This window comes from Morchella importuna, assembly GCF_003444635.1.
Source record: "Morchella importuna strain M04M26 chromosome Unknown Morimp01GS001, whole genome shotgun sequence".
NCBI lineage: Eukaryota > Fungi > Ascomycota > Pezizomycetes > Pezizales > Morchellaceae > Morchella > Morchella importuna.
Genome location: NW_025763398.1, coordinates 2,981,612 through 3,033,281, shown reverse-complemented (window position 1 = coordinate 3,033,281; position 51,670 = coordinate 2,981,612). Strand labels below are relative to the sequence as shown.

At 47.4% G+C, this 51,670-nt stretch overlaps 9 protein-coding genes across 9 annotated transcripts; 6 read left to right on the top strand and 3 right to left on the bottom strand.

The window, feature by feature from the left end:
* Positions 1-7,419: 7,419 nt before the first annotated feature.
* On the top strand, positions 7,420-7,985 carry LAJ45_00769 (uncharacterized protein; the record flags this gene model as incomplete). The annotated part of the gene is made up of 3 exons (XM_046110370.1): positions 7,420-7,504; positions 7,788-7,820; positions 7,873-7,985. 3 exons carry the CDS (start codon positions 7,420-7,422, stop codon positions 7,983-7,985), a joined length of 231 nt encoding a protein of 76 aa, XP_045977063.1.
* A 1,726-nt stretch (positions 7,986-9,711) lies between these two features.
* On the top strand, positions 9,712-13,257 carry LAJ45_00768 (uncharacterized protein; the record flags this gene model as incomplete). The annotated part of the gene is made up of 2 exons (XM_046110369.1): positions 9,712-11,333; positions 11,397-13,257. The coding sequence occupies 2 exons, from the start codon at positions 9,712-9,714 to the stop codon at positions 13,255-13,257; spliced, it is 3,483 nt and encodes a 1,160-aa protein (XP_045977062.1).
* A 7,293-nt stretch (positions 13,258-20,550) lies between these two features.
* On the top strand, positions 20,551-21,267 carry LAJ45_00767 (uncharacterized protein; the record flags this gene model as incomplete). Its single annotated transcript, XM_046110368.1, has 2 exons — positions 20,551-20,559; positions 20,629-21,267. 2 exons carry the CDS (start codon positions 20,551-20,553, stop codon positions 21,265-21,267), a joined length of 648 nt encoding a protein of 215 aa, XP_045977061.1.
* A 1,169-nt stretch (positions 21,268-22,436) lies between these two features.
* Positions 22,437-26,037, top strand: LAJ45_00766 (uncharacterized protein; the record flags this gene model as incomplete). The annotated part of the gene is made up of 3 exons (XM_046110367.1): positions 22,437-25,206; positions 25,279-25,854; positions 25,919-26,037. 3 exons carry the CDS (start codon positions 22,437-22,439, stop codon positions 26,035-26,037), a joined length of 3,465 nt encoding a protein of 1,154 aa, XP_045977060.1.
* Positions 26,038-28,990: 2,953 nt separating this feature from the next.
* LAJ45_00765 (uncharacterized protein) lies at positions 28,991-30,803 on the bottom strand (the record flags this gene model as incomplete). Its single annotated transcript, XM_046110366.1, has 5 exons — positions 28,991-29,382; positions 29,462-29,486; positions 30,194-30,205; positions 30,264-30,270; positions 30,739-30,803. 5 exons carry the CDS (start codon positions 30,801-30,803, stop codon positions 28,991-28,993), a joined length of 501 nt encoding a protein of 166 aa, XP_045977059.1.
* An 8,250-nt stretch (positions 30,804-39,053) lies between these two features.
* On the top strand, positions 39,054-40,091 carry LAJ45_00764 (uncharacterized protein; the record flags this gene model as incomplete). Its single annotated transcript, XM_046110365.1, has 2 exons — positions 39,054-39,362; positions 39,417-40,091. The coding sequence occupies 2 exons, from the start codon at positions 39,054-39,056 to the stop codon at positions 40,089-40,091; spliced, it is 984 nt and encodes a 327-aa protein (XP_045977058.1).
* Positions 40,092-44,094: 4,003 nt separating this feature from the next.
* LAJ45_00763 (uncharacterized protein) lies at positions 44,095-44,730 on the bottom strand (the record flags this gene model as incomplete). Its single annotated transcript, XM_046110364.1, has 1 exon — positions 44,095-44,730. The coding sequence occupies one exon, from the start codon at positions 44,728-44,730 to the stop codon at positions 44,095-44,097; it is 636 nt and encodes a 211-aa protein (XP_045977057.1).
* A 3,640-nt stretch (positions 44,731-48,370) lies between these two features.
* On the top strand, positions 48,371-48,660 carry LAJ45_00762 (uncharacterized protein; the record flags this gene model as incomplete). The annotated part of the gene is made up of 2 exons (XM_046110363.1): positions 48,371-48,548; positions 48,608-48,660. 2 exons carry the CDS (start codon positions 48,371-48,373, stop codon positions 48,658-48,660), a joined length of 231 nt encoding a protein of 76 aa, XP_045977056.1.
* Positions 48,661-48,954: 294 nt separating this feature from the next.
* Positions 48,955-50,267, bottom strand: LAJ45_00761 (uncharacterized protein; the record flags this gene model as incomplete). Its single annotated transcript, XM_046110362.1, has 5 exons — positions 48,955-49,006; positions 49,061-49,533; positions 49,609-49,684; positions 49,738-49,830; positions 50,176-50,267. 5 exons carry the CDS (start codon positions 50,265-50,267, stop codon positions 48,955-48,957), a joined length of 786 nt encoding a protein of 261 aa, XP_045977055.1.
* Between the last annotated feature and the right edge of the window lie 1,403 nt (positions 50,268-51,670).

Here is a 51,670-nt window from a genome sequence, read left to right as displayed (position 1 = left end):
GACGTCACTTCTCTAAGAATTCGCACCGCACCGCAACACCCTTACATATGTATAAACGGCTTTTTTTCGCGCATGGCATTCCCCGCATTCCGAGATGTGATTAATTGTCCGCATTAACAGCCAGATGCCGGTAGTTAATTCGAATCAGACCAGTTCTGCTGAAGGGGTAAGAAGAATAAGCAAAGAAAATGGAAGACCGAGCCACTTGCTGCAACAACCTAACTACGCTATGCTCATGGGGAAATGGATTGAGAGGCAAGTACATAAAGGGAAAAAGAAAGCAAGTAGACAACAACAAGACAAAAGCAATTCCCCGCCAAAAAATGAACAAAACAAAAACGATCGAGATCTCGCATTGCTACCCTCATCGGCTTTCTGATCAAAAGTAAATATGAAATTTACAAAAGTAACATCGTGAGTTTTCTTCCAAAGCATCAAATTGTGCCACATATCTCCCAGCCGAAACTTCTTCCATTGTGGATGAGCGTTAACGCGATTTCCAGTATTAAATAGGATGCGGGAGATCGATCATGACTTGTTTAATTTCCCCCCTCTTTAAGAAACAGCATTTTTCTTTCTTTTCGCCTCTGGTCATCCCCCTCGTGATCATAGGGTTGGATTGTTAAACTCCCATGGGACATCGTCAGTAGGGAATTCGGTTACAGCTTTTTCGTGCGAGTCAAATCATGCGCCGGATGACGGATCGATGTTGCTCCAATTGTTCCGAGAAATGTGCTACACATTCGTCTCAATTGTTTTTTCTTTGGAGGTGAGACGTTTCGTAAAGAACCCCTGGCGAAGCACGAGTGATGTTCTATGATCACTCCTGGCCATTCAACTACCGAGCACACAGCTAACAAAGATTATTCTAGATAAAAATAAGAAAATTAAATATATCGTGGATAACCGAATTCTTTGCTTTCTTTTTTTGTTTCGATCAGCTTGACGAACAGAAGATAGCAGCCGTTGTGAAAGATCCAATTGGATCGACGTACGTCCACCGTCGCTGTCGCTTCATGTTCGGAAAGTACCCTGGTTTTTTTCCGTTGAGGAGCTCCGTCGAGAGATCAGGAAGCACCCTCACCGAACCGAACCGAAATCGCAATCGAATCGAAGAAAACAAACTCGCGATCGGTTTCAGGCCTTGAAAAGAAAGAAATAAAGTTTGTAAGGAAAAGGAAAAGAAAAAACAAAGATCGCAGCTTGTCAAATTATCAGCATCACCATCTTCTGCAGGTTTCGTTGAGAATCTATGCAAAGATACCTACATAACCAGTTGACCAGTCACCGGGAAAAGATACAACCGCACACCGCACTTTATGCAGCTTAGATCTACTCCACATAGTAGATATCGAACTCTGCATAGACTTTTGTTTGCAGCTGCGCATGCCCCTAGAGCAAAATATCCTACATACAACACCTCGGAGATATTTTTGTGATATGCAAACACACAGGACCTACTATCCTAGAGTTGGAATACATTGCCTATATGGCAGTAGGCGCCGATCCTGCCGCAGATCTACCCGTTAGTCCGTTTCGCTACAACTATCATTGACACAGCATTCAGACTACAGCGGTGGAAAGTCCATGAAGGAATGCCGGATACATAGTAGGGTTTCAACCACAGTAATCTTATCGGCAAGTCGGAAGTGAACACTTGTACTTTACACTACACGGTGACGATTCATTCACAATTCTGAATTAACTGATCGGTTTCATAGTTCGGTGATAAGGCCATTGTACTCCTACTGACTGATAGCATTCATATGACGTCTAGTGGTGTATACCTGCCGATCCCCATTGGATGAGCAGAGCGCGGGGAGATGTTGGCAGCCGAACGTGCTGTTTCACTTGATATGAGTAATCAACTCTTTTTACTGATGATAGGCATCAGGGGGCACATACAATTCAACTTACTCTGCCATACCCCAAGGCAGCAGTACCCTGGGAGACTGCAGCCGGTCTGTAGACAAATATTAGAAGCAGAACCATACCTGTGATGAGAAAACACGAGATGGATCGAGTGACACGCTATGATCAGGATTGTCAAAGCTGAAACGAATGTCTTCTAAATAAGACTGTTTTGCTATGTACCTACATGCGTAGAAATATTATAACTTCAATTGGGAGAATTAAAAGGAGATTAACCGGCCCTTCAATCGTTGATACCACCGACACCTATAAGTGACTTTGATATAGCAATAAAGTAAGATCGAATCTCCGGAACCAGTACGGTACCTGCCTAGATTAAGCGGGATATCTAGATTCACGAAGAGGAGACGACCCCCGCCCAGCGCTCATTGCGCTCTCCCTCTCACGCTCGCTCGCTCGCCGCGCACGCTCCGTTTTCAGATATCTCTTTCTAACACACCCCATCCACCCCATCCTCTCCTCTACATAGCTCTCTCTTTCTTGCATCTTGCTTGCATACAGATCTCGGTAAGCAGCGGGTACTTTTCCATTACATATGCCCAGTATGCCACCCTTTTGTTCTTTTTCGCAACCCCCGCCCCGTCCGTGCGAAAAAAAGGGGGCGCTAGCTATGACATCTTCAAAACACCACACGATCAAAAAGAAATCTCACGAGAGTTGACGTCGGTGGGTCGGTCGGCCGGCTGTTGGGGCACGTGGGTGCTGTAACTGGGTGCAGCAGGCTCCTCCTGCTCCTTTCTTTTGAGAGGAGCTCCCTCCTGCGTAGAGTAGGTGGGTAGGGTAGGTGGGTAGGGTAGGTGGGTAGGGTAGGTAGGTAGAGTAGAGTACCTACGTAGGGAGGTACCTAGGTAGGTGGATGGGTGGATACTCTACTGGATCTGTTCGCTGGCAGATGGAGAATGGAGCTTTAGGCGTTAGGTAGGCATTAGGCTGTCCAGGAGCAGACGTAGACTGTAGACGTAGACTTGGTCATCACATGTCCCTCTCATTCTCACCGGTGAAATAGCTATCTAGCTAGCTGCGTAGGTGTTGTATCTCCATGCTACGTATTTACAGAGGTTCTACAAGGCTTTCTCTCGGAGTATCTAGCATAGCTCTGTCTTAGACGAAGGCTTAACCCTGACCCTGACCGACCCTGAACATCTGGGGGCCCCACTTAATTCACTTGTTAACGCGCTTTCGACACTTTCTGCTACGGTCTGCCTAACCTCTTGATCCGGGCTCGGCTACATCTAGTACGTTTGGGGAGAAACGCGGAGGCGAACAGTACTCTGCCCAGTGCCAGTGCCAGTGCCAGTGTCAGGTCTGGTTCATTTGCAATTGCTCATGCTCAGCTGGATCCATTCGGGTCAAGACGCCGGTATGGTGGAATTTATAATTTAATCCCGTTTTATTTATTTGAATTTATAGGTACTCCCCTTCCAACCGCCGCTCCCCTCCCTCGCTCGGTAAATATATTTTTGGCGGAGAGAGAGAGAGTACAAAGTGCGGTTGGTTAGGTAATCGTGCTGGGGGGGGGGGGGTGTGCATTGCGCAATTCGCGGTCGTGGTACGTCGTGGTCGTGGTCGTTTCAATTGATGGTTTGGGGTTTTGGATGTGCCGGCCGGTCTGTTCAGTAGAGTTCGGTGGTGGGGAAGGGACTAGAGAGCGGTGAGGGTTTAGAGTAGGAGTAGTAGGGTTTGATATTTACAGTTGCAGAAGAACAGATCTCCCCTCCGGTAGATTGGTTGCTTTGATTCGACGCAGGTGAATTGATCCAATTGTGTCTGAAGCGCGCGCGCACCGGTACCTCTCTCTCTCTGCAGGTGGTGGAAAAAATAAAAAAATAAAGATTAATAAATAAAAAAAACCGTTGATTTAGCCTCACGCTCATCCTCATCTCTACTCTAGTAGCAACGCATCTGCCATCTACTTTACATCTGCGGTGGCTGCTAGCTGCGCATCGCAATTGGAATTAATTAATTGACTATTATTTTTTTCTTAATTCCGTTTCTATGCGAAGTCTAGACCTCTGGCTAGCTTTTTGGCCGGTATACATAAGAAGAAATCTAAAAAGTAAAAAAGTACATAAGAGGTAAAAGTAAAATAAAAAAACCCATCAGGGTCCAGCTGCCATCCACCAGCCAGCCGCCGGTCCGGGCTAGCTAGCTAGCTGCATGCAGGGCAGGGCAGACAGGGCACTGGCGGGGGGAAAAGAAAGAAAAGAAGTGACAGGCATGGTAGGCATCGCGAAGCGCAAAGACTTACTGGAGTCGGCGAGATGAGGAGTGTGGCGGGCGGGGGGGCAATAGCGAAACGAAACGGGAGGGAGGGGCGAGTGGAGAAAGGGACCAGATCTGATCTAGGCTAGTGGTAATATGGGCTGGGAAAAGGAAATATGTATGGGAAATAGAAATTATAATAGGTATGGAACCGCGGGAGTGAGTGATGGAAGGAGAGAGGAGGAAAAGAAAAGAAGAAAAAAAAAGTTGTCGGGAGTGTCATTGATAGGGACGGCGTTGGTACTCTACTTGATTGATACTGACTGATAGCTACAAGTGATAGGTTGTGGTGATAGAGGAGGCCCGGCGCCCGGTCACGGGTTATGTAAATGTTACTTACTCGATGATAATGATACCTTTGTCTAAGCATCTTATCTCGTGGGATATCGATTCAATCTCTCCTGAGATTCTCTACTCTACTAAGACTATAATTAACTACATGTGGTCAACCAGTCCACCACCTGTCTGTCAGTCGAAACCAGGTCAAACCAGCCAGTCTCCAATCCTATTCGATATACATACCAGAAACAGCAACAATAACCCTCCTCCACACTGTCAGATTCAAAACCCAACGTAACGCCCACAGGGCAGGTAGGTGTGTCTCGAACACACAACGGCTTTTCCGCGGTCTGCTTTTACGAATTGATATGTATCTTCCCCGGTTTTCTGAGGGGGGGCAAAAGCAATTCCCCCACGAGCACCACGCGCAAGCCCCAAGCCAAGGGACGTAGAGTACTCTAGATATGAAGGACGGGGGGATGCGGCTGTGGGATTCACAAAAGTGAGATCGGAGATCGGGACCACAGGCACATACTCTCTCACTCTCGCTCAGCTGGAGATGATGTCTTGGAGGTACCCCCATGGGGCCATGGCCACCGTCTATTCTTCTACATGTTTACATAGGCACTCTTACCAAGATGGATTTTATCGCGCCTGTAGCGTTGCGTTGCGTCGCCTCACCTGCGTTGCGGGGGGGGTCGACGGTCGACGGTCGATCTGGGGGCTGACTGACTAGGGTGCAAGTGGGATCTCTTGTCAGTGCTTGTCCTTGCTTGTCCCGCTTTCTTGATATATGCGGCTGCCTGAGATGTGCTCCTCTACTTTTTTTCCCTTCCACTTGAAGTTCTGCAGGTAGCAGAGCCGCAGTGAGGGGAAGTTCAAGTAGAGTATGGGTATGGGCACTTCATGTATCGTATCGTATTGTTGTTTATCCTTTCCGGGTTCTGGGTTCTTGCTTCAATTGCAGAGGGAGGCAAGAATAGATGCAGGCAAGCAGCTAGAGGAAGAGAAAAGAAAAGAAAAAAAGAGTGCTGCTCTGCAATTGAGCTCTGAACTGAACTGAACTGAGCGCACTGACTTTCTTCTCACTCTACCTACTCTATTCGATATTTCTAAAATGACATAGAGCCTGTAGAGGTAGGTAGGTAGTCAGTCGTGTGCACTACTTCCTTCCCAAGCAGACGTTCAGTCCAATTCAAACTCTCTCTCTTGCAAAAAAAAAGAAAAATTTTCCTCCTTTCCGGCCTCTACTCTTTTCTGCTCTTTTCTCCTACCGCATTTTAATTCTACGCGGGGGGGCATATATGCGAGCCCCACACTACTCTACACCGGCCAATTTACAGCGTGAGGTAAAATTATTGTAGAAGTATGGGAAGAGTCCTATTGGCTTGCCCATCCATAGAAACCCTGTTTTTAGACCCCTGTTTCTACAATAATTTTCCCTCTCGCTGTACCGGGTGTTCACCATTAATCTGAAGAACTCTGCTTCATTGGTTGAAAATGCAGGGATTTTATAGAGAGCAACCAATTACCATCAATCACACCGGCCTTAGTGCACCAAATTTGTATGGGGGAAAAAAGTCTGAAGAACTTTCATATATCTCTACTCAAAAATCTAAATATTTTGCTAAAAATACAAAAAAATAACTGCAGAATAGCGCTGGCTCCCAGCTTCCCCTAGATAATATTTTGAGCTCATAAACCCTTGTGGGGAGTGTTTTCTGATGAAGTTGGGTGCAAATGACAGTCAAATTGCGGTCTTGGAGGTTGCATTGCAAAATATGGGGGCAGCCTATTCAAGTACTTTTTCTGGCGCCAAGTATCATTTTCTGCAGCTTCAACCAATCATACGCCAAAAAAAAGGTTCTTCAGACAAACCCATAACCCCCGGTACATACAGGGCCAGGGGGGTCGGGGTGGACGAGACAGAGGGTGGTGGTTGCGGCGGCATCGTGAAATTTTTTTTTTTTCGGTTTGGTTATTTTCCAGCGGGTAGGTTAGTTTTAGAGTAATTTTGGTTAGTCTCTTTGGAGAAGAGGAAAGGGTGGAGTTGCTTGATTCGGGAGGAGGGGGCGGACGTGATGGTAGGTGCGGTGAGGCGGGAGGTTCGTGGTCTGGAATTGGAATTAGAGGGGTGTGAGTGGCCGGTGGATGTATGGGTTGGGGTTGGGGTTAGGTTAGTTTGAAGCTGGCGGACTTCACGATGTTTCTGGCCGGTGGTGGTGGTGGTGGTGGTGGAGGTGCTGGTGAAGAGAGGAGAGCTGCTGCTTAGCTCCCCGGATATAGCGTTTGATGTATGTATGTAGGTATGGCTCAGAGGAAGGAGATACAGTATCGACCTTGATTCATGAATTCAACCCAAACCCCGCTGCTGGTGGAGGTTTTTTTTTTTTTTTTTTTTTTTTGCGGTATCATATTTTGTGTTGCGGAACACATCCTTTATTTTGCTACCACGCTCTAGCTCTCCGGCCCTATGTTACTGGTTCGCCGGCCGTCACCGTAGGTGCTAGGTGCTACTACTACTACATGTAACTACTACTACTCAGGCAGTGTTTTCAAAACCCACCTCGAGGGAACACTGCAGGGGGCCGGGCCCGTAGGGTAATCGATCACTCACTCTAAAGCGACATAGGCGGGGAGATACGGAGCCGGGGTTTTTGAAGGTGATATATCATATTTTTTTTGGACCCGTTTCAACCCTTCTGGCTGGCAGGACGAAACAAATCGGGGGTCCTGGTTGGTTTGGTTTGGATGGCTATGGGGTTTGTATGTAGGTACATGTATGTATGGACGGTTGGTTTGGTAGAGTATGTAGGATTTGTACTTGTTAGAGAGAGAGAGATACATATGGGCCGCACACCTTGCTTGACGTTCTGCGGTACGATGCGATCTCATCGATCAGGATGGACGTGCGGGCGGGCAGCTATCTACATGTAGCTACATTACATGCAGCAGGAGGAGGAGGAGGAGGAGGAGGATGGAGGAGGAGGATGGAGGAGGAGGAGAAAGAAGGAAGGAGCGGAGATCTGGAGTAGGTACGTGGGTAGGGAGATCTAGAAGGAAGGAAGGAAGGAGGGAAGAAAGAGAGCGGCTGTCGCCTCGTTCCGTGATGCGCTATCACACAGACAGATCAAGGTCGGAGATGTGAGTGAGTGTGTTCAAACATACCGCAACAGATCTAGAAACAAAGCAAAAGAGAAATTCACAACCAATTTCTCTGTACTCACTCACTCTCACACACTCTCACTCGTATGTACCCGCACGCGCGCGCGCCGGCCCCCCAGCTCCCTCCCCTTCGGATCCCCTTCGCCTAGAATTCTCATCTACCCCCAACAAAAAAAAGATAGGTATGTATTCCCATATCAAAGCCCCCAAACCAAATCTCCCTAATCTTAACAGCTTCCGGCCCGTCTACTGTATCTCGCAACCACAACCGCAACCCGCAACCGCAACCCGCAACCGCAGCGCCCCCCCCTTCCCTTCCCTTCATTCCTTGTTTTGGTTTTGGCTGATGTGGTGGTGGTTGCTTGTCCTGCTCTGGTCTGGTCTGGTCTGGTCTGCTCTGCTCTGGTCTGTGCAATAATTAAACAAGCTTGGCCGAACAGAGACTCAGGCAGGCAGGATGTGGAATTCGAATTAAACAAGCTGCCGAGTTGATAGTAGAGTAAGCGCTTCACCGCCAGTTACTGCATGTAGAGAGAGATGCTTTGGTCGAGGGTGATACTTTGGAGATCCTGAAGGAGAGAGAGAGGGTTTGCGACGGCTTCTACCGGCTGTTCGGGTCTGGTTGTCCGTACGTAGACGTCGGTTTTCCATCCATCTTCCAGAGCGCGGTGCAAGCATGTAAGAAGACCAAGACAGCAATTCAAGCAGGCCCCTAGAGAGTGTGAGTGAGAGATCCCTCCTAGTTACTTAGAGCAGGTAGCCTGTAGAGTGAATGCCAACCCTGCTCATTCGATACTCGCCCACCCACACACCCAGCCAGACACACATCCACAGTGCCTACACCCACATCCTGACATCCACACCCATCATTCTAGTGGGCAATCCCTCCCCGTACATACACACACCCACATACAATCAGTCAATCAATCAAGCAGTCAATACATATCATATACCCTACCCACCACCACCACAACTTATCCCCAGACAAAGACAGACAGGACAGACACAGACAGTCTACACTAGTCCAGGTAGGTAGTCGGTCAGTCAAGTTCACTCTCTCCCCCCCCCCCCCCCCCCGTTCTCGCTTTCTCTGTCTTTCTTATTCAGCCATCCGTCCACCAACCCAACCAACCAAACCCACAATCTTTAACAATAAGCCCAGTGACTGGCCCAGCGTCTGGCTCTGTCGGTGAAGGAAAGTAAGGTAGTTGTGCTCGCTCTAGAAGAGTTTAAACACACATCCACTACCACACACCACACACCATACATACCACACACACCACAGGCAACTCCGTCATATCCAACTTATCGAAACCACCACACACCACCACGTTCACAACTTATTCGCTTCCCTTTCGGCGTCCACACCCCCCCCCCCCCCTACACCTACACCTACACTTCACTACCTACATTCTAGAGTACATACTACATATAGATTATTATTATACTGGGCACTCACTCGACGTTTACGGCCACCCCTACCCTATCTGCCTGCTTACTCCCTAACGTCCAGACCTCAACCTACTACGCAGGATTGCAACTTAAACTAACGGCGGGCCAACTATATCTCACCCTCGCCCCCAAATAGCGAAACCAAACCACCCCCCCCCCAATCGCACCGTGGAGAAGGAACAACACATACATCATCATTTATCACACGCTCCTGTCTAACTCTTTTCTATATTAACAAAGAGTTAGCTAACCCTTTCCCTCCCTCACTCACCCCCCATTCTTCCAACGAAGATATCATTATTCATATATATATTCTATAACTATACTACATCACTATATACAAATAAACCCAGTCGGCATCATGGCTGTTGTACGGCGCTATTGAATTCGCGCCCCTACAATAACCTCACCCCCCTTCTTTCTTCTCTTCTTATTCTCTCCCTTCACACCCCTACATTAGCTTGCATTTTTTTGAATCTTGGATATCAGTATATATATATATAGTGTATACTATACATACATACATATATATATATATATATACCTGCGAACACTCCACTACCCCCAACTTGTTCGCACACCTACAGACACACACACACACTCACCCACAGGACTGCCGCAATGCTCGGCCGTCTCTTCTCTACCGCCAACTCCACCACTACCTCCCCCGGCGGCACCCGCCCCTCTACCGCCGCCCTCCCCGACACAGAAGAACTCCACACCCGCGCCCTTCTCTACCCGGACCTCCTCACACCCTCCTCCTCCTTCACCTCCTGCCTCAGCCTCTCGCACACCCACTCACATACCTCCAGCACACATGCAGAACCCCCGACAATCGACCTTGACGCCGCCCGCGACGTGCGCGTCATCATCGCGCAGGACGCCTCGGCCTCGGAACACAAGTGCGCTCTCTACGACTCCAAACCTTCGTCAGAACCGCCATCCTACAGTGCCGCCACCGCTGCCGACGACGCCAGCCCGCTGTCCCCCTCTATCGGCGCATCGCAGTACAACCGCTCGCGCCGGCGCCCGCCGTCAGCGCAGTACTACAGCAATGCGACATGCCTGAGCTCCTCCGGCGGCGACAGAGGCGCTGGTGGTAGTGGTGGTGGTATGGGTATTGGCGGTGGTGGCAGCGCGGAAGATGAGATGAGGGTGCTGACAGACTGCATGTTTGGGTCGGCGCCGCTGGCGTATAAAGGACCGTCGACGAAGGTGCATATTCTGCCGGATAATGTGGAGGAGAAGAAAGTGCCGCGGAGGGGATCGAGGGCGCCGTCGTTTAGTACGGCATATGCCGCGCAACAGCAGCAGCTGCAGCAGGATGTGACGACAGCAACGTCGGCGTCGACGACGTCGCAACAGCATCATTCTGCTGCACAAAGTCAGCAGAAGGAGAAGCGAAAGTCAGTGCTCATCACGAGGCTGTTTTCCGTGGTGATTCCGCCGACTCCGCCGATGACGACGTATACAGCTGCGGTGTCGAGGGATCATACTCCGACGCCGGCGAGCTCGTTGGGGTCTAGTCATGGCTTTCCGTTTCCGAAGATGACGGCGAATGGAGGGGCTGCGCCAACGACGCCAGCTGGTGCCGGAGGTGCGGGCGTAAAGTTCGTGAAGCCGCCAAAAACGTCAATGTATGCCGTCGGCGTGATCATTTCCCTCCCGCAGCCACCACCACCACCAGTACAGCAGCAATCGTATTCATGCGGGTCCGCAGGGTCCTCCATGAACCGGTGCTGCTGCCAGTCACTGCCGTTCGGCGCATTCGATGGCGGCGAGTTCTGCTGTAATACGCCGCCCTCGTTTGAAGAGGACTACCAGCCGCCGTCTATGGCCGACCGGAGCAGTGGGTTTGCAGACGACTTCCTGCTGCCGCCGTCGGGCGCCGATGATCGGATGGACCTGGTTACTAAGCACTGGGACGTCATCAATCGGGCGTTATCGGATCTGCAGCGCGTCGCGCAGGTGCGGATCTTGGAGCATCTGAACCACCAGGGCGGCGCCGGCGGGACACCCACCGCATCATGCCAGAACGGATACAAGTACCGCAAGAAGGCCGAGCTGCGCCAAGGCACGCTGATGCGAGACGATGTTGTGCGCAAGGAGGTTGAGCGGCTGCGGTGGCGGATCGTCGCAGGCATCAGGACACCCCGCGTCATTACCGGACAGGGCAAATGGGCCGTGTGGAAGGACGAGGCAAAGTGGGCCAATGCCCGGTTTGGGGGGAGAGACATGAACTTGTCAGTTGCCATCCCGTGGTTGACCGCTGCTCAGGATGCTAACAAGAGGTCTTGCAAAAACAGCTTTTTCCTCACGCTGCTGACGGCCTTTCTGGGCCACCATACCGAGTGGCTGGATGTGCTGGGCCCGGCGCAGTACCGGCTGCGGCACCAGCAGCAGCAGAAGGCTACGGCCAGCGGCGACGAGTGCGGGATTCCGACGAGGACTGTGCTGCTGGCGACGGACAAGATGGCGGCGCGGCGGCTGATCTATCTGCTGTCGGCGTTCCTGCCGTCAAAGTCATTGCCACAATGGGGTGAGGGCCTGGTCCCGCCACCGTCACGGACAGACTCGATGAACTATCTCTCGCAGTCTCCTCCAGTCTCTTCCTCTTCTGGTACAGGAAAGAAGAGCTCCCTCCGCAAGAAGGCAAAGAAGAAGCCTAGCAAGCTCAGCATGGTCACTGGTGAGGAGGACGAGACCCTCGCGTCTGCTGTGGTTGGCTGGGACATTCCGGCACCGCACGGCGTTGAGCAGCCCCCTACACCGGCACAGCTGCCACTCACACACCCTAACGCTGCCAGCGCCGCGCTCAAGAAGCCGATGCTGCCCACGGCCGCCGTCATCCCCACCAATGCGCCGGCATCAAGCCCGCAGAAGATACTCGTGCGGCCCGGGAGCAGCAGCAGCGTCGCCAGCCTGAACCTCATGAACACGCTCAAGCGCACCGGCACGGCCAACACCAGCGCCGACTCGTCCGGCAGCTTCCTCAGCTTCCTCTCCTTCTGGAGCAACGCCCGCACGGGGTCCACAGCGCCCAGCGAGACAAGCACACAGCCAGACGAGCAGCAGCCCTGCCACCACAACGCAGCTATTAAGATCTGCGGCAGCAGCGATGACTTCCCCCGCAGCGGCCTCTACCTCGACGACGAGGACCTTGCCCATCATACCCACCACCACCACAAGCACATCCACCACATCCCGCCCCCGCCTCCACTGCACGCCTACGGCCTCGTCGAGAATGAGGTCCGCATCTCCGTCGACGAGAGCGATGGCATTGTCGACGTCGACATCCCGATGCCGCCCATGCACATGCTCGACTTTGGCGCCGCAGGCACCACCTTCACTTCACCCATCAGCAGCCCGTCCAGCGGCGGCGGCTGGCCCCAGTCCCTCATGGACACGGGCCTCATGCGCTCAAACAGCATGAGCTTCTCCAGCGCCATGTTGATGCCCAGCTTCATGCCCGACCACGACGACAGCGGCCTCAATGTGGCGGGCTGGATGGACGACGAGCTCTTCCACCCGGACTTTGCCCTGCAGGCCGTCAAGCCCTACCCAGACATCGAGGAGGACATCAAGCGTGCCATGCGCGCAGAGCCCACGCCGTCCCACACTGCCGCAACCACAGGGATCACGCCCTCGTCCGAGAGCGGCGATGGAAAGTGGACCACCGTGTGCTCAGTGCTCATCGCGGACACCAAGAAGCTGCAGATCAAGCGGCTACGGCTGCGGCGGCGGCGCGCTGCAAAAGCGGGAGCTGCGGCTGCGGCAGCAACGGTCACAACGGCGGCGGGGGTGCAGGCATCGCCGCTCCCGAGTGCGCTGGGGGCGCACCGGCATCTGCATCCGGCGGTTGTGGCGCCGCAGCAGGAGGAGGAGGAGGGCGAGGAGGAGGAGGTGATGGAGGAGGAGGTGGTGTGCGATGTTGATGACGTGCTGGCGACGGCCGTGGAGAGGGTCATTGGCGCGGCGGGCCACGAGGAGGAGGAGGAGAATGTCGGCGTGCAGGTGTGCAAGTGCATGGTCCTGGGCGCGCTCGAGAATGTGGTCAAGGCCGTGGCCGTGGGCAGGGGAAGCGTCGTGGGGAATGTGTTGACGGAGGGGGTGGCCAAGTGGTTGAGTGAGGTTGAGGAGTCGGCGGCGGCGGCGGCGGCGGTTTGATTGATTGATGGGATGGTTTCCTGTTTTTGTTTTTTTTTGGTCTTTTTTTCTTTAGGACTTTTTTTTTCTGGTTCACGGTCTGGCTGGTCGGTCGGTTTTTTGGCTTTTTTTTCTTTTTCTGGGTTCCCTTCTTACGCTCTTACTACTACTTACTACTACTTGCTTGCTTACCATACTTACTACTAGCATTGCGTTCCGGATTTTCTTTTTTCCATCATAGGGGATATTGGGGGGTTCTTTCAACTTTGTGTTTTGCGTTTTTCTGCTTTCTATATCTTCTCTGTCAAACTATTATGGCGGACATTGGGCCTCTTGGTTTCTTTTGGTGGGGATTCGGATTTTGCATTTTGGAGTTCTCTTCTCTTTTTTTATTGTTCTTGGTAGTTGGAACGGGGTCGGGGGGGGGGGGGTGGCATTTTCTTTTTTTACTTTTCTGTTCTGATACTACTACGGCTGGCTGGGGATTCTTTTTTCTTTCTGCTATTACTTACTACTACTGCTACTACTATTACTACTACTACTATACTACTACTACAGGGAATTGGAACTGGGCTGGACTGGGCTGGATGGGACTGACTGATTAAAGTAACTTAGCCTACTATTACTACTTACTACTACTTACTACATCTTTGTGTGTACAACTAACTAATCATTTCCGCGCCCTCCTCTCTCTCTATCTTCTGTTCTTACTTTTTGGGGCTGGTATATAGGTCTTTTTTCTTCTTCTTTCTTTACTTGACGGGGAGGGAGGGAGGGCGGGGTTGTGTGTGTATGTCTGTATGTATGCATAGGCCGGTAGGAGTAGGAATATAGTTAGGATAGTTTTAGTTTAGTTAGTTGGGGAAAGGAGGGGGGGGGGGGGGGTGAATGAGAAGAGTTGAAAGTAAAATGGGGTGTGTTCATTCCGTGATATTGCACATTATATTGCTGCTGTCGTGGTTGTTGTTGTTGCTGTTGGCTATGATTGTGATTCTTATTTCTGGCCGGCTTTGCATATTGATATGAGACCGCTTCTGTAGGCCTGTTTGTAAACTTCTGCACATATGCAAACAATACCTACCTTGCCTTACATTGCACTACATTGCACTACCTATGTACGTACCTGCCCCTCCCCCATAGCTATGTAGAGTAGGTATAGGCACTTGCTCTATGATCATGACCGACCGGCTGCATCTTCCGCACCGCACCGCACCCTCCCCATCTAGTCCAGTCCAGTCCAGTCCAGTAATCCCCCGGAATAACCCACATCCACACCCACACCACACTAGCGACAAGAAACCTGTATGTGCCTAGCTACGGAGTGGAGTGCATTTGATTTGAGCCGGGCCCCCGGGATATCGTATCGTACATGTAGGTACATGTACATATGTCTGTCTATCGTACATACTCTTGCTGCGTGCTGTTCATCGTGCATATTCGTTTCTGGTGCATAGCTAGGTAGGGTATTTTCTAGACTCCGACTCGCAGAGTGAGCAGACTAGAGATATCTAGCTATCTATACCACCCTAGCTACCACTCTATGCATGCTATGCCCCCAACAGCATAGGTATCTATCTACCCAGGGTTAGGTAGTATTCTTCCTCTTACTAGGTATTAACCCCTAGCTTATCGCTTTCATTGCCATCATCTTATAGCTGATAGAGATAGGGTACAATAGCCATGCTATCGTATCTCCCAGACAGCTAGGTACATAGCATAGGTACCAGATAGATATGATATTCGAAATCAGCCGGCACGCCAACCAACAACTTGACCAGGTATTGGACGGAGCAAGTAGGAGCAAAGGAGGAATGATGAGTGAGAGATTTAATCCTCATCCCCCCCCCTTTACATGAAGAGTAGGTAATGGTGTAGTAGTACGTCCTACTTCTCTAAAACGGTTTGCACGTGTGCGTGTCTCCGGGTAAATTCAACCTCCCTATCCCTTTCGAACCCCTTTCTTTTCAACCCCCCCTGCTGTAACTGGTACGGATTTGAAGGCTTATCTTTCTAGGTGCGGTTCGGGGTTTGGGGTTGATGAGAGGGAGTCGTGTAAACGTTTGCCCTGGGGCAAAGGGTTATTAGGTATGTATTGAGGAAGTTGTTTCGTGCCAAGCTGTGAATATAAGTAAAACAGTAGTCAGTTGAAGGTCGGAAAAATAGTAGGCCGGTCCCGCTAACTTCTTTACTGGTATCAGCCTTACTTTTCCCTCTGGATGACGCCGTGGCGTGAATATCATTCCCAAGCGGGCATGCAAGCTTATGGATTACATATAAGTGAGGCTCTATCAACCTGTCTCACGACTTTTTATGCAGAGATAACCTGTTTTTTTCTTTCTTTCCCCAGGGCTGTATGCAAAATTATGCAGACCGCAAATGAGATGTCGCTTGCCTTATCTCGAGCCCTGTCCCCCTTCTTCGCTTCCTCCCGTTTGAAACCCTAAATAGAACGCACTTCTAGAGTACGCTTTGGACACACCCACACACGGAGCACAGCACAGTCAGCAGCGGGACTTCCCAATACGTCCTTCCGGAGGTCTGTGCACGCGTGTGGGTAAACGCGAATCACGCGGTGGCGCGCTTAGGGGGGGTGTAGATCGGAGAGGCCGGAATATGGGGGCTATCGATTCTGATTTTCACCGACGGAAGGGAGGGATGGGAGATCGTGGGGTCATTTGTGCATGAAAGGAAGCGAGGGACATGAATTGTGGTATCATTTTCCGCTTTTAATTTGTGATAGCGGGAGGGTTTCCATGGTTATGGGTTTCTGGTTCGCCTTTCGAGTGATAATTAGTGAATGAATTGGTAGCGGGCTTCAGATATGTTGACAGAAACGCTAAGAGTTGGTCTTCTTTCGTGTTGCACTGGAATCTGGAAACATACCTACTCTACCAATCAGAACGATACGGTTTGAATATCGTTGTTATTGAAATCCTTCAGGGGGGCTGTTTGCAATCTGGTCTAGACTGCCTCTCGTGAATCAACGAAACAGTGTCTTACTATAATCCTCGGGAGTTGGGATAGGGATAAATGACGGCCGTGCTTCAAGGCATCTCCCGAGTCTCGAGAATAAAACGTCTAAATACCACGTGGATTCAATGTCAAAGCTTTTTTGAGTTATGTAGTATAAAATACGGCGTATATACCTTCTTCTGGAAACGCACCAACATCTTCAAAAAAAAAAAGGGGGGGGGGGGTGACGGCAGCGTCTGGAGATCGACAATTATGGTGTGGAAGGCGTCTGTAGCGTTTCTTTTGATATGATGATATGATGTTGACGATCCTCTCTTTTATGTCTCATGTAAGCCTCCTGCGCTCCATATCGCCACATCAACCACGAGTCTTAAGATCACATTCTCGGCTGTGTTACTTAGGCGTTGTTGTGTGGTCTGGGGTAGATATGGAATGACCTTGGGTGTAAGGTGTAAAGTATCACATCCGCGGAGAAAGAGGAGTAGAGTGGCCAAGGCTTCCATAATAGGCCCACTGCAGAACGACTAATTAGGCCGTGATATCGTCTTGTAGTTCTTGGTAGGTCTGAAGACTTTTGAAGTTTTGCAGTCAGTTCAAGCCTTGGATCGGTCAATTGAGGAGTACTGTTGGCGATGATCTTATATCGATTGTGCTTTGTAGTGATAACAAGGTGTCGATAGAAAACGGCTCGGGAAATGAGATGAAGTTTGGACTAGACACCGAGGATACATTTTAACTAGACAGTCTCTGGCATCATGTAACGGTGTTCTCTAATCGACGCTAGAGGCTAGAGAAATAAAGTTTAATAGAGCTTTTAGCCGGCCCCTCAGTCGATTTCCCAAAGAATTGTCCCGCCTTTTAGTAGTTTGAGTTTTGTTAGTTTGGTATTTATAAGGACCTCTAGTCTTTTTTTTTTTTTTTGTTTAATTCATTAATTGCATGCAGCCTTTAAAGCTATGGCAATAAGGACCTCTAGTCTTTTTTTTTTTTTTTTGTTTAATTCATTAATTGCATGCAGCCTTTAAAGCTATGGCAATAAGGACCTCTAGTCAAGTATGTATGTAGTCATATTTGACGAAGGGGATATCTGTGTCATTACTAGCTATTGACAACACTACTTGAATGGATATTATTTTTACTATAATCAACTATATAGAGGGGTGGGTACATGTGTAAAGATGTTTAGTGGCATTTCTTTTCTATTGGCTTGCCGAACTACATCATGTAGTAATACGCACTAACTACTTTGGTGGGTTTAGTAGCAGTTTCAATACTCTAGTCACGGTCAACAGAATGCGCCACCAACTTGCCTAACTAAACTGATAATTCTTGGCATTGCTTGAAGGTCGTCAAATATAATCGAAGCTTGTAATAAGGGCGTATATAATATGACAAATATCGCGGAACAATATCGTTATATTAATGCGCAATTTCTAATGGACAAGTTGAGTGATATTTCATGAGTCTAATATATACATTTTTTGGAGTAACCACGTCAATGCTATTGATGCATGAAAATATAAAGTACATACACTCAAATAGCAGCTACAATGGGGTCGAGAAAGATAAGCTAGTTAAACGCTTAGAGAGTACAACTGGTTAAGGGGAATAGCAAGTACTACGTCCTGGCTTGTGCTAAACTTGAGTTGTCTCTATTTACTGGGCATCTACTTGGTACGAAACTCACACAAGACGTGAGGTAACCGTATTGTTTTGGAGACATTAAGGGATGCGAGACTAGCTTGTATATCTATATTCTCTTTGCAAAATTCTTGATTATAGGGCATTAAAGAACCATTTCCTAATGATGTTAATCATGTGATATCACTCGGACTTCCGGTTTCTTGGCGCTGCATCGATTACTCGGATTAACTCGTTCATTGCCGATATTTGTGGAACTAGTGTGCTCCATAAGGCCTTATGTTTCACGCATGTTAGCGTGAGGAAAGATCTCCATGCCGAGGATCCACAATGAGATTAACCAACTCTTCAAGTACAATAGAAAGAGGTTATTTGTTCGTGAGTTTATCAAATCATTTCTACCGCATTAGAGTCATATCGGCGAGTAAATATCCAGTTATCTCATCCAGTTATGTTAGCCACGATAGTCCGAAAAAGCAAGGATCTTCCTGTACGTATCGCAGCATCATCTCCCAACCTCTGTTTCCAGTCTCCCATGGATTCTCGTCACCTCCAGTGCTATTCAAGCACATAGCCATCTATAACCCTGCTGAAAACATATGCTAAAGCTTCCCTGATTACCGCTCCTTCTTCTGGTCTCCAATAATCTTTTCTCCATGCGCCTAGGGGTTTTGTAAGTTTACTTACAGGCCACCAGATCCAGGCCAGCAAGAGCCAATGGTTTGCATTTCACAGGCCTAGGGTGCTTCGAGCCACCAAACACATCGTATTTACCCCGGGTATTTTTGAGAGCAGTAAAGATATAATCCTTTAAGAAGATAGTGCTATCCATCCAACAATAGTTGGCTTGCGATGCGCTAGGCATTTGAAGCCTTATTCTCTCGAGTCATAAGCATCTGGTTGAGCGGCTCAAGAGTCAGTTCCAAAGATTTTAGGGTCGAATGAAGATGGCCTAGGGGTTATGACGCGACTTTGAAGTGACCCTCTGGACTATAGTTATTTCCCTGTAAGTTCTCGATGGCCGAGCGCTCAATGAGGATGTTCTATTTCGTCATAAAGCCGTTCTTCACCCACTATATTTCAGCAAGAACAGCAATCATGAAATGGACCTCGTTTAGCGAAGGATAACAACATGTAGATAATTGCAACTCACTAAATGATTCGAAACCAATAGAATAGATCACCTTTCCCTGCAGAACTGTATAGTTGAGATATCCCATTACTAATTTGATGATGGTCTGCGTTAGAAAAGAGCCGATCTTTGGTTTTCCATTTAAACTCGAGATCCCTAATCTAAGCTAGGGAGCGGATCAGACTGTAAGAATCCTCTCCCTTACATCAGATGTGATTTGAAGTTAATAGTCGCCCGGAGTATATCAGATTATCGTGCCAAACCACCACCAATGTAAAATAGTGAGGAGCTGAGTAGTGAACTAGATGTATATGCTATACCGGCGAGAGAGATGAAGTTGCTGGTGTAGCCACAAAGGCCCGGTGGGTGTATCCGTTGGGATTATATATTTATATGTACATACATACATACCTGTCAAACCCTGTAATATACGGCGTATGCATCGTATCTCATGATACTCCTTATGATTATAGTTTCCGAGAACAGTAATCGAAGAACGAGTGATCACTCGTGTTCAATTAATACTTCGGCCGGCGCTTAGCACTTCTTAAATGGGCCGGAATATTAATGATAATGAGCTCCACAGACTTTCCAGGCGACCACCTGTAAATCATGCGCAGACGGTGAATATGTTTAGGTTTTTGAGGACAACCAATTCGCCCCGGTCCAGGCTTGTTGCAAGATGGTATGAGGAGCAATGTTGTGGTTTTTCGGGAGTCATTATTCATTCGCTGGGACGGTTGCCCAAGTAGGTGTTTTTGTGCAACTCGAGACGGCCAATTCCTGGAATTCGAATTTGTTTGATAGTTACATAACCGGAACGGTTCAACACCTAGTTCGCTATGACGGAACTCAATATGCCGGATCCCTTGAGGATTAAATTTTTCTACCGCAAAATCAATTTACTATCCCGGATTTCTTGGGAATATTTGCTATCCCGTATAGGATTTGGTGAATCTTGGCCATCCAGCATAGCGAGGTGCGACTGTATATTTTTTTTTTGTTTAATTCATTAATTGCATGCAAGTGCGACTGTATATATTTGTAAGGCTGAATTTGACAAAGGAACGACTTCTATTCGCATAGCCAGCTTTATACCATAAACTAACAGTGCTATAATATAGATGGGCCGAGCAGCGTTATTATTCCGTCGGGCGCCTGGTTACAATGGGCAAAGATGCCCATTCCATAGACTGCGCTGCCTCATGCAACTGATCATTCGTCGGTCGGGCTTCGACTAGAACCTGACTCATTGAATAAACTAAACGTGTATTTAACTACGTTTGGTACTATGCAGGGTTGGTTGATGTCAAAGTTTTCAGCCTTGGAGGCAGTGTTGGATTGATAGGCTCTCTTCATGTAACAACATCACCTCACCGGTGCCAACCTCGAACGATGGGTTGGATTGGTTGCTGTATATGAATGCGCCGAGCTGATGAAGATGTGTTGTCTCTTCCTTCTTCTCTTTCTTCGTTCTTATAAACTTAACCTTATTATCTCACTACAGCCTTTGAAAACAATAATAAAACAACCCCGCCGATAGCATTATATTATAGACGCAATTAAGTATGGGAAAGGTATGTGCCGCGCGACAACCGCATCCTAATCGCGTCTAATCTCTGCAGTGAAAACTGATACTTCCGCAGAGTCATCGACATAGGAAATCCATCATGGCCAAGGAGCCATCTGGTCGCCCTAACCCGCGTAAGCTGGTGATAGTTGGTGATGGGGCCTGTGGCAAAACCTGCCTTCTTATGCGCTTTACCAAGGACGATTTCGACCCTAATGGATACATCCCCACCGTCTTCGATAACTACGTTGCGGATGTGACCCTTCCTGATGGGACCGAAATCGAGCTCGCGCTCTGGGATACCGCTGGCCAGGAAGACTATGACCGGCTGCGACCACTTTCATATCCCGATTCCCACGTGATATTGATTGCAATCTCGATTGATTCGCCAGACTCATTGCAGAATGTTTACGATAAGTGGATCCAGGAGGTAACGCATTTTTGTCAAGGACTGCCATTCTTGTTGGTGGGGTGCAAGAAGGACTTGAGGCAAGACGAGATTGCAAAGAAGGATATAAGAGAAAAGACGGGGAGGGATCTGTTGGGGGTTGAAGATGGTCAAAGGGCGGCAAGGGAGTTGGGCTTGAAAGGGTATTGGGAGTGCTCGGCGAAGACGGGTGAGGGGGTTAAGACTGTGTTTGAGGAAGCGACGAAGATCGCCTTGGATGTGCCCAGGGCCCCGAGGTGTCGTGGGGGTGTGTGTGCTATTGTGTAATGAAGTACTTAGGCCTCAGTATCGAAGATTTGCTTAGGTATGGGATTTTACAGTATGTTTCTACACGCACCTCGATCTAGGATTTATTTTTGTACACTTACATGCATGTACGCATCGTGTGGAGTACTAGTACATTTCAATCCCTTATGTCTTTTTCTTAGCGAATATGGAACAGCTCCAGTAGATCTGGAAAGGTGTAAAGCCTGATTTATCTCATATCAAAAGCTTAATTCCTTGCACGTCAGTACCGTTCTGACATCTTCCAATTAATGTAATGGCAGCCGTCGTGGCCAATCAATATTGAAGTCAAACACCTAATAGTCGACATGTAGGCACACTTTTAGATTGCATGCAGTACCTAGTCTCTATCCAAAGCCATATCACAGGCTGTATCAGCTAGACCTAGAGTATTGTTCGTAAAGAAATCAGAAGAAAATTGGGAGAAAAAAGATAGTTCACGTTAGTATACGTATACCGCGGCTAATCGCAAGAGCTATAATTCTTTTACTTTGGACATCAAAAGTCAGGCTAGGGCTAGGGCTATCGCAACTTTACTACTCTTACATAGACTTTCTCATCAATCTCACTCACAGTTCATATTGTAGCACCTCCTTTGAACTTCTTTTGTTCTAACGTTATAATCAATGACTTTTACTTATATACATGCATGCACGTGTGACATGTGGCGGCCTCGTAAGGAGCCTACGCTTGTGGGGGAGGGTAACAACGTTGGTTTCTTTGTTCTTTAAATTTGTATCGGCTATAATATCGGCTTCGTCTTAATCTTCAGACATTGTGAGATTCGATAGTTTCCGCCGGTATAATCCCACTGATTAGAACCGAATGCTGACGATCATTAGTACCATGTTCCATGAAAGTCCGTAGAGCATAAAACTACTCATTAGAGTGATGGATCATCAACTGGCAGCCTTTGGCTAGGTCCTGTTCTCGGAACCCCAAGAGCAGCGTCGAATCGTGAAAGATGTGCGGTCTTTGTTCACCATCGCCTTGTTCTCGAATCCCACTTTGTTCTCTAAGACAAAGGCTATTCAGACGGAAAAAGTGTCCAAGAAACAATATCTACCTCCATACCTCCAACTTCTTATCAAACAAATCATTTCCCCCTGTTTACTAAACTTTTGGCTCATCGAAACACTGCGAGTCTAATCATGCCCGAGGCAAGGCGTGGAGTTACTTTTTCTCTCGGTGGAAAAACCCCTGCGTCTGGCGACGAAATGTCTGATACACAAGGAGGCGAATTCATGGACCCAAATATCTTCTCATCTCTTACTTACAGCGCTGGTGTGAGAGCCTCTAATAGGCGCGCCCAGGTCATCCCAGGCAGTATTGAGATAAGAAGTTCACTTCGCAGGAGATCCACGGGCATCCCTTCTCCTGTAAGATATCCCGTGAAGTCTGATTCGGATGTCGAAGAAGAAACAGAAGAAGAGTCAGGTTCAGGCTCAGAAGACGAAGACGAAGAAGACCAAAACTCGGAAGACGAAGACGATGAAGAGGAGGATGATACGAATGAAGATGATGATGGCGATGATTCTGATGATGATTCTGACGATGTAGAAGGTGCTATTCCTCTCCAGAGGCGGTTTGAGAAAGTAGTTGGAACAGCAGCCCCAATTTTCTTTGAGCAAGAGCCCCCGGCGAGGAAACCGTTTGAGAGGGTTTTTATTGCCCCTCCTCCTGAGCCTTCAGATATCGACGAACCAGTGGTACTTGCTGCTGCGCAGGAGAAACTTAAAAGAGGAAGTTCAACCATGGGAACTACTCTCAGGTCTTCGCTGAAAGCAAAAAGGAGAAAAATTATTAGCCCTATTGTCAGCCCTATCGTCCCTAAAGATGATCCCTCAGTAGTCATGCAACCGGAATATGATGGACCATACCAGTTAGAAGATCTACCAGATCCCGTGTACGACTCAGACGGATCATTGATAGTACCATCATCCAGCGAGAAGGGTAGTGATTATGAAGACAGCATTCAGAAACCTAAAAGTACGAGAAAGAGCCCTCAAAAACCACTGCCTCCAGTTTCTGCAAAGATTAAGCCGAGAAGGGGGAGATCTGCGACCCCCATAGTCGGGCTAGACACTGTTCCTGAACTGCCAGAATCGATGGATATTGATGCACCGGCCATTCCTTATACACCGTCTCCGAGGAAGAGAAGAACTCCAGCCAAAGGGCAATCTTCCATAGCTAGGGTAGATACCAAACTACCTGCCCGCAGAGAGCGAGGTAACAAGAGAACCGCTGTCTCGCTGCCGGCAGCACTACCGCAGGATGGACTAGAAAGTTCACCAGGAGCACTCCCCGAAGCAAAGGATGAACCAACAACACCCCGCAGGTCTGCGAGGTTACCAGTACCTGCGACAGATAAACCTACAAAAACTCATCCCAGAGGATGGGATGTATCAAGTTCTCCATTTTTGGAAAATCCTGATATCCACCGCTCAAGCAGCATTAGGAGGCAACCATCTTCACCAGAGCCGCTGTCCAATGCTTCATTCAAAAGCCTTATCAATGAAAATACTCGCCTTAATGCTCAATTAACACAATTAGAAAGTGAAAATGAGAAATTCATCGGCCTCGCTGAGGTTCTTGGTGAGATTGCATTTACGAGCGCAGATCAACCAATGAAAGAAATTGAAGAGGTGAGATTGAGTCTGGCTCAAACTGATCATCCTGCAGCAGAAGTTATTGATTATCTTATTGAAGAGCTTTTGCTTAAGCGTACAGAGCTCTCCGAGGCAAGAGAAAGTGAGGGGAAAAGTTGGACTCAGGCGCAGGAACTGAGGGAGGAAAACGATTCCTTGAAGGAGAAGATCGTGGAGTTACACAAACACAGTGGCTCCAAAGATTCTAAAATGCAATCGGATACCAGGAAGGCTAGTGTCCCTAAGAGCACGACCAAGCCCCGGGCAGCCTCTGCTGCGTCTCCTCAACTTGAAAAACCCCCATCTTCTGGATCGCCGCACCACAGGAGGAGAAGAAGCAAGAGGCATTCTGGAGGAGCTGATAATGATGCATTAAATTCTCTTGGAGCCATTGCCGCCTTAGCTGGAGCATTGGCGGCTTTGGATCCCGCGGGTGAATTTACAGACCAAAGGGCCGAATCGATCCGCCATCAGATTGCAGTATTACAGGCACGTGAGGCATTACGTCTGTGCCGAATAGAAGCTGCAGCAAAGGCAGCTAATCCGCAGGATATAACGGACCGAGACGCAGAAATAGCAAGGCTGAATGCGTTAATCGCAGCGGGAGGAGGAGGGGGGGATGCAGATAGCGCAAATCTCAGACTCAGACTCAGGGAGGCACAAAGGCGACTCGACGGATTCAAACAGTTTCCTGAGGACATAAGTCTAAACATTGCTCAGATTACAGATGCAGCCATCGTTACAGAATGGAATGAGATTTATGCAAATATCATGACTGTTTGCGCAATCAACTACTCTGCACGTCCTGGTTTTGTGAATTTCGACTATGATGCTAGTGATGCTGCCGGCGAGCTCACTTCAATATATTTGCGGGATGTTACTCTCCGCCAGAGAACTTGCAGTCAGAGAATTAATATAGCCCGAAAGGCCGGTTTATATGATTATAGGACGCAAGTGTCGGCCGCAATTTTCTACAGGATACTTATTGATGAGATTTTCAACCCGATACACTACATGTTAACACTACGTTTCCAGGATCCGTCACAGCGGTGGAAGCATAAGAAACAATTGAAATTTGCATATGAAGCGAACGACTTTTTCAGAAATCAAACACAGGGTTGGTTTCAAGAGAGGTCGTCTTGGTCTCTACGAAAAGAAGAGGCTTTAGCAGAAAGAATGGAACAGACGGAGCCACCGGGTTTCCGTAAAAGGATTCGCCCAAATTTCAACTATTTTAGAAAAATTGAAAATACAAACCTCGCGGACAATGGTGGTAAGCAAACGAGTCGATTCCTCTGCATTTCGCCCATCTTCTTACGCTTAATCTTTTGCTAATCGATATTAGATATCCGGTCTGTACTTGTACTGAGGGCGAAATTAATGCACGCTATCTTCTCTGCCAGCGAAGACAGCCTGGGTGACAAGAGTAAAGAGTTGCGTGATTGCGTCTCGGCACTCATTCGAGATACGCTTCGCCCATTCCGCCTCCCGCCTGCGCCGGTCCCAGCTGATGGATTAGCGGTTGATGGGTTAGCAGCTGATGGATTAGCAAACCCCCTCACAAATGGTGGACTCAAATTTGCAATTTGGAACATTATCAAAAGATCATATTTACTTGCCTTGAATATATCCTTTCAGCCAACCGTAATATTTGCACATAACGATGAGCTACTATCAATGATGTATTTCGATGCAACGATCATGGAAGACAACGACGCGACAGACGGTCTAACACCTGCGCAACTAGCTGCGCACCATGCTGCCACTGAGACCATTTCTAGAGGGCTTCCCAGGATGGAGACAACACGAAAGGTCGATGTGGTTGTTCGCCCGACTTTATCGAAGAAAGGGATCCAGACGGATGGTGCACAGTTCGACGTCAGAGGGTGGACAACCCTCTGCCCCGCATCAGTTGTTTTGGGTAAGCTAGCGATAATATCCCACTATTCTATTATCACGTATAATCTACTAACCTAGTGTTACAGCACCGATTATAACTGCAGCATATGTACCTTATGATGTACCTGATGCTGTAGCTGAGGCTGAGGCTGATGCTGCTGCCGATGATGCTGATGCTGATGCTGATGCTGGCGCCGGTGGTTAGTACAAGCAGTACTTTTTTTAATTGGGGGGGGTGCCACCATCGAACATTTTAAGGGTGAGGGTTGGCTTTCCGTGCTTCCCTCTTTTTATTTTCATCGTTATTTGCTGAAAGTAACGAGATTCCTGTTTATCTATTCACTACCGAAGGGTTTTCTTACTCCATATCGTACAGGAAGGTTGTAGAGATGAACGTAATAAAGTGTCATCCTAGGAGATATACATGTATACGTAGTTGCATATACCAATTCCTAAGGCTTTTTTCTTTCTGTTTTTGTTCTATATAACTCGTGTATAACTGCTGTTCGTGTTCGTTCTTTTTATCTGCATCAATTTTGAGGATATCCAGATCTCTGTTCAAAGGCGAGGGTCGTGTACGTTAACGGATATATGTATACGTGAATTTTAACTTATTCGGCTATGATAGCTGCACCTGGTGAAACAATGTGGTCATGATTGTGATATTTGGTATTCCAAAGATATGTTCTGTCCCAGTCACGAGTATATCACATTGGCCAACAGCTGTTGGCAAGTATTGCCTATTGACAAATACTTCCTGAGATTTGACAAACTGTCACAGATCTTCTGTCTGGTTGGTAAATGCCTGCCAGAATTTGACCAAACTCGACTAACTAAATCCTAAAAGCCATCGCCTAACAACTAAGAAACCCAAAGAACACATCCTACCTTCCTACACACATGCCCTTGCCCCGATATCCCATTGTTCTGGGGGCCACGATGTAGCTACATAATTATTAATGCAAACACATATTTCCTTAACAAATAGGCAATTACTTATGTAACTATGGCCAACGGCTTTCCTCTGGAAAAGCCGAGAATTATATAGCGCCAAAATGGCTTCTAAGTGAAAAATAAGAGCACATTCACCAATTATGGTCCATTGGCCAATAATGAGCGTTTGCGACTGGGATGGAACAGATACATGTAATTAAGTAATGGGGTATTACCAAACTCGAACAATCGCATAATTTTGGGCAACAAAAAAAAAGACCTCTCACTAATATCTACGTTTGATTGACTTCAAAGCCAATGGCATTTTTATAAGCTTTCTTTTTGAGCACTCATAATTTCTCAAGACGTGGTCAATAACCCCCAATATCCGTAGGTGAAAATGACCATAAAGACAAGCAAGTACCTATTCCCCTATGCTTTAAATATGACGGCGGATAATGCTGTGCCATGATACGGGCACATATGTGTATGAAGTAGGAGATGTCTCTTTCATTATTCTATCGTACAGACTCAAATACGTGTATGGAGTACCAGAATACGTGCCGTAGAATTGACCATTGCAGTTAATGAATTAAACAAAAGAAAAGAAAAAGTAGTATTGATCATGAATTATCACTCGGTATGTATGAAAAAAAATGCATCGACTTACGCCAGCTGTTTACCTTTCACTCTATATGCCCGTGAGGACGGAAAGCTTCGGATAAACAGCTGGGTCTTACGCCCTTACCTCCAGAGGAATAAATTCATGGTACAGTAAGTCGGACAACCCTCTTCCTTAGTTAGTAAAGCGTTTATCTAGTCTGTGTGGATAATATGACGTACCTGTGAGGCCCTCAATTATATATCGTAATGTCTATAGCCCGTAATTGAACTCAAGACATCCCGACATATGTCAGATGTTTATACCACTACACTAGTGTAGCGATAGCTATACGCTTAAAATCCGGAAGTTCCTATTAAGGCAAATACACTTTAATTCACAAAGTTTCTTTTAAATTTTCTATTGAGAAAATTCGGGCACCCGCACCCACAACAACGATAGGATTCTATAACCAAAAGATACAATACATGTACACATACGTTATACACAATACCCCAGTTTGCTGGATAAGTACGCCAGTACAGTATGTACAAGTAGTCGGATTATATTCGCAACATGAGCTATCACTCGGTTACTCAGCGACCGTGATCCAGTCTTGGCACATCAACCATCACTAGCCGCCACGTGCTAGTGCAGATGACACAACCCGTAATCCGTCCGATCCGGTGCACGGTGCTTTAAGGAGCGATTATACACAGTACATAAATATCACAGCCTCACGAATAAGAATACGAGTGAAGATCTCATGACGGTTTAAACCCAAAAAGAGAGTTGGGGTACTATGAATCATCCCTCATGGTCGTGACTCAACTAACCTATGCTAGAGGAAAACCTTAATTCTAGCAAGCTTTGGGTTTTAGATCAAACCGGGCACGAGACTAGTACATACTAGTAGGCGGCTAACGCCTTGGAACTAAGATCTAGGCAGCTCCGCAAGTGTTGGGTTTTCATTAATGTCATGTATCTAGATTATATACATACATGTATATACCTTTACGTGTATGTACTATGGCTGTGGAATATTAGCGACAACTGTATTACTTAGCGAGTAGATGTTGGGTTAGGTATGTTTACATACTTGTGTCGAATATATCTGGATTGCCCGTAAAACATTGCCAAGCTAGCTGCCTAGCAACTGACTTCCAAGGCTGACCAAAACAAATATTTTAACTGCAAGATTGAATGGTATATGTAGCTATGGCGGACCGGAGATGGGACGTTCGTCTAGATTTGGTGCTAACATCTACACGTACACCCGGGCTTGTTACAGAGAGCTGCTAAGCTGCTACTAATCGTACTTTTATATATAAAAAGAAAAATATTCAGCTTGGCTTTTGAATCACTTTTATATAGGGGATACAGCATATGCAATATCGTATCTCTAATTATCACTCGGTCCACTCGACACCTACACGACAGACCACAACAACACAGCGGCACAATTTTGTATTTAACTTTACTATCACAAAATCTCACTCGAGGTTCCTACACGGCATATGCCATGTATCCACCCCACCAGCCACCCGCGCGCCCCTCTCCCTACAAATCTCCTCAATCAATTGCAGATCCTCCCCGAGCCCGCCATAGCTGCCCATCACAAACACTAAACAGCACTCAGAGTACAGTTCTGGTACACCGGGGTGCTCCCGCACTCGCTCGAACAGAGCTTTACATGGTCATTGTAGCAGTAGCAGCTCTGCGGCCAGACCTGAATACATGCCCACTGGCCCATGCACTTGTTGTAGCACTCGACAACCTCCGGCTTATCGCAAGCATCAAGAACGGGAACGACTAGGTCGCGGGGGCAGGCCTCGGCGCACTTTTTCTTGTAGTCGTTGAGGCAGTAGCAGCTCTCGGGGTAGGTGTCGGGGCACTGGGCGGAGGCGACGCATTTGTCGTAGCAGGTGACCTCCTCCTGGGGGAGGGCGATAGTGGACACGAGAGGGAGGAGGAGGAGGAGGGCCGGGAGGATGGAGAATGTGAACTGCATTTTGGCTGGGGAGTGTTAGTGCCGATTCTGGTGCGGAGAGGGAAGTTGTGCTATAGTTATAGCTGGTGGGAATGGGTTTCTTACCTATGTTTGCGGAGAGAAGATCTAGCTGGTGATTATCAGAGTAATTGTCGGACTGTTGCTGAGTGCAAGTCTGTCTGTCTCGATTGCTGGATGGAGAAGAAAGAAAAAAGACTTCATCATATCCATACAGCCCAGTATTTATACAACTTTCTCCACTCTCCAATTACGATAATTCAGCCCATCTTGACACCTCTCCCCACCTCGCCGTTCAACTTGCGCCGGAAGGCTTCATCATGAATTCCGATCAACTTGCTGCACATTCGCCAAAAGAAACCTTATACAGCAGTCTTGAGTTAATTGTCGTTTTCCTGTTGTCGTTTGGATAAAAGACAGTTCTCCAAGACTTTGAGATGCCACAGCATATGCATACTACACCCATCCATGGCTACCAGCGAGATCGCGTGAGACAGCGTAGGGCGAAATTTTTTTATATCGTTTTCAAAAAGGGTCCCCCTCACACCATAAAGAAGAATGTCCCTCTTTCGCTTTGGTTGATCTGGAGGGTGGACGCTTTATCCGTCGTTCCGTGTGATTTTTGGTTTTTAATCGTATGCGGTGAAGATTATAATATTATATTCACGGCCGTAATAATAAGCCTGAGTGTTGTGCATGTCCGGCCGACCAATTATCGCCGCGGGTGTGTTCTTGGACAGTATGTAGGGACAGAGCTCGAGCAGCTATGTACAGAGATCATGTTCTCCTCCGTTCTATGCCACACTGCAATTGTGCAACCTTAAGTTCCATCTAGGCATCCCGTTAGTTGATACCGACATTCCAAGTGAAATAGAGTATAGCTACATACACCACAGCTTAAAGGTCACCAATCGTAGCAGCCTAGCTATGAGTCTAACTGGATCGGAAAGGAAAATCAGACATGTTGTACTGCGTTTATGTGGATTCGCTTCTCTTGTACAACAACAGACACAATACGAGTTAGCCCCCAGGGTCGGGAGTGGATGGGTCCAATTAAGATGCCGAAGTATGTTCGGCCTGTCCGGAGGAGGGGGGGAGGGGGGGATCGAGGGTGGTGCAGAGAGGTTCAGTGATCTTTTGAAAGTTCACAATGGTAGAGGAACATGTTTCTTTCTTATATGGTCTCTACGAGAGCACATGTATCGCGAGTACGTAATGGGTATCATCGATTGTGCAATCAATTAGGTAGTTAAGTGTGTAGCTATCCGCCTTGCCAGTGAGTATACTTATACACTGATTGAGAAGTTGTTCCGTACCTCGACCTCGAATCCGGCAGGTCTCTATGTCAGTGCTGCACCATAGACCTCTTCCTCTTCTTCTTCTTTCCCCCTTCCTCTGCCCCTAGCTCCCTCTTCCCCTTCATCAGCATGCAGAATAAACAGCCCGGCAAATACAAGTCCACGGAAAATAAAAACGTGGACCGGAATGCCGGTGGAGCATGGATTATTCTAAGACTACTCTATTTAGCAGGCACCAGGCAGGTAACACAGCACGTGCACCCGGCAATTAGAAATTTTCTTCACCTTTGATCTTAACGTTGTGTTTGGGCTGACGGATATCCCGCGCGGTTTGCCTTTCCAGTTGGGCTAGAAGGGCGATCAAAGTACGGTCGGTACCTGGTGATACATAACAGAGTCCCGTCCACAACCTCTTTCATTACATTTGTTACTTAATTACGTGGATTGTTAAAGGTGTAACCGATGCACATACTGGACACTTCATATCTGTTAATTGAACGAGAGAAGACAGACTGTACAAATGTATGGGAAGGGATAAAAGAAGTCTACAAGGAAGTGAGCAAGCAGTACTCTATTCAACTGAAGTCATCTCGGAGGCCGTTGGGCACGGGGCAGCCAAAGAAAGCGAAACCGTTGGGTTATTACATGTATTGTTGACCTCCTAGCTGCCGACAAGCTGCACACCCGCCACCGCTCGGGTTAAGTCCATAGCCGACGACACTGAGGCTTGACTGATGTACCTACATAGGTACTCTACTTTACATGCCCTTGGTGCGCCTACTACTAGCTCTATATCAGCACGCGCGGTGAGGCATTTTTATTGGCGTAGTCGTTACTCCGGATCTAGAAGTGCGGCGATTTAACCTAGGCCTGTATACCTGTGTCTATGCCTACATACAACCATGGTAAACACCCACGCGGCTCTGAGTTTCTACTCGATCTCCTCTTTTATAATTACTAGAATTACGGCATCGAAATCAGAAAGGGATTTTTTGTTTCGCAATTGGGGTCCTGGGGCCTGGTGGTGAGTTTTCGAATTTTTTTTCTCTTTCTTTTCGGCTAAACGCAAGGCTTTAGGCGTGAGTTGAGAGAAGTGTTTTAATGACCACTGTGCTGGGAATTGGGGATGGTGGATGGGTTTCCTCTTTCGTGGCTGACTGGCTATCGATCGTGTTTGAGAAGAAGCTGAAGAGCAGCGTAGAGCAAGTAGAACAGAGGTAATATCTGACATCTATGTAGGTACTTTGCACACGTCGTCGATGCCATGTATCCAAATTACCATCTAACACAAACGCACTCATCGTACTCTACACGCCTAAGCATGCAAGGGCCCTTCCCGATCCCTTCTCCTTCTTTCCTCCTTCTTCTCGAGCATCCTATCACATCCGCTTTCAGCATCCCGAAATCGCGGCAGACAACGAGATCTAGACGCCGCCACCATGTGCACTCCTTCCCCTAATTCCCCGCGCATGCGTCTGATATCACTAACTACCCGCAATACTAGCATCACCAACGATCACTCGGTGTCTCCCTCCGGTCCCCCACACACACAAATAAACACAGACGCAAACATTCTCTTTGCCCACCCCACGCAGGAAATGAAGGCGTATAGCCGCTGACTGCGGTCAGGATGCCTGAGCGCATGCCCACGGTGGGCATGTACGTGTATCGCGTTTAAGCGGTGGCGGTGGGCAGTAGCAGCTCAATTAAACACCTATGAAGTAACATATGGCGTTTCTTTTTCCTGCGTGTTGTACGGATCCCAATCCTTTCCTTCTCTCCTCGAGAGGCCAAGTGGGCGGGCGTATTTATCAGTTACGCATAACCAATTACCCAACCCAAGCTTGAAGGTTGGCTATCACAACATTTCTTTTTTTGTCGAGAAAAAATTTGTGGAGAGTTTAGACCAGCGCCACCTATCCCAAAGATTTTCAAATATTGTTTCATGAGCTCATGCCCCATGGATGGGGACCTGGATAGACCCTATGTAGAGAAGGGCCGGGTCGTACTCATACACATCGCCACGACCGCACCCACGGGGCCGGGAGGAACGAGAAGGAAGAAAACACACACACGAGAAAAGGGAAAAGGGTTCCATCTCGGCGAGCTGCGAATTAGGGTTCGGGCGTGCGCGCGGATACTACTTATTTTTACAATATGGTCCACAGCGTGACCTTTGGGCTTGACTAGCTAGCTAATTACATGAAGGGAGAGGGTCAATTCTTCAAAAGATTTGGGATGAGAAATGGATATGTGCTAAGAAGAAACAATCCAGAAGGATTCCATGACTACGAGAATGCATTGCGCTATGGCTCCTCCTCAAAACTCCTCCACGCCTAGGCTCGCACATGTCCCACCGTCATTATCACTAAGTACTCACTGCCCAGCGAGCGGGCGGGCGGGCGGGAGCAGCCGCTCGCGTGAAAGTTGTTAGCATCACACAACACAAATACAAACACGCGGTTCCTACATATCTACTTGCAGAACATTTACATTACTCTACCTAAGATACAGCCACCGGCCGAATGAGTTGTCTGACCACATCCCAATGGTGCTGCGGGAAAGGCACCATCCATTTTCCTTCCCTTCCCGCGCAAGTGAGCATACCTTCCACCCCCCGATCAATGTCATCACTTTTCGCGGCTGTTCGATTTGCATGCGTTGGATGGAACATCCATCGGCTGTTTAGTTAGGGGGTGGTGGGAGATGACTGCGGAAAGGTCCGTTGTCGCTGTTTAGTTTTGCTTCTTGCAAAGATGGGTGATGTGAGTGATGTAGCATGAAGTGAGTGAGTGCTATGAACTGTACCTACAGCACACAACTCAACTCGCACTCAAGGCCGATACTCACTCTGTCCCGAGAAACGGATATCGTGTCCCGTACTCCGGCCCGGCCGGTGTGATCGATGAGGGAGAAAGAAAGAAAAAACTTAAACTCCCATTCGTCCACCTCGACGAGGCATCCTGCCGGGTATCGGTTTTTCTTTCTTTCTAAGAATGTATATTTTCTACATTCCGGTGAATCAAGAAAGAAAGAGAAAGAAAAATTGCCAAAACGTCCACGCTCACTCTGGCTCTATAAACAATCGATCCCCCCAAACTAGGAAGGAACAAAGGGAAGACCGGGCGATTTCCTCAAACCAGGTGGCGCCTAGAGCTTCCTCTCACAAAAGGGAGTCATCTACTCCTGTACATATGCTGCATTATGTATATGTATGTAGGGAGAGTAGCGCAGCGCAAGCAAGAGGTAACTTCGCAAAGAGGAAAGAAACCACCGCGCATGATGCGGTGCAAGTGACTCCCAAGGTTTTTCCCATCGGCTAAGTGGGTCTCCCTTCCCCCCTCCCCCCTCTCCCCTCTCCCTCCGTATGCCTTCCCCCGCCAGCTAGCGCGTAGCCAGTGTGTAGAAAAAGTCGAGTATCTCAGACAGGGCCAACCAATGAGCCTGGGGGTCAGAGCCTTCTACGTCACGTATGCTGCGGTGGGCACCATACATAGCATAGCAGAGAGTGAGCACTGAGCAGGTGGCCTAGAGGAGAGTTATCACAATACTCTATTGTAGGTATGTATGCGTGATGGACGGGGTGCTTCCCAAACTTGGGTCCCCTCCTTCCCCTCGTCAATAATATTATCATTGTGAGGCAGCCCCCCATAATGTATTGTATATGTGAGCTCTCTAGTATCAGGTAAGAAGGTAACTATTAAGGCAATTGGCAAGGTATGTAGAGTAGGCCAAGTCAGTCACTCCCCCGTGACAGCTACATGTAGATATACCAAGATAGATCAGAAGACAGCAAGAAACCAGTCTCGATGTTTCACCGCCAGCTTCGTGGGGGCCAGACTCTCCTACACCACATCCAGCCTAGCTGAGCTGAGCTAGAGTAGATGATCGGCAACGCGGTTTCGTTTCGTCCCGAAAGGCTCATGTCAGATACGGCCCGTAGCCCTAACTCTTGGAGATTTATCCACACGGACCCGCGCCTAGCCGCGATAGAAGCTGCTGAGGATTTTCTTTATTTTCAGATAGAGAGGGGAGGGGAAAAAAGATGAGAGACACGTGTTACATGGGAGAGAGGGGGGCGAGGCCGGTTCTGGGGGGGCGTTGATTAAATTATTTATATTAATTTGGGACTGGGGATTTGGGATTTGTTTCCCCCTTCGTTGTAGTCGGCGAGGACGAATGGATGAGAGGAAGGAATGGATGGAAATGATACATCTCGAGATCGGTTTCGGGTGGTGCGGATACGTGCATGCTGCTTCAGAAACCACTTTGAAAAAGCTGATTACAGTAGCATGATGGCTGTTTCTCTAACTACTAGCGCCTCTCAGAGCACATTCGATACGATACAGTTCCCGTTGTGGGTGTACCACCGGCGGGAAGGACATTTGCTTTTTTGAATATATTTTTCTTTCTATGTAGCTAGAGTACATGTAGCTGTAGCACCTCCAGTGTCTCTTTGAAATAAGGAAGGGAAATGCGCATGTGAGTAGACTCGTAGAGCACTACCTACTCTAGCGGCCGAAACCCAATCTCAATCTCGTAGGTAACACTCCAACGTCGCGGCCGCGGCACGGCTCAACCAGTGTCCTGTTCTCTACCTCCTACCTATGCTATTGTACTCCGATCATTGAAACATTGAAGATGTGAAGAAACCCCTGGATGGAGCAACCCCACGAACCACGCGCGAGGCCCGCCCGGGTCGTCGGGGGGTGGGTGTGTGTGGTGGATAGACTTTTTCAATGATTCTGAATAGAGTGCAAGGTGCACTCGCTGGAAAGACAGCATCACGCAACACAATTAACATTCCTTTGAGAATTTCTAGTTTTCGCTCTCCTCCGAGACCCTTCGCTATCTTGGGGCCAGATATGAGATAAAGAAGGTATGTAGAGGCTCATTAATTCATATTGAGGAAGCCTAAGCCCGGTTCCCTATATAAAAAGAATAAAAAATAAAAAATAAAAAAAGAAACTCGCATTTTCTTTTTCGCCAGCTCACGAAGAGGAGGGGAGTGGGGAAAGCAAAAAAGAGAAAGGAAAAAAAAAAAAAAAAAAACTCTGCTATGCCTAACAGAAGCTAGCAGCATGTACCTCTCTACCTCTGGAGGAAGTTGGTTTTAGGGCTGATCGCTATTACTCTACCTTGCTGAAGGGTTGGGGTTGAGGTTGGGGCTGTTTTTATGTTAATTGTCGGAGGATTCCCCCCCCCCTTCCTTGCAATTGTTGTCACGTAGAGAAGGCAAGTAGAGTGCGTATCTGCCTGCCCGATTTCTTGTATGATAGATTGTGGTTGGTTTAATTTTGGTTTTACAGGGGATATATGGATGGGGAGGTTTAAGAGTGAGCTGGTGGTAGATCTTCACACAGCATCATCATCTAAAAGGGATGAGGGGCGAAGGGGAGGGAGGGGGATGTGTGGGTGTGTGGGTGTGTGTGTGTCTCCCTGGTAATGAGAGTCCGCAATCGCAGGTAGCGAGCGAGATTTACATGAGTAGTGAGTAGTGGAGCTCTCTCTTATGACATTTGTTGTTTACTCTACCACCCTCTGTACAGTATGTACCTTATACCCTCCGAGTGCAATTGGAGGCTTCAATTGCAATTGCGCAAAGAAAAGAAGAGAAAAAACGTCTACTTACTCGTGCTCGGGGTCTTCTAGCTTCTAGCGGTATATATTGCGTTGGTCGGCGAATTAAAGGTTCGCCGCTACTTGCGAGGGGGGTTTAGGCCGGGAGGATCACCAATCATACCGTAAGCTGCGGGCAGTGGTGGTGTTTGCAAAGAGATCGATGAGCGCGCATACAAATGTAGGCTTTCCTTTTTTTCTCTTTCTGGTAGGGAGAGGGGCGAGAGATCAAAGTGTGAGAAAGGGCAGCAAAACGTCCGTTTCGTTTCATTATATGTGGTGTGACAGAAGAGCGGGCAAAAAGGGCGGTGGTGGTTGTGGTTGTGGGACAGAAAGTTGGTAGTGGTGACACTGGCACTGGTGGACGCATGGGCGGTTAGGGCTTTGAGAGGAGAGAGAGTGAGGGTTAAGCGCGGTAGAGGAGCCGAGCCGAACCGACCGAGAGGAGCTAGGGAAGAGCAGGAGCGAAGGGGGAGGGGGTGACGAATAGTTTAGTTCGTTACCTAGGGCGGGAGCGGGAATTAATTGAAAAATCAAGAACTGTTTTTTTCCCTCTAACTTTTCGATTTCGATATTTTATTGAGGAAGGGGGGGGGGGTGTGCAGAGATGGAATGGGGAAGGGGTGGAAAGTCCCGTCTAGGTATTTCGAGGCATGATTGTGGCAGATTAGACGCGGATACTGCTGCATATGGACCGGGGGGTATGTAGGTGTAATGTGTATGTGTAAGTATGTGTTATGTACCAGGTGAGCAGAGTATCATCTTACCTTATAGACCAGCAGGCACAAAGTTAAGTTACGAACGGAGTCGGAGGTATGTGAGGAAGGAGGAGAGTAGGAGGACGAGGGAAGAGGAAGAAGAAGAAGACCAGACCTACCTGCTTCATACATGTACCTTCTCCCCTCACACTAACTTCACTAACGCACTCTACAAGGTACCTAGAGTAGAGTAGAGTACCGTACTCTACAGTACCTAACCCACACCCATCCCCTCGCTCCCTTGCTGCTTCCCTTCACGGCCCGTTAGTTAGTGTGTGCTTGCTTGCTTGCTTGCTAGTTAGCTTAACTCTTTTGACTGAAGGCGCTGTTCGCTTGCTTGCCTTGACTGCCCTCGCTCTCCCCCTCCCTCGTCTATTTTTCAATTTCAGTTAGGGTGGTGCGGGTGCCTTTTTTTTCGTGGTTCCTGAGCTGCTGCTGCTACTGCTGCTGCTTCTGCGAGCTCATCGTTCCCTTTGCCCTACCTGCCTCTTCACACCCCCCCTCCCTTCCCTTCTCCCCCTTCTAAACGCCTCTTTCTCTCCACTCTTGCTTCCTACCCGCCCACCACCACCACCAGACACCACATATACACGCTTCCGCCCTCCCGCCCCCCTCCCTCCCTTCCTCTCTCCTCTCTTCCCTCCCCCCCCCCCTCTCAATCCATCCTCCTCTTCACGAGCACCACGAACCGGTACGAAAAGGAAAAGAAAGAAAGAAAGAAAGGAAGAAAGAAAAGTTAAACCAACGACCACCCCCCCCCGATATTTTTTAACCGGTGTTTTTTTGGCATTTTTTTTATTTCGTTGTGAAGGAATAAAAAAAATCTTTTTTTTCTTTAGATTTTTTTAATATTATATATATATATATATTGTGTTGTTTGTTGTTGTCGCGCGCGGCAGACAGGGCATAAGAAAAAGAAGAAGCAGCAGCAGAGGAAGGAAGAAAGGGTTTCAACTTTACTGCCCTTTGTGTTGGGTCTTTTTGGAACAGCGACCACTACGATTCACCTCGATTTCAGTTTGACGACAAACGTCCGGTCGCAATTGCGCCAATACCAGACGAGTCAAGCAACAGCTAGTCAACCGCTACTACCACTACTACTACAACTCTACTACACTACTACGACCACCGGCGAATACACTAGAGGGAACTACCAACAGGGCCCTGTGCTAGTTATCTAAGAAGGCAAGTTTACCCTCCTACCTCCCGGGCGATCGAGAGAAGAGAAGAGAGAGGTCTATTCGTTCGTTTCCATTCGAGATTTCCCATTTGTCTGGCCTGCCCGTTTGTCTGCTGCATACTACTCCACATATTATACCTCCAGCTGTTGGTTGCTTGCTTGATTGCCTACAGTTGCAGTTGCTTCTTGCTTCACCGCGCGAAGATGCCACTCACAGCGTTTTATTTTACCTCATGTAGCCTGCCTACCCGCTGTACCTGTATGTTGAAGGGAGATGGGGGGGTTGAGAGCGAAGGAAGAGAAATGATCCGAATTCACGCCCGGTCCCCTTCCTTGACTGCTCACACACCCCCCTCTCCCTTCGGCCCCTTCCTGCCCTTCCATAAATGTAGTTTTTTTTTTTTTTGCCTTTTCCTTTTTCCTTTCTTATTTCTATCGCTATAGACTGTTGTTGCCACAGCGACGCCCTTGCTCGCTCTCTATTCCCTATTTCTTTCTCCCGTCCCTTCCATTCACCGCTTTCTCGGTCACCAAGAGAAGGAGAGAGCAATACACGCCTCTACTATCCCACCTCCCAACCACCCAACCACCATCCCTCTTAACCTATTTCTTCTCTCTCTCCACAATTATTAGCCATGTTAGTCCTGACATCTCGCCTCTTGTGACAGCCTCTGTAGCACCACCGTCTCACAACAGAAGGAGAGATTATACCAATAAGCCAACGCCAATTGATAGTCTCTTAGAGACGCACTCGACTCAACAAGAAGAAAAAACTTCAACCACTCACAAATTTTCTTCTTCTCTATATACACACAACAGCCTAAATGGAAAACCCAGTATTCAATGAGCTCCTGGTCGCCCTCCCAGACTGGTCAGCACGACTAAAAGTACTGTCCGCACGATATCCCGAGACGTTCACACCCCAACCATCACGAAAACGCGCCCCATCACTCTCAATATGCGAGGATGAACCCGTGAAACCATGTGCCAAAGTGACACCAGCCGCGGAAGGATCACAAGCCGTCACCACCGTCGTTGGGCCACACCCTCTAAGGCAAACACCCGCAGCCGCAGCCGCGGCGGCTGCCGCGGCCGAGGAGAAGGAGAAGCTGCAGCAGAGGAAGGAAACCGAGGTACCGCAGGAATGCCCCCCACCACCAAAGCAGATGTCTAAGATGAACGCAAAGCCCACGCCTCCAAAGGCAAAGTTCTCGGCCATCAACGGTCCCCAGATCTACTATGACGGCGAGGCGCAGAAGGCGCTGTTCGACTGCTGGACAACGCTCAACGCGAAGCGCGGGCAGTTGAGGAAGGAGATGATGGGCATACGGCGGAAGAAGATGATGTCACTGCCCATAACCGACTATGGCTACAGTGACGAGTCGGATGAGGAGGATGGCGAGTCAGAAAAGAAGAAGGAGACACCCGAGGAGAAGCAGGCGAGACTGGAGGAGGAGAAGCGGAAGGCCGAGGAGGAGCGGATACGGCTGGAGCGGGAAAAGAAGGCAGCCGAGGTGTTGGAGTACATCGACTCGTGCCTAGATAAGGCAGCAAAGGGGTGCGAGAACGCGGCTTTCCTGTGGTTGAAGGGTGAGGCGTGCTCGGGTCACGTCAATTTCATTGTGGGACGGATGCAGGACGCGGTCGAGAGGATCAAGGCCGAGATTGCAAAGGCAGCGGAACCGAAGCCGGAGCCAGTAGAAAAGATTGAGCCGGACGAGGGGTTGGGGGACGATGATGAGGGTCTGGGTGATGACGTTTATATGGAGGATGCGGGCCAGCCACAAACAATCAAGGTAGATTCGAGGCCAGAGCATCGTATAGCACGTCCAATCCGGCGTGCTGGTGGCTTCATGGCTTAAGGACCCCGTGGTCGGAGTCCAATGGGCCATTGGACCTTCAGACAGATTCCCCTTCTATCACCACTACTACGTTGGCTGGGAAAAGCTTTTATTATTCATATTTTCAACGACAGACTCAATCCCCCCTCCTCCCCACTCCACCCCTATATACATACCGCCAAAAACCTTCAGATATCGAAAAATCGAAACAAAGGATCCAGCTAGCTAATTTTCATCTCTTAATTTCTGGTGGGGAGTGGGGACACGTAAAGGAAACGCAAGAAAAGAAGGAGAGGGAGAAAAAGGGACACCTCTCAATGTTATGTTAGTTGTTTTTTCTTATCGTTTTTTTTTCCTTTCATTTCCTACGTGCTCGTGAATTGGGAGGGAGGGAAGAAAGAGGATCTGAGGGATACATTGACATTTGAATTTTTTGTTTTTGATTTTTTTATGGCCCTTGCATTTCTGTTATGTATCTATCTGTCACTTTCACATCTTTTTTTCTTCTCAAGCCTCTTCATTTTTGGGCCGGTGGATTCTTTTTTTCTTTCTCGTCTTTTTCCTGCCACCAACAGTTTCCTCTCTGTTTTTGAGCACCATTTTTTCCGGTATCGTGTTCCCATTTTTTTTTTTTTTTGTGATATTAACGAATCTGTATGAAACGCATCATCATCATCATTCATCGTCAGTTTTATTATCTTGGAGTTTGTTCTTTTTTGTCATTATTGTTGACTATAGCTTTTTTTTTTCCTTCCTTTTTTTTTCGCTCTCATCCAGCGTTAGCAAAGCGAGCAAGCTTAAAGCTTCATCTACCTTACATACCTACCTTATCTACATACTCCTACATAGCTTCCTCCTTCTTGTTGCTGTTTCAATAGCCCAAAAGGAAAAGAAGACAGAGAGAGAAAATCAAAAAACAATTCTGGATCATGGGAGAATCAAATGGTTCATACATAAAGTGCATCCATACAGAGGAAACGTGGGAACGGCCCGCGGATCAATTCGATTCGATTCGGGAGGGTTAGGGGGGGGGGGGGGGGGTCAGGACCGGGAAACAACCCACAAAACAAAACAAAAAAATGCACTTGTGACTACGCCCTTAATTTCGGCTTCCCCGCAAAAAAAGATCTCGTGAGGGTGGGATGTAGGTTGGATGGAACGTAACCCTGGTGCTAGATGATACTCTACCTCGATCCTCCCCCTCGTCGTATCTACAGACAGGACAGGCCTGTGGTCGTGAAAGAAGGGATTGCTTGCTCAACTCCACTATATGGAACATATTATGATATTCTCCTCCTCCGTCCTCGAGTTTTTTCTGACACGTGCACTTTTCCACTCTGTGTCTTCGATCCAATTAACATCGTGCCCCGGGCCCCGCCTCCCCCATTTTTGTATTCTGGCCAATCTTGCCACGGAAAAACCCCGGTTGCGTTGCTCCTCCACAAAACAGGGCCGGAGGGGTGAGGTGAGTGAGCAGAAACAGCAGATCAGATCAATCCGCAATGGTCTGCATGGCATGAAGCAAGGTGGAGTGCTCAAAAGGCAGAAAAAGAAGGAAAACGTGGCGACGTGGAGCTGCTAGCTGTGATAGGATGGGACTGGACTACCTTTCTACTCTGTAGGTAGGTGGTGGTGTGCTTGGATCTCGCTCTCTTTCAAACGCAGAAAGCAGAAAACAGAAAACAGAAAACACCAAATATCCCCGAGGATGGACCACATCGATACTAGATACACCGCGGTAATGGGTAGCTAGCAATGTATTCTAGTTTAGTGAGCAAAATACGTGGAGAGCTAGCTAACTAGCTACCTAGCGAGGGACATGGGTTGTGGTAGTGCTCGATCGGAGGAGGTGTGAAAGAACGAGTTTCGATGGGGGAAGAGGGGGGGGGGGGGGAGGTGACGGGGGCTTCGGTGCTTTGGCATTGTTCTAGATTCGTCATGGGAGAGTTGTCTTGATTTTTTTCTCGGCTGGGGGGAACCGGTGGATCTGGATTTTCAGGATGTTTGGGTGAGGGAGAGGTCGTGGTTTGACATGCTAGGACAGAGAGGCATTAATCTGCTTCTGCTTCGGAACGCCCTCCACTCTAACCTCAAAAGAACGCACGGGGTCCTGCAGCTGAAAGAATGGTGCGGACTAGAACACTGCTACATAATACAATAGCACTGGTCCCACAAGCACAAGACAATGGTATTTTTTCCATGTCACCCACATGCCGACCGACCATCGCGTGTTGCCCTCATCTCCTTCCTCCCTCCCCAACCAAAATGAATTGATTGGTCTGGACAAGGGAAGGGGAAAACGGTCTGACAGGTGTAATTTTAGTTGCGGGACCACCCTTTTCTATGACATGACTTAGCTCGATGTATATAGTACTCTGGAGGATGGTATATATATTGGTTGCAAGGAAGAAGACTGGGATCACTCGGACTACTAGTACAGAGAATGAGGGCTTGATATACATACATAAAATGTATATATTGTACGTATAACTCTAGGCGATATAGAGCAGGGGGCCCGGAGCCGGCCGGCAACGAGGGCATATGGATGCATATGGATGCATATGGGTGAATTGGAATCCCCTCGGCTTCGGAGGTATGGTGTGGGCTCCAGGTCGGCGACGTTGCAGGTAAGAAGGGGTGTAGGGAGGGTAGAAAGGAAGGAAAGAACGTAGGAACAAAGTCGAATACGAACATAAGATTCACCGGCTGACAATTGGATTTGAAGGTCCCTAGCCGTTCTTAATTCTCGTGTTCTATGCAGAGCCACAGACAGCCGCAGAGAAGGAATAGGCTTTGCCTTGCCTTAACCTCCCTCATAAGGCTAATTGTAGAGCCTGGCTCATGGTAGTCCGGAAGTGTGGTCTGCTCACGAACTATCCTCACGAGAATATATTAGCAAAATATAAAAATTGTAGCCTCAATTATCAGGAGAGAATGTAGATTTATATCCTATACAGATATTGGCGGAAGGGTCGCTGCACCACTACTTGGCCTCGAGACCAGATTATCAGATCTTGAGTAACGACGGTAGGGTACTTGGGTGTAATGCGATAGCTGCAGGCTGCCTTGGCTGTCATCTGTATGCAGTTGAGGTGGGAGGGGGCTGACTGGTATAGACGGGTATGGGTGGCTGCGCTTAATCAATTCAAGCTTTGGATGAGGATCTAGATCTAGACTCGGCGCCTTGTGTGATGGGGAGATTGAGACGGGGCCTGGTGGAGCAAGTGGTATGATGTGAAGGGAACGAGTGGAAGAGAGAGTCGGCAGGTAGAGATGGTGTATGCCTTTTGATGTTGTCGTTACCTAAGAGATGAGTGAGGTGGACTGGTCGAGTGATCTCACGTGACGCTAGCTTGTGTTGACAGCTTCTCTTGGATTAAACGTAGTTCCAACAATTCTCTTGGGAGGCAGAGAGAATATTGTACTATATTTTCTGATTCTAGAAATAGATATAGTACAAAGAGCACGTATCGCGTAGATAATAATATAGTTTTCTGATACTGATAAATAAAATAAGAACAGACACTAGTAATACCATGGGGCTAGCCACCTTCTGTTCCTGATAACTGAAAACGTACGGTTAACCCAAAGGAATTGCATGGCGCAGCCATTGGAGTGTTTTGATAGCTTGCTTACCCTGCCACTAAGATAGGCGATACTAGCGAGACAAGCGAGTAGAGGGTACCGGTGTGCACACGAGTAAAATTCATAAACACTATTCGGAAAATGCTGCCCACCCAAGAAAAAGCAAATATGATGTAGCTTTACTAACAGATCTCGTTATCTCTTATACCAAATAACAGATCTCCTATATAAATTTAATTTCGGTGGGCAGAACCGACAGACGAAGGGTGCTATCGAAATCAACTTCAATTATTGACACTGCTATTATCACTATCTGTGACTGATGAGGTACATAACTTGACCCCAGCCCGCGGAAAACTTTATTGTAATAAACCTATCCACAATGCCTGTCGTGCAGTCACGTCTCGAGTAAAACACCATATTCCAAGCATATAAAATTCTAGTATGCTTTCAGAAGCCTCACTATCTCATCGTTCTCCGCGGACTCTGCCAGCTCAAATATCGTGGACCCAAAATTATCTCGCACATTAGAATCAAACCCGTCCATCAGAAACATCCTGCATAAACCCCCATATCCGAACTCCACGGCCCAAAAAATAGCTATTCTCCCAGTATTGTCTTTAAGATTTTTATCGGCACCCTCCTCAAGTAATACCCGGGCCACACCCTCGTGTCCTCCTATCACTGCCCAGTGAAGTGCTGTACCCCGATATCGTTGACTATAGACCGATCCCTCAAAGTTTTGGAAATCAATTTCTTTCCCATTAAAACTGCTCTTAATAATCAACCTGACTACATCTTCTGACCTTGATGTCACTGCCCAATGGAGGACCGTCGAAAAGTCGTCCGTGCGGGCATGTATATCGGCACAGTGCTTAAGGAAAGACTCGATTATCTCGATATGCCCCTCCGATGCGGCCCGATGAAGTGCAGTGAGGCCTTCGTCGTCACGGTCATTAACCCCAGCCGCTCCTTTTTCTAGGAGCAGTCGGATTAGAGGTTCGTGGCCTTTCGACGCAGCCCACATGAGTGCTGTCACTCCGAGACTATCCTCGACTGCATGCTTGTATAGCATACTTTGTAGGGAACATGCGAGGATTTTGTTCCCTCGAAGAAGGGAGCCGAGATCTTTCGGGTTGAGATATCCGGCAATAAGAAAGAGCAGTTCATTTGGGAGGTCTATCAAAAGTATTTCTTTTATGTAGATTAATAGAAGAGTGGTATTAGGGGAGGAAGGGCTGTGTGGGGTGAAAGCTCCGCGGACTCACCAGAAGTACCTGTAGGGTACTTAAGAGGGTTTGATTCTAGGCTCAACTGACCAAGAAGCTGAGTTTTATTGTCTAACTGTAGATATATTCATGTACACCGTTTTAATTATCAATTCTCTGAATCTTAGTGATATGACATGCGCGAGACTAGGCCCATCGGGTAGTGACATGAGCATCCGAGGTCTTACTTCGAGACACCTACCACCAAGAGGGTCGAAACGGAAAGTCTGTAATACAGATCGTGGATATCTCTCTCGTCATAGACTTGAAGTAAGTGGAAATAGTTGTAAGTTTGGAATCCCGAATGGAAACCTTCCTGTGAAGCTCGAGGCAGTATAAGGAAATGCCCACTTAAAGTTCTTAATATCTCGAAAATGTCTCACGAACCACAGGGATCAATGACTGGTTTCACTTTTCGGTCCAAGACAAGACATGGTGACGTCTAATTGGCCTGTGCCCCATAGATTCAAAGATCTGCACCACCGAAGGTACTTATTCTCGATAAACTTGGTTCGGGTTTGCTTTTTTCCCCTACTTCGTATTGTTTATGATCGCGGCGTTGACAACTCACTCCTAGAAGCATAAGTCTGCAAGATAGGCAATGCGTAGACGGGCCAGATTTTGTACTATCTAAGTACAATCATGATACCCGCAACTAGTTGTGTATATATCGATCAGCTCACTTTACTCCTAAAAAGAAACTACTAGATTTAGGGATCCGAAGTCTCAAATTCTCACTAGATACGACTGTAACTGGTTGATTTCAGCCCACCAATGAGATTCTATTCTTTTAGAGACCAATCCAGAAAATGTTAGCTGTTAGGAGTGCAAGCCTTAGTAAGCTCCAAAAGAGTAAAGGCTCCCAACATAACATCGGATCCATGGGCCAATAAACAACGAGAGTGTTTGGCTCTTTCTGCCAAGTACTTACAAACATTCTCTGCTTACTTGCCCAGAAACTTCTAAGCTTCATGCATGTTGAAGTGTATTCCCCAGTTTTTTTTTGAGAAAAAGACCGTCGGTTTCCTGGCAGGCCAATGGGAATTTAGGACAAGTTCCTTTGACTGGAGATCCATGGTTAAATTTACATGTACATAAGCTCTAATACTGGAATTTCTATATGTTCGTGCACTAGAAAGAGTAACACTATCAATATTAGCTTCGAGTGCATTCCAACGGTCAAGGGAAAAGTCGATAAATATGACAGTCAACAGTGTTCAAGATAAGAGATACATGCCCATGCAGCATCTCCCTCACAGCACGTAACCAATACCGCTGTATTTGAGAAAATTCGTTGCGCTGCAGCAGGGGTCTTCTCTACCAAATCTTGCATATTGACGTCCAAATACTGCCTCTGGTTGGCTCATACCCCTGCTGCAGCGCAACGAATTTTCTCAAATACAGCGGTATGCCGGCGTCTCGACACTAATAAGTTTCCCCTATCCCTTAGGCCGTCTGACCTGATCTCAGTCGTGTCTCTCAAACCCAATAGAGTTCATGGCTAGATGATATCATGGATTAGGTGGGGGCTAGTGTAAAATCGTGAGGAGCTATGCATTCCTACAGTTTTTTTTTATATATCACAACTTCCGCACCCGGTTAATGAGCAACACGATTGAGATCAGGCCTGACGGCCTAGGTAATCTACACATTCTCCGTCAGCTCTAGTAAGGATAAAGCCAGGGATATCATAATTATATTTAGATATTGGATATTACTTACTACTAATAGTATAAATATCTAAAATATAGGTTAAACCCCTGCTTCCCATGTTGAATTGAGGGAAAAATTGTATCTAATCTAAATGTAGTGTGATAATTATTGGTGAGGAGAGGGGTTTTCTGGGTAGGTAGCTCGATTGCTCACGGTCAGCGGCCGGAATCGAAAATTTCAAAGCTTTAGGTACTCACCGCATAAATTTATGTGTAGATGATTTTCCATCTCATCAGAAGTTCTCTAGAATGGGGTAGATTCTGTGTGTTGTGTGTGTTTGCGTTGGGGAGCTAGATGTGGGGGCGGGGGAGAAGTTAAGTACATACGTAGATCTAGAAAGATGGCTGGAGGGTAACGTTAGCCTCGTTCTAAGACCTTTATCGCAGCTTCTGCAGGCTAGGCCCTAGGCCCTAGGCGCCAACTGGGTACGTGTACGAAAGCTTAAATTAACGACACTCCATTTCTTCTTTTCTCGTTCTGTTTGACCAAAGCAAGGATTTTTGTGTCTGGGTTTCTCTACACCAGACTAACAGTAGCTCAACGTAGGAAGTAACCTTTCCAATAGCTTCTCCTGGAAGCCCTTCTATCGCACTGTGTTTTTGTGGATATCGTCCGTTCTCTCAGCGGAGTTGGAGATATGAGAAGTCTAGTAAAAATCTCGTAAGACGAGATCTACTTGCACAGGCGGTGATTTACCACATATAGCTCTCTGTTGTGTCTGGATACATGAAAATTCCAGTACTGGTGGAATAGGATGTGTATTTCGACATGCAATGGAATTTTATAATTCCATTTCAACACTTTTATCGCTATAGAGAATTATCACAGTCTCGGCACGGGACTAGGCGTTCTCTATGACTGAGATAAAGTAAGGTCCTTGGGAACCCCAGATCAGTGGTACTAGTTGTTAAAGTTTATTAGCTCCTAGCTGCTATCGATATAATACGGGTTGTTCGAGAACAGATGAACTAAACACTCCTTAGTTCATGTGCCACAACGATTGATTGTTTATTGGGGGCCGTTTCTGACCGGACGTTTATAGTTCACTTGGGGATCATGATAAATCCGATACGGAAGACTCCCTGTTTAGTTTCTGAGTCGAAATCAAATGGAGAATCTGAATTACCCTACGCCTATGGAATTTGGTTTCTGATTCTGCGGGAGAGTTTTTGTCTGATAGTAAAACATTGCATTCTACGTCGGTAATGATAAAGGCTAAGATGAGTAGGCATTTTGAAGTTCGTCGTAGTGCTAGTATGGGCAAACAAGGTTATTAATTACGATCGGCCCTAGGTAGAGCTGCGCCGTGATATATCATCCGGGGTTGCTAGGCTATTATCTATTCAAGATATAGCTCATACTCAATTAAATTTATAACGCCAATAACTGCATATAGCTCACATTCAAATGCTGAACACTTAATAAGCTAACATACACAAAACATGTTTGTGGAGTAACAATATATCTATTTCCTAATATTGACGGATTGTTTTCTTTTCGGTGTTGCGCCAGGCCTAGGGACCGGGGGCTTTAATTGTCGCAGATATTGGCCCCTGATTGCCTGTATTCGAACAGCTAATTATGTGATCACCCCCTCCGCCCCGAACATCCATCAATCTTGACCTGTTTACACAGTTCACCCATGATTCACTAGCTTTAATTCTGCTTGCTGGTGAGCACTCAACTTGTCCAATCGAAAATACATCGGCCCTATATCTACTACATTCCGGTTGAATGGCAGAACGATCCTTTCTACGACTTCCCGATGAGCCAGATAATAACTGCCCACTGATCTCGGAGTCACCTGCTTCCTCAAGACCACCTGTCGAGTACATCCTTACAACAGATGGTCTCAGAATCTCAGAAACCTATGCGGCAACCACCACTGCTAGACCCGTCCCAGTTCTGAAGCGTGAGCTATCAACAGTTCTCTTAAAGGATACATATACTGAAGAAGAGATGTTGCAAAAGATTCAGAAGATGGTTGGTCGCCAAAAAAGGCCTGGTTTTCTGGGAAAGGTTAAGAGATTATTTCTGCTTCAGGATGATAAGGAGGTGACAGTTGTTTATATGACTGCAGAAGAGGCAGCCTGGAGAAAGTTGAGAGTGGAGAATCATGTTAAGGCTGGTGGTTTTGTTGGCACTAGAGGGGGTTGAGAAGAAGGATCCTGTGAATTAACACTCTATTTTTCATGTACGCCTGGGATAGGAGCCAAGTCCAGGAGAAGTTTGGAAATAATTCATAAGTACATAAATAATACATAATAACGCAGGAGATTTCATATAGAAAATAACGTGCTTTTCTGCTCCAGACCAATCTACTCGGCATCCTTACCTGCATCCTCTGGTTTTTGGCCGTAAACAACGAATCTGGGTTCACGAAATTAGTATTGATCATGGTGAAAAGTAGTTTAGGTGGTATACAATCTGTAATAACCGTGGACCTTTCTATTAAGGTATTCCGCTCGTACCTGTCCCAGCAGGGCGTGGACCTCAACCGGATTCCAACCAAGGACGCGTGTATAAATCGCCATTGTAAATCCCTCTACAATCAACGTTATTTCAGATTCTCCAGGCGAATGGACCTCAAAAGTCAAAAGGGACATATCAGCTGCCTCCAGCATATTCAACAAATTATACTTCCCGATCTCCTTAAGATGTTTATCCCGAGGCCACGGCCTCACAGGTACCTTATACTCTTTCTCGACCACGTTGATAAATCCCTGCTCCTCCATCCACGGCTTAATCTTATACTCCAGAGTGAAACTCTTTCCAATCTTCTCCTCTGCAATCTTACAGTTACGGCCCCACTCTAGGACTGCAGAGACTTTGGGGATGGAGTTATCATCGCTGAGGTGCTCCACTGTCGTCTCAACAGATTCAAACCATCCGCCGGGCTTCGTGACCTCGTATGCACGGGAGATGAATTGCGGCTAGTCGCTAATGCTGCCGTAGAGGGCACGGGCGTGCACGAAGTCGAAAGAATTGGGCTGATGTGCCCATTCTTTCGTGAAGTCATCGATTTCGAATTGGAGATTTGGGGGTACCCTGGGTAAATGTTAATAAACAATTACTCTTGAGTTAGTGGAGATGTAACATACCATTCAGGTTGGATTGGGGAGAGATCATTCCCAATGATTCGGGCCGACGGGAACTTGTCCGCCATATCGGTCGCCCAGATACCGGTCCAGTACCTAGATCAAGAATATTCTGCGGGACATTCCTAATTGGGGCTTTGAAAAGGTCTCCTTCTAGTACGAGGGAGTATATGTGGTGAAATATATCTAGCTGCCCGTTCTGCTTATCGTCATTGGGGCCCAGTATTTGCCATCACTGTAGGCATGGTATCTGTGGGGGTATAACAGTAAGTCTGGGAATTAGATACTGAAGAGATAAGAGGGTAGTTACCGCCGACCGTTTTCATATCTATATTTGGTTATTGAAGATGCAAGTGATGTTGTATCAGTGCCGCTGGTAATGTTAGGAATCTGGCTGACAGTCGTTGAGGAGATATAGAGACGCTAAGGTTTGCTACGTACGCGCCACTCCCATAGAGGGAATCATAATCATTATCTTCAGAACCCGAAGATTCTGCTATCAACGGGCTCTGAGTAGCCGGTGACGGTACCATGGTTTGCTGCTGATCGCGTGGAATTTACACTAATCTAATTTCTGGCCTTGGGTTTAATGTTATGGAGGAGTGCTTATAAGAAAGTAAGTAAGATATAGCCAATCTAGGTTCTCGAGGATCTTTTATATGTGTGCTCTGATCAAAACGTGGCCCCGCATTTACAAACCAGGTACCTTGTTTATTTGACCTTTTTTTTCTTTATCTACTATATATACTACGAGAGAGAAAACCCCCTTCAGCGCTTGCATTCCCGGCACTAGGAGAATTCAGGCCGGAGGTTTTCACGTGGTTCATGGAGAATCCTGGCCGTGGGCGGAGCAGGCTCTGTTCGTTTTGCATGGGCCATCTGGTTCTATCCCTTGAACGATGTTAATTCTTCGGTTGTACTCTCAACTAGCTATAGGTGGAAACCTACCTGCACAGCACGGCAGCTCTTCACTAATGCAAAAATATTTCTATCAGGATATCTATCTCCATTAATAGTATGTGTTCTTCGTTCCTTGAGGGTTGTTCGTGCCTATTCTTGCCTACATGCGGAAGGTATGGAGTAGGTATGGGGCCCGAAACGTGTGTCTGGGGATTGTATCGCGTATGCGTACATAAAACCTCGTTTATTCTAAATGAACAGGCTATAATTTGAGAGGAGTACATGAGGTAGCTGAAGGGGGGATTCTCGAGTAGGTTATGGATACCTGCAGGTTTGGGGTAATCTGTGTTATATTAGCGGGCTCGTACGTACGTTCCTATATCGTTATCTTTTTGCGTCGGCTGATTAGACGCCTTATGGGCACGGGTTAGAGTAGAATCATTGACAGCGCTTGTCGATTATTTACCCAGACATCTGTATAGCTTCCTACCTGAGGTTCACGCATCTATATTATACAATCAATCGATTGATTAATACTCCGATTAGTTCAACTGTTCCAGCTCTACCTACATGGCTGGCCCTTGATCATCAGTCCTTTCTTGTTGATAGGGGTATCAATAATATCTCTAAGTATGCAAGTATGTCGTATTCAAGGTAGACTGCACTCCTGAGCTGTTCGGCTAGAGTGAGTACGTACTTTATATTCAATATATGTGATAGCCGACTTGCCGATCACGCACGTTGCATGCCCAATCACTCGGTTACATTGCCAAGACATTCTCGGGATAACGGAGCGACCAAGAGATGTGCGTGATGTAAAATACACACCCAGCATACTATTGCTAATAAGCGCGTAAAAGGCCCTAATTTTGCCGCGATGGAGGGTACCGGTGGTATGAGTTATTTTAAGCGAGAGCAGGATTAAATCATGGGTTACTCCGTTACAATACGTTAATGGAAGGAAGCGACGGTGGTATGCCACTAAAATAGCTGTGGATGATACATCATGTGGATTCGAGTTTGATCATGGCTGGAA